The sequence below is a fragment of the Gossypium hirsutum genome, chromosome D13 (assembly GCF_007990345.1).
Source record: "Gossypium hirsutum isolate 1008001.06 chromosome D13, Gossypium_hirsutum_v2.1, whole genome shotgun sequence".
Classification (NCBI taxonomy): Eukaryota; Viridiplantae; Streptophyta; class Magnoliopsida; order Malvales; family Malvaceae; genus Gossypium; species Gossypium hirsutum.
Window position 1 is genome coordinate 3,837,419 of NC_053449.1, and position 60,948 is coordinate 3,898,366.

Here is a 60,948-nt window from a genome sequence, read left to right on the forward strand (position 1 = left end):
CCATATCCTTGATATATATATTACCACTATTTACTTGTTTACTCATAACAAACTATTCACTTGAGTCATAGTCACTAAATTAATTATATCTTAAGCTACAGAGCTTCGAATTGAGATCCGTCAATTTTATCTGAAAATATACTCACATATATTCTTACCATAAAATTTTCAGAATTTTTGGTTTCGCCAATAAGTACAATTTATTCTTTAAAGTCATATCTGTTTTGCTGTCTAACAGATTTGACCTTTCTTCACTAAAAACTAATTATCTCCTTGTACAGGATTCAGATAATGTTCTCGTTCATTCCTTTTGAAAATAGACTTATTAAGGATTCTATGAATATAAATTATAACTCATAATAATTTTTTTACAATTTTTAATGATTTTACAAAGTCATAACAGGGGAACCCAAATTCATTCTGACATTTTCTCACAAAATTTATTATATCTCATAATTTAAAATTCCATTGATTACACCGTTTCTTCTATGAGAAACTAGACTCAATAAGATTTAATTTCATATTTTTTTCATCCTCTAATTTATTTTCCTCGATTTATGGTTATTTTTCAAATTAACCTACTGTTGTTCTCCAAAACTGTTTTAGTGCAAAATGTTGATTACTAAATTTATAACACCCTTATTCCCTTTCTCTATAGTATTTCCCATCACTTTCTCTTATTTTTATTCACTAACATATCAAGAACATAGAACCTTATATAATAAAACCCTATATTAACATCAATTTCATACTTTTTCAATAATATCAAACTCAAAAAAATATATTGAAATCTTGATGTTCTTACCTTGCTCTATTGATTTCAATCTTTAACTTAATTTTCTCTCTCCTCCAGCCTCTATTTCTTGAATCTAACTTGATATTCTAGCTCCCCATAGTCTCCTTATCAATTTTCTCTCTTGGTGGCTATGGAAATTTCTTTGAATTCTAAGTAAAAATGGTGAATTTTTTGTGAGAGGACCAAATTGTAAAGAAAGCAAAACTTTCTTTCTTTCTCTCTTCTTCTCACATTAATGCATGGAAAAATGGTGAGATGGTGGCTTCCATCTTTCTTTTCACATATATATATATACTATATAAAATAATAAAATATTATTAAGAAAAAAATCAAATCAAAATATAATAAACTAATATTTATTTATTTATTTTAAAATATCTCCAACATCATCATTATTTTATAGATTTCTCTCTCTTCTAATTGACCATTTTTTCCCTTTAGATCTTTTAAAATTCCATCCTTGAGTCATCACTTAGTTTGCTAAAACTACGATTTAGTCCTTCATAATTCTTCATCTATTCAATTTGGTCCCAATTCATCCATTTTCCTTAGTTTCTAGATTATTCCACCCTTAAAATATTTACACTATTGATCCTTCAAATTTTTCATATTTACATTTTAACCCCTTAAATTTTGAATATTTACTACTGGTTAACAAAACTTTTCTCACTTTTGCAATTTAATCCTTTCTTGAATTAATATGTCATAATATACTTCCCAATGTTGTCATAACTCAAAATTCTCCTTTTTGTCACTTTATTTCCTTACTATATCAAAAATAATATCTTACTGTAAAAATTTTCGGGGTATTACATTTCTCTCCCCCTTAAAATAAATTTCGTTCTCAAAATTTCTTTGTTTTACTATATCAAGAATATCTACTCTCTTACTGTAATAATTTTTGGGATCACATATCAGTTTAGACCTTTTAAATAAATTGAGTGTTCAAATGTCGAAATTTTCGAACGAAATTTTTACAAAATCATTCCGTGAAATTGTAGACAATAAAAATAAAATTTTTCTCGCCGAATTTGTGGTCTCGAAACTACTATTCCGACTAAACCTAAAAATCAGGCTGTTACACGGAGGCTCAGCACTGACCACTCATTGGGAAACTGTTTCCCCATTACCATTAGTGCGGTATTTTAAATTCTGGATTTATTTGAGAGTTTGTAATTTTTGGGACTCTCTGGACTGTATGGTTTTAGCTGTTGGTTTTGGTTTTGTTACGTTTAATTTTTTTAAAATTATGATGATTGACAAATTGCGATTTTATGCAAATAAATGTTTTGAAAATACTAGCGAATGGTTTTTGAAGTCAAAAATGATTTTTCATATTTTCGTTACAAATTAATCAGATACTTTAAAGGATAATGTATAATCATTTTTATTAAGATTATAAAAACAAGTTTCTTCAAAACATATAGACTCTGTTTGGTATCAAATAACGCGATTTATTTTAACCAAAAAGACGTGTTTTAAAACCTTTTTTCGTAACACTCTCTGATTCGGTTATAACGTCTAGGCTGGGTTTGGGGTGTTACAATAGTAGTTTTTAAAGCATCATTTTTTACTTAGACCACATTCTCAAACCTTTTTTTTCTCCATTGAGGGCTTACAATAATGTTGCTCAAGACATGGAATACGTAAACTTAAAGTATTGTTGGAATTATCTTCACTCATAAACACCTACCTTATCGTTTTAGGTGACAAACTATCTCATACTAATATGTCTATTTGTTTAATATTGTCATGCATTGAATACAAAATATGTTAGCATCACTGAGTTATCAATGCTTAGCATGCGAATGTGTTTGTTTCGTGATTTGTCGTAATTTGATATGTCAAATTAGGCTCTCCATTACACTTGAAGAGTTTATTCTCGAGCAATTTGGATGTCTTTTTCATGTTTTTATTTAGTTTTAGCTTTTCGCTTGAATAAGTGATTTGGTATGATTTATGTTATTTTTTAGACCCAAGTTGGCCAAATATGCCATTGGGAACTGAACGAGTTGATTGAGTGTTGTAGGGAGTTGATGGTGGCCCAAACGTGAAGAAAACTTCACTTAGAAGGAGGTATCACGATATCGAAACATGAAAGTTACCAGTGCTGAAACAAAAAGAATTGAAGCCATCTTTAGTGGTATCGCGATACCAACCATGGGTATCGCGATACTGAGACATCCAAGGACCCCTCATTTCAAGACTATCGTGGGTATCGTGATACTGGAGCCTTGGTATCATGATACCCCTGTCAAGCGGAGGCAAAAGATTACTGTAGGGGTAGTCTTTGTCCAACCTCAACACCAATCAAAATTAGACACTGAGGGGCATTTTGGTCACAAAATTGGGTTGTAATCAGCTGAAAAACTACCTTTTGGCTGGAAGAAAAAAAGAAGGTTTTCACTTTTTTCAACTTTTATCATATTTTTAGCTTAGGGTTTAGTTACTTTTTCATCTTTTTAGGGTTTAGGCTTCAACTTTTCTAATTTTTGGTTAAATAGTTAGTTAGTTAAGTTTACTGTAGCTTGGTGCTAATTGTTATTTAGTACCTTAAAATTTTTTTGTATTTGCACTTTAATCCTTAGTTTTAATATAACTCAGCCTTGTTTTATTGTACCTACTAAAAATATTATCTTTTGTGTTTTTACTTGCTACTATTGCTGCCATTGTTGTTTTCTTCAAGCTTTTGTAAGAAAGCTTAAGTTTTTCTTCTCAACTTTTCCTTGGGTTTACTTTGATACATATTTTGCTTGAATGTCAAATGTTACTTGGTTAGAAGTGAATATGAGTAGTTAAATCCTAGGTGATTGGTTGATGAAAATGTTGTTTAGTTATTTTTTGGGTTTAGGGATTAAATCGTAAAATTTGCACTAAATCGAATAGACTTCAAAACTTAGGATTGACGCCACTAAGGAAACTTTTAGATGAGTGAGACCAAGAGGAGATCTCATTGAACACCAATTCAATAGTCCCAGATTAGTTTGGTGAGGTCGAGAAATAAATCAGACTAAATTGTCTAACTTGGTAAAATTGAAATTGAGAGGTAAAATTAAGCCAATTTAAGAATACAAGTGATTTAGATCCCTAATCCGTAGGTTAATTAACAACATGGAAGTCAACCAACTATTGTCTGTTATTGATTAGTTAATTTTGTAATTTTGTTTGTTTCACAATTTAGTCATTATTCGTAATTAGGAAATTAATTAGCACAATTAACCTCAATTATGGTTTGTCATAATAAGACACTTAGTGAGTAGTTAGCTAGACTTCTTAATTGCATGTCAATTATTTAGGATCATTTAATCCTGACTTGTGTGGGTTTGATCCTTGAAATACTCGAGTGTTTAATTGAACATTACAAATATTACAACTACCCTGTCACACTTGAAGCATATCGCATTATATTTGATTATTTAGTGTTGATTCTTCCCCCCGGTGTTCGCACGCCAATGGCAGAAGCGGTCATTCCGTGCACAAGTAATGAACAGGTCCTAGATTAGTTTGAAAAACTCTGAAGCATCCAAAGCTTTGTGACTCAACTCAGCAAGTGTTTATATTCCTTTTAAACCTAAGTAGTAGGTGGTATGTACATAGAAAGAATTATGAGTCTTATGTGTTATTTTGGTCATTTGATATATTAGGGTATCTTTTGGACCCATAAGGGTCCTAATGTTGAAATTTGAAATATAATTATGATGGTTAAATGCATGTTTCCATAAGTTCAATCCCTCGCTCTTTATTTCAAGGCATGATGCAGTAAATGCAATGTTTCCGAATGTTTGAGATGTATACATATATTGAGTTTAAAATTGGTTACTTACTCATGTTTAGATAAAATGCATTAGATGTCGTAAATTGAGTGTTATGGTTAAGAATGAGAATGTCAAATGTGTCGGTATTGTTTATACACAAATAGGTAACCATTTACATGACTTAAAAGATTATATAGGTATGCTTTTGGGGGTTAGAAGATAGGTGATGTTGCGATCTTGGCATCCCAACGTTACGACTTCCTCGTCCAACATAGTGACCATGCTTTATTCATGTTGCGACCTCACTAAATAATTTCGATAACCTGACTTCATTCATTGTTTTAGTATAAGTTTTCAAAAAAATTTCGATGATTCACGACTGATTTGACAGGCATGACCTGAATCAAGACATGTCTCCAAAAAAAAAAATTTAAGCCCTCGTAACTTGTCTATTTCCAGTAAATTTATATAAATGTTTTAAATTTTGATTTTATATCATATAGAAATTAAAGATTATAATTCGAATTGCTTTAATAACGAAATGTATCATCTTAAATTCGAGTCCACTGTCTGAGTCAGATATGAGGTGCCATACATTCAACATATAATATGTTTTTGAAAAAAAAACCCTTCAAACCATGATTAAACTTTCATTGAAACTAATGATCAGAGTTTAAAGTCCTTTATTTCCATATACACTCAAATTGAATTACAACCAAAGGGAAAAAGAAAAAAAGAAAAGGTGCAAACCTCAAAGTTTTCAAACTTAAGAAGGAATCATCTGTTTGTTTATCGCATAGAAACAAAAAAACCCAGAACTTATTCCAAAAAAAACTAAATTTAAGGAAGAAACCCAACAAATGGAACCGAAGGAGCTGCATGAGAGCGGATAGGCATCGACATTATGACGGGCCGGTTACTATCATTTTGGTGAATGACAATCCCAACAGCTTCAGCCACAACGATGACAAACTTTATAACTAGTTTCACCATCTCCACGCACATCTCTAATCTCTGCAGCACCATTCCCGCAAAAGCTCTATTTTTCGCGTCGCTATTTATATATGCAAGACATAGCGTCGCTAACTGGGAATAGAAAAAAAGGGTTGTTTAAAGGATAGATAAATACGGCCTCTGGAACACCCAAAGGTCGTTTTTGTGTCATTGGTTAATTATTTCTTGGAAATTTCGATTATTTCAAAAAATCATTTTATTTACCCACATGTTTTCTAGTTGGTACCAGATCAAGTAATAATTGCCTTATCCATTTGAAAGTTTTTGTCAACAATATCATAACTTTTTGGCATACTTTTTGCTATTTAAGAGTAATTTTTCTAGTGTCAAATGAAATATTTGAGTATTTATATATATTATTATTCTTCATGTTTGATTCTATTATTCATAATTTGATCTCTTTATTTTTAATACAAATATTCTGAGTGAACCTTGGACATGTTAGACACGTGTATTGTTCCAAGTTATACGTTGGAGTTCGCGGTCCCCTCCTTACAAACTCTTTGTGTGTATGTCAGCTAGGGTCGTAAACTGCCTTCAACTCCTGTGAGCCGACACCATGAGCTCCCTTAACTGTCCTCTTGTTGTATGTCTAGCGTGTATCCATCTAGTAAGGTCTGGCTGAGTCGCAGATCGCGGGTAAATGACCTGAAACTTGTATGACAGAGTAAAATAATAAGATAATAGTGCAAATAAGTAAGTGAAATCAAGAATCATGTAAAACGAAGATAATAAAAATTTTCAATTTAAGCGTATGATCAAATAATTAATCTTTATAACTATTTGTTATGTGAGATGACTTATTCTTTTCTTGACATTTTATACATTAAATTATAATAAATCCACAATCCCTATAACCAAAGACTTCAAAATTACAGCCGGCTGAATGTAACCCATAATCACGTCTGGTTAAACTTTGATGGTGACTGTTCTCGCCCATCATGAACACAGGACAAACATTATTAATTATTGAAAAAGAGGACCAAGAGAGGGGAATTGGCTAAACCAATGGCGTTTAAACAACCATGCAAATCTTGACCCAGAAAAAAAAACCATGCAAATCAAGCGCCAATAATCTAGCGTGGCAACATGTATGGTTTTAGGCAACTCATTCTGAAATATCATAGTATTACTGCAGTTGAGTTTATTAATATGAATACCCACACCACATGCCCTACGTGGTTTAGTTTAATAATTAATTGAAATGTACATGGGAGTAACGTGATTTTTGTTGTTTAAAAAAGGTTTAATATACTAATTAGTATTTAAGTTTAGTTTTAACATTCAATTTGATACTTTAATATTTTTCTTAATTTCGTATTTAATTTTAGTTTTAATATTCAAATTGGCATCCGAGTTTTTTCAATTTAACACTTGAGTTTTCTTTTGTCTCAATTAAACACTTAAATTTAGTTTTAATGTTTAATTTGATACTTAAAATTTTTTTTAATTCCAATTAAGTACTAATGTTTTATTTACTAAAGCACACATATCAATTAAGTACCTAATTAAACTTAAATACCAAATTAAATATTAAAACTAAACTCATTTAATCATTTAAAAATATCCCATTTCTCAGGGAAATCATGCTTTATATAATATATAAATATATATATTGCAGGGCAATCAATGCATTTTTAAAATGTATAATATTGGATATGCCTTGATTCGGGAATCATATTGAGATTTAAACATTATGGACTGCATGCTAATCACAAAATACAGTCAAATTAAATCATACTAGTTTTTTAGGGTATGCATCTATTATGTTGAATTTAACTATCATCTATACAATAATTTAAACCTAATGATTCTATTTTTGACTTTTATGTTTATATTATTTATTAAACGTACTATCTTTTGGTGATGATTCATGTATGTCATGGTCTTAAAGACAATTAAGTTTCTTACAGCTTTCTTATGCACTTGATAGGGTCTTAGTGCTCAGCCGAAACTTTGGGGCGTACTCTTTTTTCACTTGAAGATACCCTATAACTAAATTATTAGATACCGCTAACAAGCGAATACTTTAACGCTAGTATGCGCTAATACTCTAACTCACCAGTAGGTCAGCAGGGTGGCGGGTTATACTACCATAGTGCGCCAAAACAGTTTACATAGGAAGAATGAGTGTGACAGGAAGAATTTTTACTACCATTGGCAGATTACTCACCTTTTTTTGGATTCGTTGCTTTTGGGATGTGACAGGAGAAATGAGTATGGAGTATTTGGTTGAAAAAAATGAAGTTTGGAGGAATTTATATAGGAATTTTTATGACTGTTGGAGCTTTGTTAGCCGTTGGAAAAGTTATCGTTGAAAGGAAAACGCGTATTAAAGGATGCGTTTTCACTGATGTGGTAGTGAAAACATGCCATATAGGACACATAGATTGGTAAATTTTAAAAATTTTAGCCTATTTTCTAAAATAATTTTTTTCACCATATTTATATAAATTAACCTATATTTTATAGTTTATATATGATTTTTTTATATTTTTTTCTATTTTAATAATTTAGATTTTATCCATTTTTTTATTTTTTATATATTTAATTATTTCACATATATTATTAAGATTATTTAAATAATTTTATATTTAATTTTATTTTTACAATTGACATATATAATTTTAGATTTTTTTTTATTTTTTATGAATTTTTTATGATTTATACAAGCAAATTTTTTACAACATGATAAATGGCACTCTTTCTTTGGCTCAGTATAACCAATGATTTTTTTCTTAACATCGGTTAAATTAAAAGAGGTGCCAAAAAGCATAACGTGATATACTTGAACTATTAAATTGAAAAAAAAAATTAATACCAACATGAGAAAATAAGTATATTTTGAAGGGCAAATAATGAATTATATATTTGAATCATTTTATACAAAGAAAAGGGAAGATTAGACGAAATGAAAAGTCATTGTATGAATCAATGTGAGTTCATATTTTATTTTGGTAGATAGAAGCTTTAAAGGAAAATATAAGTTTAGAGATTGTATTTTAGAATAAGATCATATTGGATTCATTTTGATTATTTATAAACCTAATAACATAATGATTTATTTATTATGAATTGAATCTTGAAAGAAAATTTTGTTATTTTATGGTCTACTGTATGATAGGAATATCATATAAAAATTTCGTTAATAAAATTTTACCGATTTCATGTTTAATTAGATGAAAATGACCAAATTGCATAAAATGCAAAAGTTGAGTTCTAGTAGCTATAAGTATCAAATAACTATGGAATTCAAAATTGGAGGTCCTTATATGGCAAATAGACCATTAAGAGGAGTTAGTAGATAAGTTTGATGATTCAACCATAGAAAATTAAATAAAGAAAAGGATGAAATTGGAAACTAAAATAATAAAAGATGAAAAATGATAAAATAATAAAAATGTCATCATATTATCATCTTTCCCAAATTATTTTACATGGAAACCCTAGCTATGAGAAAAGAGTTCAAGCAAGCTTACTTGGCTTAATTGGGTAAGTAATCTTGTCCCGTTTTTAGTCATTTTTATATTTCCGATATAGTAATAGCTTAATCTAGCTATCTTGGGGATTAATTTGTAGAGTTATCAAAGTATTAAAGTTTTTCTATAGATGGATATGCATGAATTATGAAATTTATGATAGAAAATGAAAGGTTGTTGATAGATAAACAGCTTTTGTAAAGTGAATTTTGATGAAATTATGATTTACGGACTAAATTAAAAAGTTGTAAAATTCATGGAAAATATTCTAAATTTTATGAAATTAATGGGCTGCTATTGTGACATGTAAAAATCGGCTAGGCTTGGAATAAGGATTAATTGTATGAATTTCATTTTTCGAGCCTACGGATGAAATCGTCATTAATTAAAAGTAATGGGGCAAAATGATAATATTGCCTAATATGTGAATTAAATTGAATTGAATATGAATTGTATCAAATTGAGCTAAATTTTCTCGTATAGATTCGGATAGACCAAATACGGAGCTAGATCGAGGTAAAGAAAAAGTAACGGATTAGTAGCATATAAGTTCACAAACATTGTCAAGGTAAGTTCGTGTAACTAAATTGTGTATATTTATATGCCTGAATTGAATCTTGTGTATGTGATTTATTGTTGCTATGAACATAAAATTAATATTATATCTGACAATGCCTGACAAACATCAAGTATCGATTGAATAAATAAAATTCGATAGATACAAGATTTCCCGTATTAGTTGTGGTCCTGCATATGTTGCGGACACATCACAGCTTGAAAGAGCGTCCTGTTATTAGCCCTTTTGAGCTTCCCGTTATATGGTTCTTGTGAGCTTTCCGTTAATAGCTCTTCGGAGCATCCCGATCGGTTTTGACCCTGTATATGTTGTGGACACACCGCAGCTCTTATAAGCGTCCCGTTATGTGACTCTTCGTAAGCTTCCTGATTAAAGGCTCTTCGTGAGCTTTCTGATTAATGGCACTCCGGAGCTTCCCGATATGGCTCACTTGAACTTCCCGATATATGGCTATCCGAAGCTTCCTGTTAATAGTTCTTTTGGAAGCTACCCGATTATGGCTCTTATGAGCTTACCGTTATACAACCCGAATAAGTTTCCCATTACATAGCTCATATGAGCTTCCCGTTATTAGGTGCAGAGGTTTAAATTTGGACTATCTCTTTGAATTTTATGGTCAAATGCATTAATTGAACAAAATGACAAGATGCCATGTTGGTGAAAAACCTTAAAAAACAAGCAAGCAACGATCACTAGGCAAGAGGAGGAGGTTACCTCAGAGAAGAGAGCTTTCATCTGCGCATGAGTCTTTGGTACGACACATTGGGAATGGTGTAAGGAACCAGAATGATGTAGATCCCATATCCTTGAATTGTGATAAAAGAGGATTGAGGAAAAGTCATATTTCTACCCTTGGATTACATTGGGAGAATGATGGTACAAATCTTGCGCCCCAATGGATTGAACTTTTTCAGTTTACAGTGGGGGCAATCTGACTAAGTGTTTCTTCAAGAAACGCCAGTAAAGAAGGAATGTGTTATAGCACTTCAGTGACAAAGCCTTAATAACCTTCAAGTAATGACAACCTAAGCGGGATCATTCTCAGAAAAATAAAATTCTGCATTCATGCAAACACCATTCACACATGTCTAGGTAGGAGCATTTGATTCATTTTGATCATGCCATCTTGATCATTAGGCATAATTAAGTTCATTATACAAGTCATGTTCCCCAAAGAACAGATCAGTGAAAATCGAAAGCAAAGCCTTGCCTCCATCGGTTGCAGTGGAGCTGGTTAAAGATAGCAGATCTCGCCTTCCTGCATGGACAGCGAAGCAGATCAAAAACAAAGCCTTGCCTCCATTGGTTGCAGTGGAACGGGTTAAAGATAGCAAACCTTGCCTTTCTGCATTGACAGCGAAGTAGATCAAAAACAAAGCCTTGCCTCCCTCGGTTGCAGTGGAGCGGGTTAAAGATAGTAGATCTTGCCCTCCTGCATAGACAGTGAAGCAGATCGAAGACACAGCCTTGCCTCCCTCGGTTGCAGTGGAGCAGGTTGAAGATAGCAGATCTTGCCTTCCTACGTAGACAACGAAGCAGATCGAAGACACCAGCCTCGCTTCCCTCGGTTGCAGTGGAGCAGGTTGAAGATAGCAGATCTTGTCTTCCTGTACTGATGGCAAAGCAGATCGAAGACGGCGAATCTTATCTTCAAGTGTAAAGAAAAAGATTTAAGCCACAAATCCTATCTCCCTGAAGTTGTAGTGGAGCGGATTAAAATAGTAGATATTATCTCTCTGAAGTTGCAGTAGAGTAGATCGCTTCAGGTCTTATCTCCCTGAGGTTACAATGGAGCAGGCTGAGAAAGCAAGTCTTATCCCCCTGAAGTTGCAATGGGGCAGATTGAGAATAGCAAATCTTACTGCCCAAATGATGCAGTGGAGCAGACTGAAGCTACAATGGCGAATCTTGCTTCCCCAACATCACAGCTAAGCAAATTAAAATTACGAGTTACAAATCCTATCTCCCCAAAGTTGCGGTGGAGTGGATCAAATACTAATTCCTATACCTCTGAAGATGCAGTAGGATGGAATGAGACAACTCGAAGAAAAAGAGCGCCAAGGTCTAGCATGACCGGGCAAAATTGGTCATTTTAAAGTCTTTATTCCGTTCCCGTTACACAACAAAGAGCAAAGAAGGGCAGCTGTAATGACCCAATATTGCCCGACCCAACATAGACAATAAAAACCAAATAAAATTATTAAAAGTCCAATGTCAATAAAATCCAATTACAATGGGCAATTAAAATGGGCCAAATTCATACAGCCCAATACCATAACCCAATTACAATAGTAGCTTAAACCCATTACCTAAACCCAAAATACATTACATACAGCCCAGATACCCCTAGCCCAAATCACTTAAGCCCTAAAGACCAAAATCAGAAAACCCTAGCAGTAGCCCTTCCCAGCACCGCAGCAGGGAAACCCCTTCGCTCTCCCTCCACACGAGCATGCCTCTCCCCACGTGCCACGTCCGCGCCTCCGTACCCGTACCTGCAACACAAACAACGCAACAACGCAGCACCAAACAAAAGAGGACATATAGCAGTTGTAAAAAATGGGAACTTTTGGAGATTTGGATTTTCTTTGATTTTTTTCTTTTCAGCTATATAGGCCATTAAACTGAATCTGTAAAAGGGGGGAACCCTCACGCATACTGTAAAGAAAAAAAACGAAATCAATACGAAAAAAGGTTCTCCTTTTTCTCTTTTCGGTTCCTTTTTAATGGCTTTTTTTCTTTTTTCTGCTCGATCTTAATCATATATATAGGCATATTTATAAAATAAAAAGAGGAAGGGCTTAGAAAATTTACCTGGTTCGGTGCATCGCCGAATCCCCCTCCGTTCAGGCCAAGATTGAATAGGCGAGGGGGGAGGCTTTCGATTCTTGATGCGGCGCAGAGAGTTTTTCTCTCTTTTTCCTTAGGTTTTTTTTTGTATTAGGAAAGCTTCTGATAGCTTAGGGTTTTGTTTTTAACCATGAAAGAAATAGCGCCGTTTAATGGCCTGCGACCCGCGCGGTGACCCGATCTAGGGAAGGATCCGCGTACTTTGGGCGTTTGGTATATTTGCGCATACAATCCCCCGGGTTTTGTAATTTATCTCTAAATCATTTTTACCTATTTCGCCTTATTTTATTTTATTTTCGAATTGCATCAAGCATTTTATTTTTATAGCGTTCTAGTCCAATGTAGCACTGAGCATAGGGTTATTGGAATATTTTCCATTTAGATCCTTGTTATCTTCGCGTATATGTTAATATGGTCCCTGACCTCTTTTCTTTATTTATTATTTATACCCCGTATTTTGTGGTAGTTCCAATTTGATTGTAACCTTTATTTAAATTGTTTTAATATTACATTTCAAGCGATTTCATTTCCTTTTTAATTACTTCATTTACATATTTTAAACTATAGTATATAACACCTATTTTAATATATGTACTTGTATATATTATTTAGTTTGAATTGTTTTACATGCTATTTTAAAATTTGATCATTCTTAAATCTATTTATTTTAAAATCCCTCTTTCATATATCACGTTTAATTTATTATGTGTTGCTTTAACCTACTTTGCAAATAATTTGCCTTAAGTTATTTTTATATGATTTCATTTTTATTTGCTTTATACTTCAAATTTTAAATTTGTTCCATAACACTAGCTTTAAATTTATTTGTATTAGTTTTTTTATTATTTTATTTTGTTTTCGTGTGCTATATCTATTTAAAATTTTTTATTACCATTTGTTCAAATTGTTTTACTTATCTTATCTTAAATTCAATTTATTTTAAAAACGTTTGGTTACTACCTTGAAATTTATTTTACAATTATTTCATTTTAATTTATTTCGTATTATATAATCAATTCATTGCTAATCATTCATACTAGTATTTAAATGGTGCGTGGCATGAGATTATTATCTTTATGTATGGTATGCATCTATTGGTATTTATTGATTTATTTGTGCTCGTTGACATGTATTGTGATTTACGAATTATCACTTCACGATGTACATTATCGCTTCATCATACTTTATTCGTTTAAAAGGTTATGCTTAATATCATTTAAGTATCAAAACCAATTTATTCAAAAATCTTCAAAATACTCGAAGTTTGGAATCCCCGAGAGAATTGAGCCCTAACGTATTGGGTTCCAATCTCCCTCGTCAAATCTAAATAATCGATTTTTTTAACATACAAATTTCAAATAAAAACCCATTCTCGGGAATTCAACACGTTGTGTCCTAACGTATCAGATATGACATGTTATTTTCTCGAGACGAGGATTTTAAAAATAAAGGCAATGTTCGATATTTAGGAATTTTGTGAAATCGAACCCTAACTTACTGGGTTTTGATTTTCTCATTTGACCCAAATAATCGGATATCCTTCTCATAATGCATAGGTTTTAAAAGTCGAGAGATAAATTTAATTTTGAAGATTTAAAATGTTGCACTCTAACTTACTAAGTGCGACGATCTATTTCTTTGAAATAAGTGAATCTCATCGTCCAATTCATTTTACTCAAATTTTCTTTTCGAAGGATCGTATTTTAAAATCTTTTCAAAGTTTCGATATTAAGACATTAAACAATCAATTCGGTACCAATTTTTGGCGTTACGAGGGTGCTAACCCTTTCTCGTACGTAACCGACTCCCGAACCTGTTTTTTCTCAAAATTCGCAGACCTAAAATTATTTTCAAGGTGATCCGATCACATCACAATAAAAGATCGGTGGCGACTCCAATTTTCATTTTTAATAAGTCGATAAATTTTTTTTGATTTTTTAAAAATGGTTTCGACAGATGACATTTTCAAAATAGAGAAAATTGATTGTATAGTAACTATTTTCTTCTTTTTGAAGCTCATTATACCCTCCGCTACCACTCCGACAGTCGTCAACGGTGTCGAAATATTCAAAAATACCCTCATTATACCTCTCTGAACCTCCTGATAACATCCACCATATTAGATTCTAGAATATCTTAATGATAAAGTGCAAATTTAGGTTTCAAACAGAGATTTTCTATCACTATTCTGATGTTTTTAACGACTTTCGTGTCCTTGCGTGTCTAATTTTTATTATTATTATGTTTGGGCCGTATTCTGATGTGTTTGTGCCGGCGTGTCGGCACCGGTACGAGGAACTTTCCGGCGAGTCTGTGGCTTTAAATACAGGAAAGGAGGTATGTTAAAAGCAAAAGGATTAAGCTGATATTTCAGAACAGAATTTTCTGATTTGATTTTATATTTATTAATTCATTTGTTTTTGAATATTAAGCTACATTCATACTGCATGTTCAAGTTTTGAAATCTTGGTGATGATGAAAAGAAGAAAAATGACTTATGAGGTTAACATTGTCAATTTTAGATTATGAAATTTGAATTACGAATTATTATTATTATTATTATTTTAGAATTATATATATATAAACGAATTAAATTTTTGGTAACATATAAAAGAATTATTTGATACAAGATATATATATATGGGGTTATAACCTGACATCTTTCTGGAACCTTTTAGAAATTCCTTTGAAAACCACCAAATTAATCTCATCTTTCTCTTCGTCTATCACAACGAAACTCCGATCATGTCAATTGTTAGATCGCAGCTTCAAATTCCTGTAGGGTTTCCATTTCTTCCCACCAAAGAAGAAATCCTTTGTGATTGCCTTAAACCAATCATGAGATCCCATAACTTCTGGTGTGATGATGGCGTGTCATATTTATGGTGCAAATCGCGAACCTTGGAATATTTTCGACCATGATTTGGCAGACTCTTTCTGGAAGTTGAAGAAAAAGAGCACATCAAGAACCGAAAGAACCGCCGGAGATGGATGTTGGCTCGGACGATATATCAAAGACGTGAAGAACAAGGACGGCGAAGACATAGGGTATGATAAATACTTCACGTACACCAGCAAGAAATCAATTGGTCAATGAATTAGGCTTGAGTTCTCTTTGAAAGACCAAGAAGCTGCTGGTTTGAGTGATTTCGTTATCTGTGAGATTAAGAATAAGGATGCTGCTGTTGTGAGCCCGGATTACGAAGAAATCAAGAAGAACAAGAAACGTGAGTCGATGGAGGTGCCGTCGGATTCAACGAATGATTTTGCTATTGTGCCCGTCGGGAATTATATGGCTCCAGAAGCACTGCCACCACCCTTCACTGCATGTCTAAACCAACAACCAAACCCTTGGGACGTTGGCAAGTGTTGGTGGCAATCTTGGAGTGCCTGATTATAAGTCTCAGCATCTGGTACTTGCCTAACCCTTGCTCTATTTTACATGTTTATGATTTAGCTTATATATTCATAAGCTTGTTCATGCATGCTAATTTGTATATATATATACATTAGTTTATACGTATATATTGGATTGTCAAAACTAACAATTGGTATTGATTTGTATATCTACGAAGAAGCTAGTGAGGATGGCGACGCCAATATTTTCTTCACATTGCAAGAACTGGACAACATTTTGAACTCCGATCAGAGTTGATGTAAATGCCTCATGTAACTCTACATATGAATTTTAGTGATGAATTTTTTCCCTTCTAAATTTGGAAGGTTTTCCCACGTAAATTTGGTGTCTCTTTGCATGCCTTTATTTATTTTAATATATTAATAAATTAAATTAAAAATAAGAAATAAATCAAGTAATTAAAAAAAAAACTGTGACTTAGAGGTTAAATTAAATTGAAAGAAGAGACTAAAGGACCTATCGTCAAATTATCCCTAGAAAATTACACTCTTTCCTAAATCACGTGGTTCAATGTAGAATTTTAGAAAATTACACTCTTTCCCATTTCAAAACTAAAATTTTTAATAATATTACTTTTATATTTTTCCTGTTCTTTCATTTAAATGTATATTAAATATGAATCAAATTAAGCTAACATATTTTTTAATTACATGCACTATATTTTGATAGCTAGTTAATACATTTAATTACAATGTACTTTAGATTTAAATATTTTTTATTATCTTAACAGTTATGAAATATTAGTTTTCATCTTACTATTTGTTTTTTTAAATTATATTTAAAAACACGTAACACTACTTCGGTAATTATAGATGTAGTGAATTCTCGAGAAAAATGTAAAATTTGTCAATTCAAAGATTTCTTTTGAAAATAAATTGGTTTTGGATATGAGAATAAATGAAAAGAATTTTAGAATTGAAAGTGTGATTGAAGGACCAAATCGAAAGGTTTGAAAAGATTGAGGACTAAAAGTGCAATTTAATCAAAATATGTGTGACTTGCTTGCTTGGGTTATAAATTGGATGAAATGGACTTTCTGACTTGCTTTTAACCCGAAAATTCAAACGGTCTGCAATGGTGTCATCGTAAAAACTCATGCAGTGGATTCCCCACCATCTAATTTACTCATTCCAATGGCTTAGAACTACTGTGATACTTTAGAAGTTTCGCTGAACAATCAAGAAAGCATTAGAAAACTCGATAACTTCGACGCACAACCAATGAACCATCTCCGCTTCTGCATATATATAATTTGCATGGAAATGATAATGGATCCAAAAACTTCAAAGAATCAGTGTTGCATCATCGATAGAGGGATTCGGATATGGCTTAAGCATAATCGTTTTTCGTGAAAGACTAGCAATTAGAGTTCGTAAAACCAGACCGTTTCTAACCACCTAATTATATGATGCCATGGCAGATTGTATGGCAAAGCCGGAAGACGGAATATCCGCAGCAAAGCTTTCCGGCTTAACAGTTTTGGTTCTTCCTATCACTCGTTATAATTTTAATATTTACTGGTTGTTTGATTAAATTTTTATGATAAAATCAATAAAATAACCAAACATTTCAATATTACATTATACTCAAATGAATCAAACATAGTAATCTTAGATTCGTGTGGTCTTACATTAAATCTAGTTAATATTTTCCTATAATTTTTTCTCTAATTCATCATGTCTAGATCTGTTCACTGGTCAAGCTATCCGTCCATACTTGAAGGCCCTCTCGAAATTTGACAAGATTTGAGTAAAAATATTAGACCCGAAAAATAGATTTAGACAAAAAAAGATCTATTTAAAATATGGGTCGAGTTCAGGCTTACACTCGTCCCATTTTTAAAGTTGATAATGTTTTATATTATATAATTTATAACATATAAAATTTAAATCTATAGCGATATACAATACTACTATAATGTAAAACCTTAAAAAAATTATATATAAAATTATATTATAATCATTAAATTAAAATAAATATAAATATATTTTTTAGTTGTAGGGTGCTAAGGTGAAAAGGTTCCGTTGAATTTCGCACGTGCTCTTCTCAGTTTCTCCACGTCACACAGTTGCACGGAGTGTTCACATGCCTTCAAGGTAACACTAACAAACAAAAGAAAACCCCTTTCTCAGATTCTAGGGTTTTAGGATTTGATTTGGGTTCTCTAATATTTCAACCATCATCCTTTCTTCTTTTTTCCTGTCTTTGGATTTTGGGGTTCAGAATTTTGTTGGAAAAATGAGCACTGCTACTTTCAATTCAATTTGTTTCAATCAAGGTTATTTGCGGAAGGTACGTTTGTTTTCAACCAAAAGCTTTCTGTTTGTTTCCCTAGAAAATGTTGGGGGAAAACACACACACGCACAAAATCCAAGTTCATTAGTTTCAAGATATCTTCTTTTTTTATTTTTCTTTTACTCCAAAATCTAACTTTGGGTGTTCCAAATTTTAGGGAGAAGTGAAGATTTCAAAAGTGAAGAATAGAAACCAAAGAGTAAAGTTTTATGTAGGAGGAGCCTCAGTATTATCAACAAAATGCATGCAATCTTCAGAAAAGAACAAAAAGGAAGTCCGCATTGGTCTCCTTGGTGCTAGTGGTTATACTGGAGCTGAGGTTTGAGTTTATATACAATGTGTTGTTTAGTTGTATGTTAATTGTTAAGTATTACAATTAAGTTGATTCTAGCGAAGTTAGTTGTATGTTAATTCTATTTTATTTTCTCACAGATTGTTCGGCTTCTAGGTAACCATCCATACTTTGGTATTACATTGATGACTGCTGATAGAAAAGCTGGCCAATCTATGGGTTCAGTGTTTCCTCATTTGATAACACAAGTAAGCAAACACTCTTTCTTTGTTCCGAAACTAAAAATTCGAGTTTGGGGCATGAATGAATTTTACTACCATATAATAATTGATTGTAAATGCTGAAGTATGTCATTGTTGTGTTTTCTTTAGGGTAATTGTTGAGTGCGTTGGTTTTTCGCAGGATCTGCCGACCATGGTTTCGGTTAAGGATGCAGACTTTTCCAGTGTGGATGCTGTATTCTGTTGTTTGCCTCATGGAACTACACAGGTGCTCTGTAATTTCATTACCTGACAGCTTTTCTTCTTTGCAATTAATGTAGTAGATTCATTCTTATCAATTATCATGACAAAATTTGTTTATTTTGATATCTTTTAGGATATCATCAAAGGCCTCCCTCGCCATTTGAAGATTGTTGATCTATCTGCAGTATGCTTTTTCAATTAACTTATGTTTCTGTTCTTCTAAAGATCTGTTTACATGTCTGGTGCAAAGTTTGCTGATTATGTAATGTTAATGAAATGATTTTCAGGACTTTCGGCTAAGAGATATCGCTGAGTATGAGGAATGGTATGGTCAACCACATAGCGCTTCAGATTTGCAGGTTCTTCTTTTTATTGTTATATGTAAATACAAGATAAATTCTTTACTTAATGCAGTCTACAGAAGTTACTGCACCTAATCATTATATATCACTGCAAGTTCCATTTGAAAGAATTCTCTTTAACCCCTGAGATTTCCTATAGTTACTCTTTTTGCAATTTTTCCTTTTTGGATGGTTTTCTTGTTTCTTTTCTAGGAAGGGGTGCCAAATGATATGGTCTTTTCCATTTCCGTTCTTGAAAGTTTCTTCTGTTTTGCTTTTTGCTATGTTGTTCTTTATGTTAACTAGTTAGTTTTCCCCATAATCCAGAAAGAAGCTGTATATGGCTTGACTGAGATTTCAAGAGAGGATGTAAAAAATGCACGCCTAGTTGCTAATCCTGGTTGTTATCCAACATCAATTCAGCTTCCGCTCGTTCCCTTGATAAAGGTTAATGTCCTTTTTTTGTGTTTTAAGTAGTTTCATGTCACAGTTTATTGACTTGAGGAGACAATGTTTTCATTCTTCAATGATGTAGATGTTATATTAATGTTGCTTTTAATATCTCTACCATATTGAAAATCTTGTTGCGTGATTGCTGTCGTGCCAATGCTATACCATTTGAATCTATCCTTATCCACTTGCGGTGTTTTACTTTTTTTGCCTTCGACTTGCAGGCTAAACTCATTGAACACAGAAATATCATTATCGACTCAAAATCTGGTGTCAGTGGAGCTGGTTGGCTTCCTTCATTGGCTTCTACATATACATGCACCTTTTATAAGCTTTTTCTCTATCTTGCCGCGTTTCTTTATTTTTTTTCTGATCCAGGTTACTTTTTCAGGACGTGGAGCCAAAGAAGCAAATTTATACTCTGAAATAGCTGAAGGCATATATTCTTATGGTGTTACAAAACATCGCCATGGTGAGTATGTGGAGTCAAATGCATTCTTGACTTTGGGGCATTCATAGTTGTCTACGTCTTGTAATAACGTAAACAGACCCTGGCCTCTCTGAAATTGTTGTACTTATTTTTGTTCTATTCTTTATACCCAATTTAGAACTGTTAATTCTACTTAATTATTTTATGTAACTATGATAACTTTGGTAGTGGAATGTTTAGTTTTAATGGAACTATTGAGGCCTAAAGTTTATAATATTGTTATCCTCTTCAATGAAACCTGAGGCTGTGATATTTGTTCTGTTTTGCACTGCAGTTCCCGAAATTGAACAAGGACTATCTGATGCTGCTCAGTCAAAAATAAATGTTAGTTTCACACCGCACCTAATGCCAATGGTGAGATGTCTATGCATACCTGTGTTAATAATCAGTGTGTTCCTTTTCCTTTCGAAAGAACTGAGAACGTGGGACTCTCTTTTCCTTAATTGTCATACCAGATCCGTGGAATGCAATCAACAATATACGTCGAAATGTCTCAAGGAGTTACAATGGAGGATTTATACCAGCAACTAAGAAAAAGTTACAAGGTACATCTTATCTAGCATGATTGGTTTTATACTTTGTGCATCTCATCTTATTTGAGGGTTCTTAATGGCTGTAGTTTGCATGTGCCTAAATACTTGTTTTACTTTTTTTTTCCTTTTTTTTTTCTCAGGATGAAGAATTTGTAAAACTGTTAGACAAGGGAGTTGTACCACGTACTCATAATGTTCGCGGTTCCAACTATTGTTTTATGAATGTCTTTCCTGATCGAATACCTGGAAGAGCAATAATCATATCAGTTGTATGTATTAAACGCACGATATTTCAATGTGCTCTCCTCTCATTGTTTTCTGAGCTCTTGAAAAAACCCGTTCTGCAGATTGATAATCTTGTGAAGGGAGCTTCGGGTCAAGCACTACAAAATCTTAATATAATGCTTGGTTATCCAGAAAATACAGGGCTTCTCTACCAGCCCTTGTTTCCATGACACACTCTTCCTTCATCTTCTTCACCCTTCTAAAGTAAGTTCATTGCTTCAGTGTCCATATATACATGTATATATTGTGACCATGTGACTATGCTAGAAAACTATATATACATATGCATATACATATATGTTGTGACTATGGTAGAGCTTTGTGCATCAACTTCATAGTTATTGCAGGTGGTAGAGAACTGGAACTGGAATTGCTAATTTTGAGAAGGCCTCCAATATGGTTAGAAAGTGACCAGCCAATGTTTTGTTGAGAAATGGGTAGAGTTAGATGCCTTTGTTGTGTTATGTATGGAAGGCCCTATTTACCATCTTGTTCTTATCTCAAGTGGGAATCAATAATTATGTTTGAAATAATTAAAAAAAAAACTTGATTTGCCAAAGCTTAAGATAATTTAATAATAATTTGTACTATCCCTTACAGCATTTACATGTGGGAACCATCAAAATACCATGTCCTCAAGATCATAAGGATTTGGAATTGTGTGCATTTTTTTTCTATGGTAGAAATGGAATGTGGCAGACCATTGAATTTGAAATGATGACAAGACTGTCGGAGAGAAAATTTTAATGCCTGTCTGCAATTTTCACTTTTATATTTTCTTTAGGATGTACAGAAAATGAAAATTAATAATAATAATAATAATAATAAATTTCTTTTAGTTCGAGTGGTATGGGAGTTTAATGTTCTTTAAATACAAATTTGGGTTAAAATTTTATGGTAAAAATTAAACAGTGGAGAGTTCTTAAATAAATTAATAAAAGTCGGTCGAGTTTTAGCTCAATTGATATTGATATTGATATTGATATCTGTATAGTATAGGAGGCCGTGAATTTAAATTTGTTGAATTGCTGAATTATGGGTGGTTGTTTAAAAACTTTTAGATTTAAAAAATAAATAAATAATAGAATAATCAACAACAAAAAATTAAGGGAAAAGAAGAGAATCTAATTTTGAAGCATGGGACCCATGGAATTGGGTGAGAGTGGTCCAAATGTTTAAAGCACCGCCGTTCAAATGCGGCGAGCCGATTCTTTTACCCTCGTTTTGTACACGACACTCCGATATATATATGGACTTGTTGTTTGAGAAATTATTACATCAAGGGGTCAATCATTTCAGGTTAAATTCTTTGTTTGATCCCTTTATTATGTTCTATTTTGGATTTAGTTCTCACATCTTAATTTTATAATATTATTAGCTTGTTCAAATAATTAACACCATTAATTGTTTCAGCTAAAATAGTGATGGATTTTTTTTAATAAAAATACCTAATACATCAAATTGACATTAATTTTTGGTGTCAAAATAAGTGATTTTAAGAAAAAAAAGTTCATATCAACATTTTAATTGAAATAGTTAATATTCGGGTTAAACTAATGATATTATAAAACTAAAAGAATTACATTACGAACAATTAAAGTACAAAAACTAAAACCCATGTCTTGGCTTGATGGCCAAGATGTTCACCGCTCCAAGTATGGCCTAGATTCGAGTCGCGCTAGTCGCGTTACTATTAAGGTTTTGCCATCTTCTAATTTACTAAAAAAAGAGTATAAAAACTAAATTGCGAATTTAAGTATAATCGAGAGACTAATACCATAGCTTGACCATAAATTCAAACAATGTCTCGTACTTTTTTTAAGGAAAAAAGTTATGAATGTGAAACTTTTTTTTCCTAGCTATCATGAAAAGCTATAAGTAATTACTATGATGATCTCTTGCACGCTTATTTCAATGGAGTTGTTTTAATTATAATTATATCAATTTTTAATTAAAATTAATTATTGTAAGTATTAAATTAAATAATTGACTAATTAATAAAAATAAAAATTCCAAAAACTCATGTAATTACTGAAACTCGAATATAAGATTTCCAACTTCATCCATTGGACCATAATATGACACTTCATCAATGACTAAAACAATAAATAGTTAAGGAATTATAAATAAAGACTACTATATTATAAATTTTATCAAAATACAAGGACTAACAACAAAATTTAACCATATATACACCATTAATGATTTTGGAATTTACTATTGAAGATAGGATTGAAATTAGTCAAATCATGAAAAGCCAATCTAATGTAGGTAAGATAAAGTATCTTTTTGATCTTCTTGCAAAGCATATTATAAGATTTTTGGTTGAAAAATTGAAATTGGGCCACACAAAAGAAAACACCCATTGTTGGGAACAAAATATTTTAAATAAATTAAATATAATGTCTGTAATTTTCTAAAAGGAACAATTGCACCACTCAACTACTCTTTTAAAGTAGACAAAGACACCAAGACCCTTAAAAAAGGTATATATATATATTCTTTTCCACGTTACAGTATCTAATCTCACAAGCATCGCTGTTTTTACATTAATTGTGAAAATATGTGACGTTCTAACATTTAGATTTATATCAAATTTGTTTATTTTTTAAATTAGAGATCAAAATTTTAGAATGTTTTATTTTAATCTTTAAATTTTTTTTTTGTAATGTATCAATTATATGTTTTTGTTTATCTAGTCGTAAGCTTGGTTATTAAATGCTAATTTGAATCTAACATGGAATGTGTTTCAAAAATGTGGATCAAATGTTATAATAGGTTTTAACCTGTCGCATAAACACCTTAAATATCACTTGTTAAAATTTGTTTTTAACACATTTGATCTAGACATGATCATGGGTTGAGTCGATGTAGAATTTTAAGCCTATTTTTTAGGCTCAGCTTGACCCGACTAAAAAATGGGCCTAAAATTTTGCTTAAGCCCAACCCATATTAAAAATATTAAACCCAAGCTTAACTCGGCCCAACCATAGTATTTTTTTTAGATTTTTTATATAAAAATAAATTTTAAAAAATAAGTCAAATACACTAAAAATATTAAAATAAATGTTTCCTAATAAATTGAAAATACAAAAAAAAATAGTATAGGCATGTGAATCGAGCAAAAAATATATGTCTTAGGCTCGGCTTGTTTAGAAAATAGGTTTTATTTTTTGTCTAAACTCTCTCATTTTTCGGATTAGCTTTTAGACTTGGGTGGGTGACCTAACCCATTATCAGGTCTAATTTGATCTAGTGTTGTCTATTGATGGGTATTTATTGGGGACAAAAGGGCTAAAATAAAAGTAAAAATCTTGATCCATGCACTTAATATGCTTCATGTTAAATTCGAACTAATATTTAACAATCAAGCTTATAATTAAACTAAGCAATAGTTTGAGGATTGGATTAGAATAGTTGAAAGATTAAGAAGTAACGTAAGATGGAGGTGAATAAGGTAATAATAGATGGTGTAAGGATGGGGACAAAAAGATACCCTGACGAAGAGAAGTCACAAAAACGCCATGAAAGTATGAAACAATGGGACTTGTCATCACGTGAAAGATGCTTTTTGATAAGGAATTTAAGTGTGTCTTGTTCGAAAAACCCTGTTAAATAAGGTATCTTTTTGTTCTTTGGGTTCAATTGTTCTTTTTTTTTCCCAGTTGAGAGGATGTTAATTGATGGTGAAAGAAGCAGAAATGATGGGCTCTCATTCACTGAATCTTGTGGAAATTTTTACAAAAAAACACAACAAGCAATATCTTTATCATTTTTTACATCCGTGGTGGTGGTAGCGGTCATGGATGAAGCAGATATTTATACCATAAAATATGAAAAAAAATACATACTTTTCTCTTGTTTGCGTTTGTTTTGGATGGATGTTTATTTTCAGTGTAGTGTGTTTAAAATTTAATCTCACTGTCACCATTGATTTTACACTAACCACAAGTAAATGTAGCATTTGGAGTGAGTTGGGGATAAAAGGGAAAACTAATAGAAGAATAGCACCGTCGCTGCATAAAAAGCCAAATCAAATATATTCCTTTTTCACGAATATAATACGGAAGTGTTGGGACTAAATTTTCAGACATACAGCTTTACAGATACCATTTTTCTTTCCCTTGGATTCTTCGTTCAAATAGAGTATCCTAATAATAAATCTAGAACATATGATCCTCTTTCTCTCTCTTATTCTTCTTACAAATATTAACATAATAATAAAAGGTTAAACTGTATAATAACTCCCTGCTCTCTCCATAAATTTAGAATTTAGTCTCTTTTTTAATTTCAAAATTCAAGTCCAATTGCTAATACAATTATTCTATTTTGTTAAATTCAAGTTAATTACGATGTTTTTTTTTATTTCAAATGCTACACCAATTTTCATATATTTTTATTTAATTATTAGTTGAATAAAAATGGAATCAAAATCAACCAAACAAAACCCCACAAATTTTCATATATTTTTTTCAACTATAATCTAAATTTTATTTTCTATAGTTTGGCACTATTTAAAAAAATAAAATTCCAAGAGTTAATTATGAAATTTTGCTTATACAATTTAAACATGCAACATGACTTCCACTCACCCTACATAAAATTAAGGGTTTTTTTATTAAATAAAATATTAAAATCATTCAAAACATTGGATTTTTCCCTCTCAAAGTTGCAATTAATTTAGGAGGAATTTTTATTTTTTCTCATCCAATGGTTTTATAGTGAGAATAATTTTAATAAAATTTATTAATTATTTTAACTCGTATGGAACAATAATTAAACATTTTATCATATATTTGTTTAGCATAGATTTAAATCGCTCTTGATATTATATATAAAAGACTAAAATTAATTAATTAATTATTAAAATGATTTTCGAAAATAAAGGTGATAAAATTAAAAGAAGACAATATTGGTAACATAAAAAAAAACAAGACATGAATAGATTCTTTGGTTACAACAACTTACAAGCATCCGACAGAACGAATGATTATATATTTTCACTGTTTTGAGATATAATAATTGAAAAAAAATACAAAAAAAATCTATAAACTTTATTTAATTATTATATATTTGAAATATGGGTGTAAGAAAAAAAATTGATTTGAAAGATTAAAAAAATTATTTATAGAAAATTTTTAAAGAACAATTATTTAAGAAAAAAACATAAATAATTATTTCGGTTTTAATTTTCACTATTACAAACATTCTTTATAACAATATTTTATTATATAACGGGCAAGTTAGTCGTAAATTAGTTCTTTATAATAATATCTTGTCTTAAATTTTAGTAAAATTAGTTTGATAGTCATGTAATAAATTAAAAGGATCTGATGCTGTAATAATCTTAAAATTAACAAAAGAATTTTAACAATGTTTAGAATTTAACTTGGATTTTGAAAAATTTTAAAAAGTAAAGGAGCTAAATTATTTAAAATAAACGTAGATATATAAAAAGTACAAAAAATTAAAGCATATTTTTATATTTTGTAAATGGATAATTGTTACTAAAAGATAAATACTTGAATAATTTTAAGTTTATAACTTTAATCAACTTTAACATAATATTTTAAATTAAATCAAAATGACAAAGTTGTTGAAATTAGCTTAAAAAAAGTCAAAATTAAAAACCAATGAAATCAATCTCCAAATTTTTAATCATAAAAATTTAACATTACTTTATCTTTTGACCTAACTCCAAGGGTTATATATATATAACAATATGTGATTATATCTGTTATTTTTTATATAATATTTAGGATTACTTATAATTTCTCTTTAACCTATAAATAAAAAGATAATGTAGTTTAGCGCACTTAAACTCACGTATTCATGTATTAACAACAATAATCAAACCAATTAAATTAGGATTTAATCGGCATGAAAGAATTACATCTTTATATTCGTTATGGATATAAATATATATATATATAAAAGGATCCAACAAAATCATAAACATAGGAGAATAATTAAATGTAATTAACTAATAATTAAAACAATAAATAAATAAAGAGATTCTTAATTCTAAGGAAGAGAATGGAATCTAAAAGGCTGTAAAAGCTTGTCCTTTTAGGTAGAGAAATTTTTTTAAAAAAAGGACTAAAAGTAGCATCTTGCTTGGCTTGGGTTGATGCAATGTTTATTCTCAACTCAAACTCATATCTAAGACAATATCGACATTTGGGTCCCAATCATCTCTAAGATTCCTTATCTCTAGGTTTCCCAACACACCCCTTTTTTTTTTTTTAATTTAATGTTGTACTTTTCTTCAAAGGGAAGTGTTCAAACACCCTCCAATCATGGCGAATACACCCATCTTTTGTGTTTTTGAACTCTTTTATTTAATAAAAAGACTTTTTAGGAATGAAAGATATTACACGCATATTTTTCAATATATTTCAACAACAATGATACGAATTAAGTTAAAACTTATAGTTAGTTATCAACAATCTCTTGACTCGATGATAAAAGCATTACGTTATAGGTATAAGAATTTGTGTTGAATCACAATAACCCTTTTTAGCTTCTTCAACTATACAAGATAACCATAGTTAATTAATAAATATGGGTGTTAGAAAGTAATGATTTATATTAGAAAAATTATACCAAAAAAGATGTTGAAAATTGGGACTTGACCAATTGTAGTAGAAATTAATATTTATGTAACAAGTCATGGATGGGTTATTAACCCTAGGATTTAAAACAAAAAAAAAAAGATTAGATTCTCATTCAAACATCACTTTTTAAAGCAATCATAATCCTAGTTGAATTTGTTTATATATTATAGATTACACCAATTTCTTCTTTTCAAATTGGTGGGGAAAAGTTATTTATTCCAAAAAGCATAGGGTACTAGATCTACTAAATTAAAATGTGACATGGTTACATCTTATACTATAATACAAAAATATATATAACAAAAACATTTACATATGTAAAACTTAAAAACACAATTACAATATAAAAGATAGTAAAACTATATCAACATTTCTTAAATTTTATACCAAATATATATATGATGAGTCTCGAATCAAAAACAATATTAAAAAAATAAGAATAATTACATAGAAAATAGTTTTTTTTCCTTTGTTTTTTTTTTGTGTGGAAACAATTGGTTGTTATAATAAATGTCGATAATGACGATAAAATTATCACAAAGCAATAAGAAAAGAAAAAATAAGAACATACAGATTTTATGTGGAAACCCTTTCGGGCAAAAATTACGGGCAGAGAAGAAGAAATTCACTAATATTGAAAAGCGAATAATACAAGAGGAGTTTTGGCTATATCTATTTAAGGGTTGAAAAACCCTGTTCTAATCAAAGTCAAATAGTAGAAGTATAGTTCTATACGGACTCAATTTGTGCGGTATGATTTGTACAGCGGGGGCTCTACGGCCATCAGGCTCTCTCCCCCACATACCTCCTTATTTTGTCACTGCATTTATTTTTTCAACAAATGACAAGATTCAAGTCACCTAATCTCTAATACTATATATTCTAAGAAAGGTGTAGGTGGGAAAGGCAACCATTAACAAAAAATAATAATAATAAATTCTAATCCACCAAATAAAACCAACAGACTAAATGGGGGATTCCCCAGTTTGAAACATGAGAAGAAACAAAAAGGGAATGTGAAGTTGAACAATGGTAAATAGCCTTTTAATTAATATTAAATAATAATGGTGAAAAACAAAGAAGTAAATTAAAATTCCACATTGGCTGCCTTTTGTTCATCACACAAACCAAAATGATTCCTTCAATTTTTTTGAGCATTTGACCAATCTCCTCTTATCAAAAGTTGTGATTTATTTTCTTTTCACATAATTTATTTGCTTGTGCTTAAAGTCAATCTGACCAAGTCAACATCTTAATGCTACAAGATTTTGTTTAAAATAAGGTGAGCTTTTAGAAAGAAAAAAAAATGGGGGAGATTGATTTGATGGAGAGAAATTTGTAAATATTTTCTTTTAAGAAAAATAAAATTAATTCAAGCTATAATACATTTATGCTTACGCCTTGTTTAATGGATTTCAACTATATCTTAAACGAGGCGTAAGTATAAATGTATCATCATTTGAATTAATTATCAATTTTTTGGTGGTTGGTTTATTCATGCGAGAAATTATTTTATGGATCATTTTCACCACATCATTCATGATCTCTTTCTAATTATTTAATGACATTTCAATCTATGTTATTGACACTTAATTTTTGTAATTTTTTATCTTGAACCTAGAACCCTGAATCTTAAATCGAGAACACTAAACTCTAAATCCTAAACCTTAAATTTGGGATTCAAAGTTTGAGATTCGAGATTCTAGTTTCAAGGTTTGGGATAAAAAATCAAATTTATGTGTCAATAACATGAAAAATTTACTGAAATATTAATAAACAATTGGAAGGGGAGATGAATAATATGGTGGAAAGAGTCTATAAAATAATTTCTCACTTAATAGGGTGTTTTCTTTCTCTGAACCTTTTGTTTCTTCAAGTGCAATAAAATTAGGAGACAAAATGCTCACCGAAGACAATCACAAACATATTGAAGATTCATCGGCCCCGAATAGATAAAACTTCATAAAATTCTCTTGAAAGAGTTGAAAACCCTCAACAAATACATATAAATTATAATCAAATTAAATGAATTCACAAATATAATACATGTTTTAATAACTAAAACCAAATCAATAGAAAACATAAATTAATTTTAAAAATAAAAGATATTTAATTTTAAAACTAAAATAAATGTAATCAAAATTTCATATTTATTTATTGTTGATAAACATTTTTGGATGGAATCATTTAGTACAAAAGGGAATGCTATTTTCGTGTATAATGTTTAAATCCTATTTGAATAGACTTTTCGTCTTTATTCAATGAGAAAGATGTTTGAAAAATCAGATTTTTTGTTATTGCTTCACTCGATTGATTGTATAAAATAAATAATTTTTAATTAATGATCAATAAAACCCAATTTTGATTCTTATTTTTTAATATTTTAAAAATTATAACTAAATTTTTTAATGTTTAATTCAGATTTTAAGATTGATTTGAAAGAAATTCATAATTAACTATTAATCTTAGTAATTAACTTTAGTCGAATCAACCGTAAAACTAAAAAAATCGGACTGAATTTAAAAAATTAAACAAAAATCACAATTAAAACTAAATTTATTCTATTAACAAATCATCAAAGTTTTAATATAATAACATTAATAATTAACTTTCAATTCATCAAATCTGAATTAAATATTAAAAAGTTAATATCGATAAATATATATTTTTTGTCAACAAAAGAAATACATGTACCATATTGAAATAATGTCAAACTCAAAGTACTAAATTAGGTATTAAATGAGAAAAAAAATAGAATCGACCGTTTTGAAAGAGGTGAGCTACGTAAAAAGGGTGAGTGAACTCGAGCAAAAGGGCGAGTCATAGATGAAATACGCGACGAGCCGAATGTGGCTTCTTATAACCCAAATTTACCCATCTAATTTTCCCACTCACCATGAAAACAAAAAATTTATACTTTTTCTTTAATTTTCTCGGTTTCCAAACAAACAAAAAAATCTACTTTCTCTCTCACTCAACACTTACATTATTTATAAATAAATAAACCAATCTCTTTGCCTTTCATCTCTCTATATATTTCATTTTAAGATCTCACCGTTTGCCTTCCTCCTCATTTCACCTTCCATTTTTATCATCTTCAACAGAAAAAAGAAAGGAAAAAAAAAACAAAGGAAGGAAAAGGGGAAGGATTTGAGAGAAAAAAGAGAAGGATCGAAAATGGGTTTGGTTCCACCAGAACTAAGCTTGGATTTTAGGCCAAATTTCGTACCAAAAACGATCACTAATTTTCTCAGGGAGGTTTCACTGGTCGGAAATGTTTCCGATAAGGTCTCGAAACTCGATACATTTGTGAAAGGGTTGGAAGAAGAAATGAAAAAGATCGATGCTTTTAAACGTGAACTTCCTCTCTGCATGCTCCTTTTGAATGATGGTTTGTTTTCTACAATCTAACTCACATCACCTTTTTTTTCCTGGGAAAAAAATACCCAGGGTTTGATTTCGATTCTTTTAGTCTTCAGCTTGGGTTTTTTTGGTTAGAATAGCTAGTGCTTTAACTTGGGTTTTGGTTAATTTAATGCAAATTTATTATTCTTATTTTTGTTGTGTGTTTGATTGCAGCGATTTTAGTATTGAAAGAGGAATCAACGCAATGCATGGCAAGAAATGTTGAACCGGTTTTGGAAGAATTTATTCCATTGAAGAACAAGGAAGAAGATAATCACAGTGAAGAAGATGGTTCCTTAATCACCACCAAAAAAGAAGAAGATTGTAACAACGACTGCAATAATAATATGGACAAGAAAAATTGGATGAGTTCAGTTCAGCTTTGGAACATTGATGATGATTATTGCTCCTCTGATCACAAATTAGATACTAAGGTAACCTTAAAGATAAATGAAGACACTGCATTTAAGCTAATGAAATGAATTTTTTCTAAATTTAAACTGTTTTTTGTTGGTGTTGCAACAGAGAAATGATGAAGATCCATGTAAAAGCAGGGGAGGAGGAGGGAGAGGGTTTATGCCATTTAAGGCAAATTTGGGTTTTGCAGTGAGGAAAGAAGAGAAACAGGAGATACCGGTTCATGGACTAACGCTTTCAACACCGGGAATCAAGAATCTGAAGGAGGAATCCAGTTCTACAGGGTCAAGGAGCAGTTGTAGCAGAGCGGTTCCTTTTTCTGCCACCAATGCTCGGTCGAGTTTTCGGTCTGCACCACCGGTGGGGCCGTCGAATCACCTTCAGCAACATCAGCAGCAGCAGACTGGTAGGAAGCAAAGGAGGTGCTGGTCGCCTGAGTTGCATCGCCGGTTCGTGAATGCTTTGCAGCAGTTAGGAGGCTCCCAAGGTGAGGAACAAATGGCGACTTAGACATATACTTAGCTGGTTTCGAATTTGATTTTGCTGTTCTTGGATTGTTTATTATCCTGCTAGATTAGAATTAAGAAGTTTGGTCAATGGGAAGACTGGATTTGCACTTGATCTGATGGAAAATATAGATTAGAGTCCAACAAATGTTTTTCAATATGTGTATGAATTATACATGTATAACTAGTTTTGTTTGAGACCATAGATGATAATATATTCGAAACTGGGATTCCATAGATCTGTTGGGAATTGAGATCATAGGATTGTATTGTTCTGTGACAATTCATTCATTGATCCTTTTAGTTTAAAGTTTCTGAGTCAAAATTCTTTGAAATTTTTTTGCAGTGGCCACTCCAAAGCAGATTAGGGAACTTATGCAAGTAGATGGCTTAACCAATGATGAAGTTAAGAGTCATTTGCAGGTGAGGGTTCTTTCTTGTTATTAATGGTTTTCTTTTCAAGTTTTGATACGAGTATTGATGTAAGAACTTCCCTGATTTCCAGAAATACCGGCTACACACACGAAGACTTCCAGCTACTACAACAACAACCACCCCTGCAAATCAATCAGGCCTTGTTTTGGGTGGTGGTCATGCATGGATGTGTCAAGATCAGTTTGGAGAATCCTCGAAAGGGAGCAGTTCGCAGTCGGGTTCCCCTCAAGGTCCTCTCCAGTTAGCCACAAACACCGGAGGGACCTCCACTACAGGGTGTGAGAGCATGGAAGATGATGAAGATGCAAAATCCGAGTGCTATAGTTGGAAAAACCATGTTCAGAAACCCAGAAAAAACAATGTATAGAGTTTACCCACCATGAATTTTGCAGATAAAAAAAAAAGAAAGTATACATGGGAGGAATTCATTTATCTTATACAACCACTGTATTTATACATATAAAAGGAGAAGGATCTTGAGAATTGAGGGAGACATGTAAAATTTTTGCAGGATTTAGCTTTCCTTGGATATCGAATTCATGTATTTGTTTTATTGCACAACTAGTAAAAGAATTCCTGTTATCATCAATTTGGACACTTTGGCTGGAGAAATTTTCAATTCTGAATTGAAGGACTGCAATTATTGTTTATAGTGGTATTCTGGCAATTAGTTAGAAGATGAAGGGCATGTTGATGGTAAGCAAGATGAGAACAAACATTTGTCAACATTAAAGAAATAGATTTTGATGAGTGACGGTGCTTTGGGTGTATTAGGAAGAAGACAGCAGAAGATCCAGACTTATCTTGGAATAAAGAGGGTAGGGTTCTTATTCCCTTATGTGTCTTTTATGTATGCACAATCTCAATTATTCTCTCATGCACTTTTCTTTATTGGTCTTTGGCCCTCGGCTATTCCAAAGTCTAAAGTCGGATTTTTATTCATAAGATTTGAACTCGAAACGTAAAAGTCAAATTATTTTAAAACACCAAAGATTTTATCCTTTTCAACCTAACCCAGGTCATATTCCACTAAAACCCATCCATTGTAATGTTCATAATTCATATGGGAGAATGACAAAACAGTCACTCTCACAACCATAATAATGGAAGGGAATCTTGTACAAGACGAGTTATAATCAAGGAGCCTACTAATCTTTCATATATTTAGATTAGTTTGGTGAATGAAATGAGTAAAAATGATGGAACCTCTCCTGCATTTCCTTTCCAAAAAAGGGTCATTGCTGATTAATTTTTTTTATATTTAAATCCAATGTTGTGAATCAATATAACATTAATTTAATTAAGGAAATTTATAAAAAAATTATTTAAAAAAAATAAATATTATTTGTCATTTTATATTTTAAAAAATAATTTAAACCCAGAATAAATCTCTAAGATTAAGATGGGATCATGTGCCAAAGTTAATCATCAAAGTAAATGATGAGAAGAGGGACAAAATGAATGTTGATCCAGCTAGCATTTGTTTATTGTTCATGAATCACATAGTATGTTTGGTTTGTACTTGTGTTGTAAACCATCAATGCTAAGACTATTTGCCTTTGCATATGGTCAAGACAAACAATATTGAGTTTAATGATTGAGGAAACCCATTTTTCTTTTCAAATGACAGTTGAATTGGATGACCGATAAGCAAAATTCGCATGCCTATGATTCATAACTTGTTGGCTGTCAATCACTAAATACCCAAAATGGTATTAGTGTGGGGAATTGTCTTTTTTATTGATAAACTTTTGAAATGAATTCAAAATTTAAACAAATGGTATGAGAAGAGTTCACTAAGGAAATGTTTTATCATTTTGGTCTTGAGAAATCAACCCCTTAAGCGGTTTTAATGGGTAAGAACACTACCCCTTAGGGAGAAATTGTCTTTCTTATTTAGAGAAGCCTTTGAAGTGTGTCTTTTAAGTAAGCAATTCAAACCTTAAACAGTTGGTATGAGAAGAGCCAAAAGGATTCATGGAGCTTCTCGGGAGCGTCTAAGGTCCACCAATGAAATATTTTATCATTTTGGCCTTGATGGGATTCGAACCAACTCCTTAAGCGGTTTTAATGGGTAAGAACACTACCCTTTAAGGGGGAATTGTCTTTCTTATTGAAAGAAGCCTTTAAAGTGTTGTTTTTTTAGTAGGCAATTCAAACATTAAACAGTTGGTATGAGAAGAGAAGAGCTCAATGAATTCATTGAATTTATCAAGAATGCCTGGGGTCCATCAAGGAAATATTTTATCATTTTGATTTTGGTGAGGTTAAAACCAACCCCTTAACGAATAAGCACATTACCACTTAATTAAGCCACTTCAAAAACTTTTCCCAACACGAGAGTGGATTTCCCCTTAACATGTATGGCTATTTATATTAGAGTATATTACATAATTTTGATTATATACAAAATAATTAATAGTTTTAAGTAATTTTTTTATATATTCACATGCTAAAGTTATTATATTTTATAATATTAAAATTAAATGTTTGAAATGGTATCTTTTGTATAAATAAAAATTATTGCTAAATTAACTTTAAATAATAAAATAATAACTTATAAAATGTATTTTTTTTAAAATATTGTCAAATTTATTAAAAGTATAAAAAAATTCAAAATAAAAATTCACTTTTTTTATAGAAGTCCAAATGGATTGATTACATCTATAGCTGTTTTTGTCCCTTTCTAAAATAATAAAAAAATAATTACAAAATCTTTTCACATAATTTTTTGGTATAATTTATTTTAATAAAAAATATTAAATAAATTTAGTTTATTGATTCATTTTTTATGTCTTTTCATAATAATATTATTCTCTTTCTTATTAACAATTGTTTATAAAAATATATAAATAATAAATACTTTTTGCTAAATAGTTACTTTTTAATTCTTCCGTAATTTTTATACAATATAATAGACTTGTTCATGGGCTAAATTATTCATCCAAGTTTGAAAGTTCGTCCGAATTCGGAAGGGTTTGGATGAAAATATTAGATAAAAAATGAGTTTGAACAAAAAATTAGGCCCGTTTACAATATGAGTTGAGCTCAGGCTTAAACATTCGCTCGACTCATTTTTAAGTTTATAATACTTTATATTATGTCATCTTTATATATTATGTAATTTATAACACATTAAAAAAACTAAACTTATACTAAATATATAATACTACTCTAATGTAAACATTAAAATAATGTTAAGATGACTAAAATAATTCAATAAATACAAAAATACAAAAATTAAATATTAAATTAAAATAATATAAATATTTTTAAAAAATATATAAAAATAATATGAGCGGGCTTAAAAGTAAATATGGGTGGGCTGGGACAAAATTTTAAGTCCATATTTTGACTGGACTTAAACAAACATGACGTATATTAATATTATACGTAAATTCAACTTAAACCTAGTCTGACTCATGAGTACCTCTATTAAGTTATTTATTTCTGTTCAATTTTGGAAAGAAAATAGGTAAAATTTAAAGGTACCCAAAAAGTTAAGATTGTGGAGTTATTCAATTTTAAAGTGATGCTAACAAAAAGAAAAGCTAATATGGTAAAAAAAATTCCTTAAGCTATTACACTTTATTTAAACAAGCCTTTAAATTATTCTTTTAGTTAAATAAGTTTTAAATTTATAATTTTTACTCAAAAAAGCCTTTGATTTTAATATAAAAATAGATATATTTTGAATTTCCGGATCTTATCTTTATTTCTTATTGATTGAATAGAAGTTATACACGCTTTAATATAACACAAAATTTAAAAAGGGTAATTAGAATTTTCAAAAGAGTAATTAATTAAAGGACTTTCAAAAAACTTCAAAATATTGTTTTGTGTTTTATTTAGTAAACTATTTCATCAAATTCACATTAGCATTAGTTTAAAATTTTAAAATATTTTTACTTTAATATTAAAATCAAGGGCTTTCATAGGTGAAAATAACATGTTAGGACTTATTTAACCACAAAAATAGTATAAGAGCTTCTTTGAATAAAGTATAATAGTCTAAGGGCTTTTTTAGCAGATTAACAGAAAAAAAACAAAAAAAGTATTTTTTAAGCAAAAAAAGTGATGTAATTACTATTTTTCTCCCTCGTTAATTAAAAAGTGAATTATACATCATGTTCTTAATTTTCATTTCTCCTCCAAGAAACTTGGAAAGTTAGGCCCAAATCTGGGCAAAGCTATTGACTTTCTTTAGGCCTTTAAGGTATCAAAACAATTAGGGCTTTTGACTTTCAATTATCTAAGAATCTGATTATTTGCTTAATTTTGAAGTTTAGGGTTAGAAAACAAAATATTAGGTATGAAAAATACATTTAATAAAAAAAATAAGTTAAGTTTTCTTTTCTTTTCTATATAGGAAAAATATTTAGTACACTGTCAGTCGAGTTTTTAGATTTCATGAGTAGGGTTAAGGGGTAGACAAGTGTCTTATAGTATCATAGTAAAATATTAAAAAAATTAGATATTTAAAAAAGAGAGACACATTTCAATGTTTTAAAGTTGCTTGTGTAAAAAAAATACTCACCATTTATATAATATATAAAACCAATATCTAAAGGAAGTCTTATGGTAGAAATTGGATATAGGTAAAGCGTATAACAGGGTTGAATAACATTTTTTTGGAGAAGACGATGACTAAGTTGGGCTTTGACTCGGATTGGATATCATTTGTTATGCACTGTGTCACACTCACAACGGTTTCTTATACTATAATGGAGAATGGACAGGCCATGGGGGGCTACCACAAGCGGACCTTTTATGCCCATATTTGTTCCTAATTTGTAGTGAGAGATTTTTCACTCTGTTTAGTATGGCGCAAGTGACGGGACGGTTCTGAGGAGCACAAGTGTGTTGGGAAAGTCCACGGGTTACTCATTTGTTTTGTAAATATGATAATATTGTGTATGGGGACGCATTTGAGGTACGAGCACGTGTAGTTCAAGATATTATTAAGGAGTGCGAAGCCTGCTAGGAACAACGGGTTAATTTTGAGAAATCTATGATATATTTTAGTTCGAATGTTGATAATGGCACCAGGAATGTGGTCTCATAGATATTACAGGTTCGGGCAACTTATGATTCGAAAAATCACTTAGGACTCCCTACCATGGTTGGGCGGAAACGGGCGGAGGCATTCAGAGGTCTAAAAGATAGATTATGGGCCCGTATAAACAGTTGGGAGTGTTCGATTATTATCCAAGGGAGGTAAGGAAATTTTTATAAAAGTCATTCTACAAGCAATACCTACTTCTAGCATGTCATGCCGCTTGTTACCATCAAAACTCTGTAAGGAATTGGAAGGCATAAGTAGTACTTTTTGGTGGCCGCATTCCAAGTTGAAACGAGGGTATTCATTGATGTAAATGGTCTAAATTGTGTAAACTTGAGGAGGATGGGGTATGGGATTCAGGGTTTTGGGTAAATTCAATGTTGCTTTACTTGTTCGGCAAGGGTGGCGTCTGTTGACTAGGCCAAATTTGTTAGTTTCGAGAATGTTGACTAGGCCAAATTTGCATTCAGAGTGAGGTTCTTACCCATCACTCATATGGAGAAGTATCAAGAGTGAGAGAGGGATTCTGGAGATGGGAGTTGGCAGGCGGATTGGTAACAGTGAGCAAGTGTCGATCTGGCAGGATAGATGGTTGTTGGGGCCGCAACACTATAAAATACAGGAATCTGCTGTTAGAACAGATATTTGTCCAGTGTCGGATCTGATTAATGTGCAAAATAGATCCTGGAATGAGAATCTTATTGATTCAATTTTTACCTTGGATGAAGCTCGGCAAATTCGAAGGATCCCTCTTTCATCTACAGCAATTCAGGATACTCTTGTCTGGTTGGGGGAGCAACCTGATGAATATGCAATTTGTACTGGCTATAAAATCTTGGTCTCAAGGGGTCTCAAAGGGAGTGCCCTTGCTGTGTCTACTTCGCAGTACAATTTTTTTTACAATAAACCATGGAAGATACTGTCCACTAAAGCAGAAAATTATGCTATGGAGAATTTACAAGGGCTATGTGCCTACTATGTATAGCCTATACAATAAACGAGTGGCAACTGTGGAGACAATTCATCATGTGGTGGGATGTGAGTTACCAATGGAAGTTTGGGCCACATTTAGCATTAATTGCGGTGCCTCGCAAAAACAGTGATGATTTCCAGGATCAAATTCTACAGTGTGTGCTTCAGAACTCAATGGAAAAATGCAAGTTCCTAGTTACCATTTGTTGGGTTCTTTGGCATGCAAGGAAGAAATGGTTACATCAACGAAAGAAGGAAACCACACAAGCTACATCGGGGTTCATACGGTCTTACATAGCTGAATCAGTGAGGGCTGAAGGGTCTTTACCTGAGAAAGCTGATACCCTGTCCGACGGGAACCATCGGTGGAAGGGATGGTAAGGGTTAATTTTGATGTGGGGTTCAGAGCCACAACCAGCACATCCACTTCAGGAGTAATTGCGAGGGATCGAAATGGCCTGATTTTAGGGGCAGGTGTTCATACAAATAGTGATGTTCCCAACCCTTTTAACATTTAAGTTATAGCTTGTGTGCATCCCTTGGACCAAAGTGTTTATATATATATTATGGATTATAGATTATACATGTAAAAATATTTTTGATCAATGACCTTTTTGGGGAAAAAAATGTAAAAATGAGTGTCAAAATGGGTTAAGGAAAATTGGAAAGTGAAGGTGGAAAAAAGAAGGGGTCAAACCCCAAAGCGAAGGGGGCATCCCATTTATATATATGTATAAAATTTTATAGGAATAAAATCCATTCTCTCTCCATATTTGGGCGCCAATCGTGGATTCATCCTTATCGAAAACAATACCTTTGCAGTTACTAAACTTCAGGAGAGATTATATCAAAATCTTCCAACTTTCAATTTCAAATTTAACCAAATATCCAAACAAAGTGGAGAGATATAGTGTGTATGTGTGTGTGTGTGTGAGGGAGATCATAATAATCATAATAGTAATAATTAAAGAAAAACCAATAATGGCACAAGCACAAGAGCAACCCCAAGAAAAGTTTCAAATGAAAGATGCCATGGTTGCAGCAGCTTCAGCAAAAACAAGCGGTGGCAGCAATGGTGTGGCGTTCAAATTCAATGCACATGCACCGGAATTTGTGCCCAGTTCTCACACCCAAATCCCCATTTCGGGTTACTATTACCCTTGTTTCCATTATCTCGGTGGTGGTGGTGGTGGCGGGGGCATTGGCGCTGGTGTTGGCTCCGATTGGTTCTTCGTTGGTGAACAAGAACCTGCTGCTTATATGTTCTCTAATCATAATCTCTCCTTCCCTAATTTTTCTTACAAGAATGTTCTCAACGATGATCTCCGCCAGAAGATTATCAAACAGGTAATCATCATTTTATATATATGTAGCAGTTCATTGATTTGCTTACTTCATTCAGTTTTTTTTTTCTTGATTTGATGTTTAAGCATTCTCCAAATACAATGGAAAATTTTAAATTTTTGTGTTCAACATTGAGTAATATAACTTTTAATAATAAACTGATTGACCCATATCCACCGATGCTTAGGTTGTCAAAATTTAACCATACCCTTGTTGCCAACATAGCTTTTAACAAGAAGTTGATCGACCCGTGGTTACTGATTATGTAATACATGAGTATGTATTTGACACAGATATCTTTTAGATTTTTCCATATAGTTAGAGGATCTTTCGAGGTTACCTTTCTTTATCCATGTGTTGGACAAATATGAGTACTTCAAAAACAATGAAGAGTCCAAGCAACATAGGCCACAGATGCTTTTATCTTTACATATTGTGAGAATGATATGATCCTAATACTGTATGTATAAAACAGGTGGAGTACCAGTTCAGTGACATGAGTCTTATAGCAAATGAATCTTTCTCCAAGCAAATAAGTAAAGATCCTGAAGGTTATGGTAAGGAAACTTGAATGTTCTAGCTCTTCTTGTTCTTATGTTTTTTTTTAATCATATCTGTTTTTAAACACATAATGCATTGCCTTTTGCTTTAGTGCCCATATCTTTTATTGCTTCTACAAAGAAAATCAAGGCTCTCATTACAAACCACCAGCTATTGGCTCAAGCACTTAGGTCCTCTTCAAAGCTTGTAAGTTCTTTAGTTTTCCTATTAATCTTTTTGGAACTCCAAACTAAATTGAATCTGCAGCATTATCTTCGGTTTGCTTTCATATGTATTAAACCAATATCTTTTTGTTATGTGCTTGAAAGGTTGTGAGCAACGACGGCAAGAAGGTTCGACGTAAACACCCTTTCACCGAGAAAGACAGAGAGGAAGTGCAGGTAAGATAGTGTGGAGTTTCTCAAGACATGTTTATTTCCTTTTAGTGTTTTGGGTCACTTGTGTATGATGCAGCATTCTTTCTTATTCTTATGCAGTCCCGTACTGTCGTTGTTGAGAATTTGCCTGAAGATCACTCTCATCAGAACCTTGACAGGATTTTCGATGCTGTCGGAAGGTTGATCTTTTATTATTTCTTTTCAGTTTTCTAGTGGGTTTATGTTTAGAATGGAATTTGTTTGCAGCACATTCTAATGGTGTTCTTGTACAGTGTGAAGAACATTCGAATATGTCATCCCCAGGAATCCAATTCTTCCCGCTCTAAGAGCGATTTCTTTATGTCTAACAAGGTACGAAAGTCGGAATCAAAACCTGTTTTCTTATTTGATTAAGAGATTACTAGACAACGTTGCTGATCATTCACATTTCTTTCTATTTTCATGAAGCTACATGCACTTGTGGAGTATGATTCAAAAGAGATTGCTGAGAAAGCGGTATGTTAATGCACTAATGCTCTGCTATTGCTACAACTTGGTATGCTTCAATTTTTATGCTTTTGCAATGCCATTCTAGGCTTACTTATTTGCCTCAGGTTGAGAAGTTAAACGACGAAAGGAATTGGAGAAAGGGGCTTCGAGTAAGGTTGCTGCTTAGACTCACGGTATGTCTAATCACATGTACATGATATTATATGATTATGTTTAATCGAATCTGTTTACAACTTTTATATGAAATGAACATGCAGCCAAAGTCTGTTCTGAAAACTAGAAAATCAGATTTCGATGGCATATTAGACGATGACGATTCGATGCTCACTGATTACTATGAAGAGTCCTCTCAGCCAACCCATGTTGAATTCATCGAGAACAATGTAAGCTTCGATTTTAATTAACACTCTAGCTATACATCAAGATAACTTCATGTTTGAACCATATTTCTATTCTGCTAAGGCTGAGGATAATACTGTGGGATCGAAAAGGGGATGGGCTAAAGGGCGTGGGAAAGGCCGAGGGCGTGTTCAAAATCACAGTGGACGCGGCTTGCTTGCTCCATCCCAACCTGGCAATGCAGTCCAATGTGAAGCACCTATGAAACAGATGGCTAAGGGTCCGAGAATGCCAGATGGAACCAGGGGTTTCACCATGGGACGAGGCAAGCCGGTAAGTTCACCATTGGACTGATAGACGATACATTCATGTTTTTCCCCCTGGTCGTCTCCGATTCATATTAACTAGAATGGCTCCCGCATTTCTTGAAAGTAGCATGAAATGATTGAGTAGCCATATGCATGGTCTAGCCTTTAATATGTTATCAATAAGTCAAGGTTGTATAGTTTTAGTACTGTTTTTTCCTAGCCTATATTGTTAGCAATTTTCTCCTTGCACACCACTTATTTTTCATGATTATGTTATTATTTGGGATTCAGTGTTTTTGTTATAAATTTTGTCACCTATAAGAATAATGCAATTGAAAGGTTACATATATTTCTCCTTTTCTCTATTATAATTTCTTGTATAAGATTGCATAAAATTAATTTTCGTATATAACATTATACCAAAAATTTAAGTGTAAATTTAAGCTTTATTCTTAAAACATAACTTGATCCTTTTTTTAGAGTGTAAATTCTTACCCATGCCCAAAAAATTGATTTGATCAAATAAACTCAAATCCAACTCGATCTAATTTGATTATAAAATGTAGTGATATAAATAGTTTGGATTTGAATATGTGTGGATATTTGACTTACATTTTGAGGATTCTGATATATTGTAGATTGAGATGATATTTAAATTCAGATATTATAATTATTATCCCTAGCAAATTTAAAGTGAATATTAGTTCTTGAATATCCAAAATGGCTTGAACTAGCAATGGCCGACCTAAAAATCCTAGACTCAAACTACTTGAGCCCAAAAAACTCGAACACAAAATTAATTCAAACCCTTCTCCAAGTAGTGCAGATTTGAATATTTGTAAATATCTAACTTGCTTTTTAGGATTCAGATATTGTAGATTCGAATGATATTTAAATTCGGATTTTCTAATTACTATTCTTAGTAAATTCAAAATGAATATTAGTTCTCGTATATCCAAAATGGCTTGAACTAATAATGACCCACTTAAAAATCCTTGACTCAAACCACATGAACCCAAAACAACTCGAACACAAAATTGATCCAAACCCTTCTTCAAGTAGTGTAGATTCGAATATTTGCAAATATCTAACTTGCCTTTTGAAGATTGGATATTGGATGGTATTTAAATTTGAATATTTTAATTACCATTTCTAGCATATTTGAAGTAGATATTAGCCCTCGAATATCCAAAATGGCTTGAATTAATAGTGTCCCACTTAAAAATTCAAGACTCAAGCCACTTGAACCCAAAACAACTTGAACACAAAATTGATCCAAACCCTTCTCCAAGTTTGCATTTGTCTTTTCCCCTTTGTTGTCTTGTCTTTCTATTTTGCTCAATATTGTATGATCAACTTGATCATCGGTTTTACCAGAGAAGCCAAAGACTAGGTAGGGACCTTAGCCCCTTGTTCACACGAGGAAATTTCATTGGTACCCTCTCTTAATTATTAATCATTTAATTTAAGCCTTTTACTCATTTGAATAAATAGAATTTATATTTTTATCCCTCTTAAAATTTGTATTATAATTTCCCTTTTAAAATAATATTTTTAGCTTCGACCCCAAAAAAAATTTAGAATTTTATCTCACCGCCTCAACAGTTTCTAGCTTCATCCCAAGGTATTACAATAGTTCGTGTTCCTATTTATTGAACATGATTGAAAATGGTGTCTGGGCAATGACGAAGTCAAGGGTAGGCAGGGCTCTTGGGTCCCTTAATTAAATGGTATAATTTCACATTTAGTTTCTCTTAAAAATTAAAAGTTTAATTTAATCCTTTTTAACTTTGGTCATATGAAAGTTTTTTATTTTTGGTTTTTTTAAAATATTATTTTTTCAATTTAGTCCATTATAATACAATTTTTTTTAGATTTGACCCACACAATTTTTTTTAATTTTATCTTAACCTTTCAACATAAAATTTCTGACTTCATCCTTATATGCTCAACAATGATACGAGGACTGTGCATCCGTACACTTTCATAATTGTTCTTGTTAATGTATAGAAAAACCAGCTATGAATCTGTAACCTTATGGTTATCTGAGTTTTATAACTTAAAGAGTTAATATATATAGAGATACTTAAACTTAGCAACTTATACTTGGTATTTATATATATTTTGACCTAACAAGTACCTAAACTTGAAAATCATAAGCCAACTTGATATCTTTTTTTAAGTACCGAACTAACACGGTTAAAATACACTATGTGATCTTTAAAAAATACATTGACCGGATACTGACAACTAATAGCATGGTGACATGTGATAGCCTCACATTATGTGATAAATCTTCTTATCGTGTGTGAAAATGTGAGGTTGCGACATGTCATCATGCTACTGGTCATTTGTGTCACATCGACATATTTCAATGATGTTAGTGAGGTAACTAAAAAAAGTATCATGTTGATTTATGGTTTTTAAGTTTAGGTACTAATTAGATCCAAAAAATATTTTAGGTATCAATTAAGTATAAGTTACTAAATTCAGATATCTCCATATATATTAACTCAAACTTAAAACTGAACATTATTGAAGTAGTGTGATTTTAATAGGTTGAAAAAAGCTTAGTGTTTTTTTTTTGTTTTACATGAACATTAGACGTTCATCCAAGCGTCGAATATGTGTTTGACATAAATATAGTTGTGACACGATAAAATATGTAACCAACATATAAGAACATATCGAATAATAAAAGAAAATAGCTTCATTTATAAATTGGCCCTTAAAGAATATATATATATTATATTGGTATCTAAATTTTTTTTGGGTCCAATTAGGTACCTAAAGTTATAAAACGTTGGCCCTATTTGGTAATTGGCTGATAGTTGATATCTAATTGTAATGGTTAGTTTGACCAACTAGTTCTATTAACTGTTTATTTAAAAGTGTTTGGTAAAACTTAGCTGATTGCTGAAAGTTGATGTGTAAAATGACAAATAAGGGCATGTCACATTTTATTGTCAAGTATTTATTTGTTTATAATACTTTAGTTTTTATTGAGTGAAATTATTGAAATAAAACACAATTACCAAGGAATTAAAACATCCATTATGAAAATTAATTAGTGAATATTTTTAAAATTTTAAATAAATAAATTTCCTAAGTTCCTTATTTGCATATATTAACCTTGTGAAAATTGAGTAAGCATGGTTAGATATGTCACTCTACATATCTCACTCTCAATTAACTGTGAAAAAAGTTGTCCATCCCTACGTTTTTTATTTTTGAGGTTTTAGCTGAACAAGTTTTCATAAACCTCCATTCACCAAGCACTACAATTAGAGGGTTTGACTATCCAAGACTCCATTTGTGCCCAAATCGACTAAAAAAGACCCAGAACTCTGTTTACCGAACACCTTGTTATGCTTTCTATCTTTAATTCAAATCTTCAATTTTGATTCTAAAAACAACAAAATGTTTACTGATCAAGAGAGTTATAATGCTGCTATGACGCCTCACCTAACCCTAACCCTAACCCTAAAAATATGTTCATAAACTCAATCAATTCAAGTTTTGGATTTTCGATTTAACGTAACTAATTAATTATCGAGTTCTTTTCTAAGGTTTCAAGATATTAAATTGTTGGGTGTTTTGATATCAAAGGGAGTCAATGACCGATTGAGAAAAAATCAATGAGAATCCTCTCATTTGCCCTTCACGGAAAAAGAATAGACTTTAGAAAGCCAAGAAAAATAGATTAATGAACACTGTTATTTTTCATTTTCCAAATACATAATCAACAATGAGTTATTTGATGTATCACCAATCAACAATTTATCACCTCGTCACTAACTAAAACAAAAAAATATAATGTACATATAAATAAGAAATAATATTTGATACGCAACACAGACACCTTAATAATTTTATTTAAACATAATTAAATATTAATCATAATTATTTTTTTTCAAGTTTTGGGTTTAGATTTTAAGATTTAGGATTTAAGATTTTCCAATGAAAGATAAGAAAAGTACAATAATTATAATAAATATTTAATTATATTTAAATAAAGTTATTAGTATTTATTTATAAATCCTTTATTTTTTTTGTTTTACTCATTTATAAAGGACCATATTATTATTTACTAACTGTGCATGCTAATGGTGCATCAATATATTTTTCCTTAATTCGTAATCTCTCCTCACAATATAAAGAAACATAATCTTATATATACTAATACTTTAGCAATTTGATGTTTCAATATAAAGAAACATTGACATGTGACATATCTAATAATTTCCCATTTGTCATTATTTAAATTTGTTATGTGTAATTATTAATTATTTAAAAATATTTAGAATCAATTAATTTAAAAATACAAAATCTATTAGATATGTTTGATTAAGTCATCAGTTGTTGCTATAATGCTAGAGGTTGTTAGCTTCGAATAAATTTCCTAGTTTTACTAGAGTTATGTTTCCTTATTTCTAGTTGGGTAGTTGCTAGAAATCAGCAAATAGTGTTGGATTTAGTTCGCTATCTTTTGGATATTTTATTTTGTAAGCTCGACTATATATATTTGGTTAAGCACAGGAATAAACCAGGCAATTCTCCCATCAAATACTTTAGCAACTGGATTTCTTTTCTAACATTATGATATCCGAGCCAGATCTAGGCTTGGGAAAGCAGAGTTGCAGCTAGCTAAACACTAAGAGAGTGATGGAAACCGAAAATACCTTTGTGCAACCTTCAATTCCTTTTATGGTCACTATGATCATTGGGAAATGTTGATGGAGAATTTTTTGAGTTCAAAAGAATACTGGAGTTTGGTGGAAACTGGAATTACTGTTGCACCTGCTGGAACAACACTTTATAAGGTGCAACAACATCATATTGATGAATAGAAACTTGAGGACTTGAAGGCGAAGAATTATCTATTCCAAGCTTTGGATCGATCTATTCTTGAGACGGTTCTCAAGAAGACACATCTAAGGACATATGGGATTCTGTGAAGAAAAAATACCAAGGTTCTATGTGGGTTAAGTGAGCACAATTACAAGCATTGAGGAAGGAGTTTGAGACACTCTATATGAAGGCTGGAGGGACGGTGAATGATTATTTCTCTCGTACACTTACGATTGCGAACAAGATGAAAGCTAAAGGTGAACACAAAAGTGACAAAGAAGTAGTGGAAAAGATATTGCTATTTATGACTTCGAAATTCAATTATATGGTATGTTCTATTGATGAGGCACAAGACACTAGCAACCTGTCCATAGATGAATTGCAAAGCAGTTTGCTAGTGCATGAGCAAAGAATGACTAACCCAAAAGAGGAACAAGCTTTGAAGGTAACTTATGGGGTATCTTTAATTAAGAATGAGGTCGTGGTAGCTACTGAGGACGAGGTCGAGGACGTGGAAGGGCAAACTTTGACAAATCCACTGTTGACTGCTTCAATTACCATAAACTAGGGCACTTTTAGTAGGAATGTCAAAGCAAGAAAGTAACCATATAGAGACTCCTGAAGAAATGTTGCTCGTGGCTCGAGTTAAGGATGAACAACTCAAGAGTGATGATTGGTTCTTAGACTCCAGTTGCAGCAATCGCATGTGTAATCGGAAAGAATGTTTTGCAAACTTCAATGAGCAATTTGTAGATAACGTGAAGTTAGGAAACAATGCAATCTTAGTGGTAAAAGGAAAAGGGAATGTGCGATTGCAGATTAACAATCAAATACAGGTAATAACTAAAATATTTTATGTGCCTAATTTGAAAAATAATTTGTTAAGTGTTGGATAACTTCAAGAGAAAGGTCTAGTTGTGCTTATTCAACACAACAATTGCAAGATTTATCATCCTGAGAGGGGTGTTATCATGAAATCTACGATGTCCCCCAATCGCATGTTCAAAATTACAGTAGTGTCCCTACCAATTGATACAACTTGCTTCAATGCAATAACTGAAAATATTGGCCAATTATGGCATTGTCGTTATGGTCATTTAAGTTTCAAGGGACTCAACACCCTACAACAAAAGGAAATAGTATTTGGGTTGTTGTAACTAATAAAACCATCAAATCTGAATGGGAAGCAACAACGAGATCCCTTTCCTAATAAGATTTCGTGAAGAGCTAAGTGGTCATTGCAATTGGTTCATTCTAATTTATGTGGACCTACTCAACCAATTTCTAAAGCAATAAAAGGTACATCATCACTTTCATAGATGATTGTATTTGGAAGACATTGAGCTATTTTCATAGATCATTGTAGTCAGAAGACAAGGATCTATTTTCATAGATGATTGTATCAACCCTAATTTATTTTGAAAATTTTATAATTTAGTCCTCAAGTTACGAAACTTGGCTACTATCTTTGAAATTGCGATACCAAACCCTGGATATCGCAATACCCACATGATGAAAATTGAAGTTTGGTTACTGTTTTTGGTATCACGATGTGTCTTTGGTATCGCAATGTCAAGTCTAGAATATCGCGATACCCAATTGTCACATTTTGAAAATGTTTCAGTTTAGTCCTATTTCGCCCTCGGTTTAGTATTGAGCTTTCATAAGCTTGTATTAAAACCAGAAAATAATTATTTTGTTATATTTTAAGTTTGTTTAAAATTGAATTACATGTATGATTACTTGTTTGTTAATTGATTGACTGTAGTTGCTTCGACAACGAATGTGACACCTAATAGCTCGAACCCAATGATCGGGTCAGGTATAAGGTGTTACAAACAACCAATAAGATTCGGAAAAGGGGGAAAAAGAAAAGTCTACAAGTTGAAATGTGCTCTATTTGGCTTAAAATAAGTCCTTCGGGCTTGGTACAGTCAAATTGAAGGATATTTTCTTAGCCATGGATTTGAAAAATGTGAGTGTGAACCCACCTTATTCATTAAGGTGGAGAGGATGAGTATTTTGGTAGTGAGCTTGTATGTGGATGATTTAATTTATACAAGGAATGGTGATGAAATCATGATGGAGTTCAAAAAGCTCATAAAGTTAGAATTTTCTATGACTGATATAGGAAAAATGAAGTTCTTTCTCGATCTTGAAGAAACTCAGAAGGCTGATGATATTTTTGTGTGTCAAAAGAAGTACATTGTAGATGATCCAACTCAAACTCAATTCATAATCTAATGGTTCCAGGAAATAAATAAGCAAGGATGAAGATGGAAAATGAGTGGACAATGCGCTTTACAAAAAGATGATCAAGAGTCTAATGTATGCAACTACCACGCAGTCGGTCATCATGTATAGCGTGAATCAAGTAAGTCTATTCATGAAAAAGCCAAAGGAGTTTCGTTTTCAAGCAGTAAAGCAAATCATAAGTTATCTCAAAGGAACATGTGAATTTGGATTGTCCTAATATAATGACGTTGAAGACAAAAAAGAGTACATCGGGCTATGTATTCATGATGAGTGAGGTTACTATCTCATAGAGATCGAAGAAGCAATCGGTGGTGAGTCTATCAAACACTGAAGTGGAATTTATAGTTGCAGCAACGAGCTCATGTCAAGTTGTATGGCTCAGGCGGATACTTGAGGCAGTAAAAAGAAATCAAACAAGTCTAACGATTATATATTGTGACAATAGTTCTACCACCAAATTATCAAGGAATCCAATTATGTATGGGAGAAGCAAGCATATTGATGTACGCTTTCACTTTCTAAGGGATCTTACAAGGAATGAAGTAGTTGAACTGCAACCTTGTAGTTCGCAAGAACAAGTAGCAGATGTCATGACTAAGCCACTTAAGTTAGAAGACTTTGTTCGAATGCGATGCAAGCTGAGAGTCATAGCAAATGTGAACTGAATGTATAGAACGATTCAATTTAAGGGTGGGAATATTAGATATGTTTGAATAAGTCTCCAGTTGTTGCTAGAATACTGGAGATTGTTAGCTTTGAATAACTCTCCTAGTTTTACTAGAGTTATGTTTCCTTGTTTTTAGTTGGGTAGTTGTTGTAAATCAACAAATAGTTTTGGATTTAGTTTGTTATCTTTTGGATATTTTATTTTGTAAACTCAATTATATATATTTGGTCAAGCACATGAATAAGCCAACATTTATATAAATTGGTTGCGAGTGTTTCCTTTTAAATTAATTTTATATTAGTCATGATTTTATTAGTAAGAAATCATAATAAAAATCATTACTTCCTTATCAATTGATTAGAATAAGTCAAAATTTATATGAAATTATTAGGAATGTTTTTTTAATTAATATTATATTAGGCATTTTTTTTTGAAAGTAGAATGGTAGGATTTCATTGAAAATAAAACAGACCCCAAAGATCAATAAAGGCCCAAAACACAAACAATAAAAAAATAAAAAAACAAGATTATGAAGAGACGAAAAACCAAAGGACTAAGCAGATAAACATCACCCAACAAAGCAATAAATGAAACCATAAAAAGCAACAAAAACCCAACCACCCAAGCAGATTGTTCAGATTCCAAAGCATCTAAAACATAGACCTCTTCAGATGCTCATATTGAAGCAAAGAAAAACCTCCACAAATCTGCTGAAAAACCACAAAAACCTGAAGGGGTCCTTCCCAATTCAACAAAAAATTCCTCGCAAACACCAAACCTGAAAGAGACCCTTAAGTTGAAACTTCGATTTCTTGACCAAAGAAGTGTATCTTTGCCATACAGAAGCTGAATCTTCGCCTTAAGGTCACAAGGAGCACAAATGTCGCAGATCTGCCTCAACTGCCTTCTGCGCAAAGAGAGGAATCCCTCCAAAAAGATAATTATCATCTCTTTTTAATCCCTCTGTAGCCAAAGAGTGTGCTGCACCATTTGCATGTTTTGCTACGTGATGGAAAACACATTTTTGATATCATTCACATATTGTCTTTATGTTGAAAATGTAAGCCCCTATCACCGATCTTTCAATTCCTTCTGCTTTCAGTTTTCGGATCACAGCCAAAGAGACCCTCAATCTCTACTCTTGGAAAACCCAACTATAAGCCCATCTCTGCCGCCTCAACACACACCATCGCTTCCGCTGCAAAAGGAGAAGGTATGTTGACATGCATTATAGCTTTTGACCAAAGAACAATACCGGAATCATCCCGCAAAATAATCCCTGAGCACGATTTGTTATTTTGTTAACAAAATCCTGCATCAAAATTTATTTTGACAGAATGTTTTTGTGCAGTTGCCAGTAAACAAGAGGAACCTGACAGGTAGTTGGTTTTTCCTTCATACCATCCACTTCGCCCAAAATTTTTTTATAAAGCTCATAATCTCTGATGCTGTAGACTTTTGACTTTGATGTAAAAGCCTATTGCGCATAGTCCAAATCCCCCACATTGCACAGCAGAACACATGACAAAAATACATAGAGTTATGGCCAAAAACTGGTGAACCCAATCTATAATTGATATCTCAGTTGTCGCTGTTTGTCTCGCAATACCAAGTTGACACCAAATTTCCTTTGAATGCAGGCAAACTTCTAAGGGTCACCGAACAACCTACTTTCCATCCAAAACTTAAACCTCCTCTCGAACCTACTGCCCCCACATCGACACCACAAAAATGACCACATTTCAACCGCACCTTTCCCATCCTACTAGTTGAAATTTTTGTCTCCATGAAAAAGACAAGTTGAGTATTGGGTAATCGGCCCTGGGCCGTTTCTTACCCTCACCCACTTGAATTGGATTTTCCTCCAAATCATTTTCCATAGTATCGAAAATCAATCCACTAGAATCACCATCTTTTGGTAACTCGTTCCTTTTGGAAAGTCCTGCTAAATTTACTCCTAAAATAGGATTAAATTGCTGCCAATTTCCTTGCCTTCTATCGCCTCCAATATCACTCCTTGAATTTCGACTTTCATAATTTTCGCCAATAGAGACACCCACCCCTTCTTCTCGCAACCAGACACTTCTCCCCACGAACGCCCTCCTCGGCGGCGCTCTCAACGTAAGATCCTATCCTTGCGGCATCTCTTCGCCACCATAATTGAGACGGATTGGACAGAAACTATCTTTATGGCCTAATACACCACAAACAAAGCAAAACAAGGATAATTTTGCATTTATATGAATTCATATTAATTCACCTTTATTGTAAACTAATACCTATTTAAAACATTATTATAAGAAAATTACAAAATGATTAAATATTATTTTGATTCATACATATAACCAGTTTTAACATATATATTGAATAAGTGTGGCCATCACATGTTGATATATTGACTCTTGCAGCAAGGGAGGCTGTTGTCTTGGTAATTGACAGTGTTTTTGTTTTTAAAATCTTCATGCTTATGATTTTGTATGAAGTGTGTGAATCAATAGGCAGATTGTTCGCGTTATTTTGTACAATCATTTTTGTTGGCCAGGCAGGAAGATGGAGTAACTGCTACTACAATGATCAATTGCCATCACCTTCTGAGCCTCTGCAAAACATCACTGCCAAATTCACATCAAAGATTCTTCCCCAAACATCTCTATTAAAAAATTGTGGGTTAAAAAATTGTGGGTTTAGGTTGGTTTTGAGTTCGAGTTAATTTTAAGTTTGGGTTATATGGGTTCGGGTTAATTTTGGATTTAGGGTTAACTTCAAGTTTGAATTGCTATTTCAAGTTCAAATCATTTTGATTCCAAATTTTAATTTATCAAATTTTCAATTTCATATGTGGAATTAAATGTCTTCACCACCAATTTATCAAATAATTATTTTATAATATATAACGCGATATTATTAGAAAGAATAACCACAAGCCTTAAACATGAATTATAAAATAAACCTAAATAATACCGATATATATATAATTGTATATGTATATGCATGAGGAGGGATGGATTGAAAGAGGAATATAAAGAAAAGCTGTAAGATGCCTGAGCAACCTTTCGTACAACCTCCATTGAGATATTTGTCTTGTGTCTTTCAAAAGCACCCAGCTTTTTTCTATACAATATCCACCTTTTCTGTGTTTTTTTAGGTTTAGTAATAAAAATTGTATTTATATGGATACTTAATTTATATTTAAAAAAAATATTAATTACTATAAAAAATTATTAGTACGATAAAAAATCTAAACAAGTAATAAAAATGAAAATCAAATTATCATATGTAATATTTTAGTATATGAAAGTAGTTGATAATACGATTACTAATAAAAATAATAACATCATATGCAATTTTATCAAATTATCATATGTTGGTCTTTGATCGAGTTCTTTTTTTCAGTATAGCAAATGTTCTCTCAATAACATTTCGACTTCTTTGATGCTCATGTTTAGTTTTGTTCTCTCAAATGATATCGTACCCCACAATATGATGCAAGAAAATCTTTTGTATTTGCATAAGTAGCATCTACAACATCTTATTTGGGTTTACATCACAAACCGTCTATAGCTTTGGTCATAAAAATTTATATAAATTTAATTTGATGAAAGACTTATGCTAGGTACGTTTTGATATATGTAAATTAGGTAAAAATGTCTAATAACTTCCATAAATATAAATTTTGATCATAATTTTATAAAGTTATTTTTATAATTAAGTTATGAAAAAAATATATAATATTTTTTTATAAATAAATATATTATTTTTATAATATATATTATGGACTCGTAAATAAGTTATACTCAAACTTTTTGGTCATATCTTTTTTATAAATAATCATATTCTAACATGTTTTTGTAACACTTTTATGACAAATTTTTTTTATCATAACTTCAGAATTTTTTGAGATTTAAATAATATATTTTTTTGTTATAACTTTATAAAATATTCATAATTATTTTTTATAATATATATTTTAAGGTTTATAATATAATTTTTAGAATTTTTTTGACATAATCATCCTAAATACTCATATGTGTTCATGCTTATAATATAATATTTTATAACTTAGACTTGTATAAAAGTAATTTTTTAAGGTTAAATCTTGCATGAGTATTTGGAAACCCATAAGATAATTAGATTTGGGTGTAATTACCCGCGCAATTACTCCAATTCTTACCCTCCCCTAAGAATCGGAAAGTGTAATTGAGGTGCTTCAATCCTCAATTACACTTAATTTAGTGAGACCCACCAATTACAGTAGTTACCTAAACATGCTGCCCTACATAATTATAAGTAATTACACACATATTTAATTTTTAGATAACTTTTCAAACACTACCTTAATACAAGAATTAAACAATAAAATATTAACTTGCATATCTCAACGAATAAATTCTACTTAATGTTTTTTATTACATATTTATATCAATTTTTATCAAATCTATATTGTATTTAAATTTCGCTTGAGTTGGTGTCATCCATCTATCGAGTCTTAATTCATTCGTAAAGTTATCAAAAGTATCTTATTTTTACAGTAATTTTATAAAATCTAAAAAAAAATACTTATACTTAATGTGATTCAACCTTAAAACTTGATGATTTTGATATGAGCTTTACCAGTTCAATAAAATCATATTTAATTATTATATCAATTTTTTAAAATTATATTTTGTAAAATTAAAAAATCTTATTAAAATATATAAAAATAAAAATGAAGCATTTAATTAGACTTGTTTATACATTGGTGGCCTTCTTAGTTTGATAGATTTGGCACCAACTTCAGCAAGCGAGTTCAAACCATAGTGCAATTTAGAAAACAATCCAATTTAGCACCATTTATACGCAATAATTTAGCACTCTAATAATTTGACATGTGTATTTATATTGCAATGTAAGCGGTGAAAATAAGGGCTCGCAGGGGCTTTGATACTCTAAATTAGTAAAGATAAAATTACATTTTGGCTCCTCAAAAATATAAAAAATTAATTCAATCCTTTAAAAATTATAAAGATATAGTCTATTAAAATGGTTAAATTAAAATTTTCTATCGTAAAAATTATAATTTAATTTCGCCACTGAAAAAAATTTCTAATTTCGCCCCTCTGCATAACCATTTAGCAATATATTAATTTTTTTAAAAGGAAGAAATTATTAAATGTAATTTATTTAATGCATACAATTACAACTAACATACGCGGGAATGCAAACTAATTTAAATTAAATAAATTTAAATATTTCCATTTAATTATAAAACATGTAAATATTAACATTAAATAAAATTTGTATTATTTTATTATTTTTAAACAATAAAAATAGGCTATAAGAAAGGGCGACCCTTGCACAAACCTCTTTTCTTTTTTAGAATGAATCAGGCTATTACTTGACTCTAGACAGCTCTAATTTTTAGAAAACCTTAAATGAATCTTTAAAATTTAAAATTAGATTTATGACAAACAGCATGATAGGGGTGAAAAAATTTATTTAATAAATATATTTATTAAAAGTTTACATAAAAATAGAAAATTAAATATTTATCATGTATGGTGTTGATTTCAAATCTCATTATGATCAAATTTTTATTGATTTATTATATAATTTAATTTGTCATTGAAAGGACATTTTTAATAATTTTATAATTGAGTTGATGTCTGATTGAGATAATAGTAAATTTAACCTTAGCAAGCGCAATTATTAGGAGAGTTATTTTTTACACGATCTTAAGAAAAGTAAGTAAATTTAAATATTTGTTAATAATTTGATAAATCATTTATTAAAAATCGTGTATAAACTTAAACTTTTGTAAATTATAAAAAAATTTGTAAGTGATGGAATAATTGACTCAAATGTAAAATATATATATTTTGTAGAAAAGAACAACACTAAGCAATTACATTGAACAATCAACCCCGTATAGAGGCATTCCTATCAGCATGCAGAACCCCTTGTACTGAACTTGGTGGGTCCTTAAATAATAGTAAATTGGTGTACGATTATTCGCGTACTTAGCCATTTGATCGGCAGTCTTGTTTTGAGACCTTTGAAAATAGTGAAGTCTTATTCTCCAATTTCGTTAGAAGAGGCAACTAAATAAACGTAACTCCACCAACCTACTATAAGCAAGTCCACCAGCCAGCAGAGTCTCCACTAGAAATGCATTATCACATTCTAGTTCTACTTGCCTGAATCCTTTCTCCCATGCTATGGGCAATCCTTCAAGTATGGCACGTGCTTCAATTCAAAAAATTGTTTCCTTGCTTACCGCCATAGAAAACCAGCATAACCATCTTGCATCCGCATCTCTAATCACGCCTCCCTTCGACGCCCAATTGCTAATGTATGACATTGCTTCATTTGTGTTGTGTTTAATCCATCCTTTCTCGAGTGGTGACCACCATGTATCCGACACTAAAGGATTCGGTTGGGGCCAAGCTGAATCTGATTTTGCATAACTCTTTGTCCAAGTAATACTTATATCTACAAGCTTTTGTACATAATTATGTCCGTTAGAAAAAACAAAAAGGTTACGATCCTTCGATAGCAGCCAACATAAGATCGAGAAAAAGGACTGGCACTTAAATTCCTGAGACCTCCATTTTCTTGAACTCTTTAAGTTACATAACAACTAGTCACCAAGCGGCAATGAAAAGAACGAACTTTGAGCATTTTCCGGTACCACAGACAACTGTACCATTCTTGAAAAAGAGCAATCCCTAACGGCATGAAGTCCTGATTCCAACATCGCACCACATCTAGGACAATGTCCCTCATTAGTCATATGTCTCATTGCTCTTTCACCATGCCATGTTATTATCATTTCTTTATTAACAAATATTCTATTTAGATTATAATAATATAATAAAATAATTTATGGTAGCTCTTTGTTAAAAACCATGAAAAAATAGACATAATGATTTATTTGATCCTTCAACTTTATAAAAAAAAACAATTATTTTAGCCCTCCATTTAATTTTTTGCTTCTTTAGATCTTGAACTTGCGTTGTTTGTCAATAGACCTGTCCATGGGCCGGGCCGGGCCCACAAAAAATTTTTAGCCCGTTTACTAGGCCCGGGCCCGGCCCGGCCCGAAATATGGGCTTGAGATTTTGCCCAGGCCCGGCTCAAAGAAAAAATATGGGGCCCGAGCCCGGCCTGGCCCGGCCGGTTTTTAATTAAAATTAAAATTAAAATTAAAATTATTTTTTTAATAAAATTAAAACTAATTGTTATTAAAATTAATTGTTAGTAAAATTATCAAATTATTAATTGTTAATTGTATTAATTGTTGTAATAAAATCTAACATTTGATTAGTAAATTTATCAAATTATTAATTGTATTAATTGTATTAATTGTTGTAATAAAATCTAACATTTGATTAGTAAAACAAACTTGATGTTTTATTATTATTATTTTGTAACACTAGTCAAGGAAATGAAAGTAAATAAACTTAAAATAAAAAACTATTATATTTTAAAAATAAAAAAATATATTTAATATTTTTCGGGCCGGGCCGGGCCCGGGCCCGGGCCAAAAAAACTTACCCGAGGCCCGGCCCATTTTTTAAACGGGCCTAAAATTTTGCCCAAGCCCATATTTCGGATGTTAACTTACTGACGTGGCACTCACGTGTATGCCATGTCAACAATTAATTTTTTTTTAAAATTAAAAAATATATAAAATTTCAAAAGATTTAGAAAATATAAAATTATTAAAAAAGCATAAAAATTATTAAATATATAAAAATATATTTAATAATAAAAAATATAATAAAAGTCTATAATTTTAACTAAATTTAATTAATTGTTGACATGGCATACACGTGGATTGCCACATTGGAAAAGTTAACAAACGCTAATTTTTCTATCCGAGTGTTTTGACAAAAAAAAACATTAAATTAAAGGCTGAAAGAGGCAAAAAAAAAATTAAATGAAGAGCTAAAACGATTTTATTTCATTAAGTTGAACAAGTAAAAAAGTCATTATGCCTATAAAATATAAATTTTAAATATTTTTTAAATAATTAATATAAATTGTTTGTAAATCTAAATTGAAAATATAAATTATATTTATAACTTATAGTTAATATAAATATAAATAATGGACAAATTTTTAGATTCAACAATCAAATCGATTTTAAAGAGCCAAAAGTTAGAATATTCAAGTCTTTTTATTTAGTTAAAAAATCAATTTGAAAAATTGGTTTGACTCTCAAAAGTTATTTCTTTATCATTATTTTTAGATTGAAATTATGTTTTTTTTTGGGGTAAAAAGAAACAATATATTGTGATTGCAGAATATTATTTTGATCATCAAACAGCAACTCAAAACCGAACTCAGGAGGATCCTCAAATATTTACACATTATTTCTATAGTGATTTGCAATCTTTGACATATGATCGGTAATTTTATTTTGGGACCGAGAGATATTACCTTCCAATTACGGTATAAAAGTTGATGAATTAACCGCAATTCCCCCCATCTGTTATTGGCCGCACCTCCAACTGGAGAGTATTGAAATATAATGCTAAATAATGCATTAATCTGAAGTCTAACGATTTAAAGACACATTGAGTTTACATAAAAAAAAGTATCAAAATGTCTTAGAGTTTTTAGAGAAAACTCGCGTTTAAACTTCGAAAATAATATTATTGCGAGACAACAGTAAATTCTAAAATAATTAAATCAACATAAAAAATACTTTGTAAAAAAAATAGCCCAGAAAAGGAAAAACACATCCCAAATTCAATGGACGACTTAACACCGAACAACACGGAACGGAACTCCTTCACACACTATTTTGCCTTTTTCCCTCACCTTTTCTTCTTTTTGCCTTTTTGTCCATCTTCTTTGAACACCATTCTCTCTCTCTCCCCCCTAAACCCTTTAAATAAACCCATTATTTTTTAATAATTTAGTTTTTCATTTTCATGATCCAATTAAAACTTGTTACAGAAAACCAAAACCCCATTTCTCCAATCACTAAAGAAACAAAAAGAACCCTTCAAAATATTCTAATATTTCAAAGAAAGTTCCTTTTTCTTTTTCCTTCTTTGGTGATGTCTACACCATTAGAACAGCAGCAGCCACCACTGGTGGGAACGACCCAAGAAGCCTACACTGCCCATACGGGTCACGGGTCTGTCGGACCCGTCATAGCCGTAGTAGCAGTGATCACTATCCTCGGTATCATAGCTGGCATGATCGGGAGACTCTGTTCCGGGAGACCCATCATGGGTCATGGTCACTACGATTTTGAAGGTTGGGTTGAGAGGAAATGCTCTTCTTGCCTTGACGGTACGGTGGTAGACCCGCCTCCGTCGCGTCCGGCGGATGAGGAGGAGGAGCACGCGGCTGTGCCTGCAGACGAGACCCAACAAGAGATCAAAGATGAAGAGCACGATGAAGCACAAAAGCAACATGGAAGTAGCAGTAAATCTTGATTATTATTTCTTCTTCTTTTTTTATTTTTTTTACCTTCATGGTTATACTCTCATTGTACGTGCAAAAAGAAAATGGATTCTCTTTTATTTTTCATATATTTAAATTTAAGACTTTCAGTAGTTGGATGTCAGCTGGAATTTCTTTAGGGACGATGACATGAAAAAATAAAAAATGAAAAATCCCTATCATTATGTACATTATTTTATATTAGGTTAAATTCAATATCTTAAAAGATACACGTGCAGTGTCATGTCAGTTTGTTATTTTCAATTATTATTCACTAAAAATTTATTTAATAGATTAATAATTGCTATTTACATCAAGATTGAAATTTCAAAATTCGAAAAGTACAAAGACGAATGATCTAATAAAAGAATATAGACTAAGTCTACAACTGTATATATGGAATAGGACTAGTAATTGAATTTGACCATACAACTTTGGTTGCTACAATTTGGGTCATGACTAAAATTTTAAAATTCAAAAAGTACAGAAACTAAAATTGATCAAATTAAAGTACAAGGATTAGTAGTAGAATTTAACCTTTTATATAATAAATTTGGTTTAATTATTTCAGGTAATCTTTCAAACTTTTAAAATTTAATTCTTTTACTTTTAATTTTATAAATTTAACCTCGGATTTAAAAATTAAAGTCTAATTAATTAGACGGTTAAATTTGAATATGCAATTGGATTTTAACTTTTAAATATTAAAATATAATGTATTCAAATATCAATATATTTCATTAATAGTGTTATTAATTTATAATGAAGAGTAAATGGGTTTTAAAGATATTTAAAATACATTAGATCTAACCATAAATGTTACATTAAATACCATATTTAAATTTAGTGCATCAAATCAAAATATCATTTAATTGCATCTTCAATGATTTATTTGCATACCTCATTATAGTCTTTCAATTTTTATTCTAGTATATAGTAATATAAAGAAAACATAATGTAAGCACTAAATTTTTGTCCGACTAGATTTTGTGTTTAATTTTCAAAATTTCAAAAAAAAAAAAATTTTTTTTTAAAAAATTGCATTTTGACCCTTAAACTTTTCCTAAATTTCATTTTGACCCTTAAACTTTCTTTAAATTTCACTTAGACCCCTAAACCTTCATTAAATTTCATTTTAATCCTAAATTTTCTAAAAATTACATTTAGCCCCAGAAGTTTTGTTACATTTGTGATTTGGTCCTTCAGACAAGTTACGTGATTTGGGGCACCCACTTCCCAGATTTTCAGGCCACAAACATGGGTGGCTGCTCCTTCTTCACCCACTACCTGTAAACAATGAGAAAGAGGACAAAATTTGGAGCTTTTAAAAAGAAAAATTGAAGAGAAGGAAGGGGTTTTTATTTTCGGCAACCAAAAAGCAAAAAAAAGAGAGAAAAAAAATCAAGCAGCAGCAAGCAAAAGCCCTCACCACCGTCGTTCAACCACCGCCACCGTTGTCGTCCCCTTGCCCCCACCACCTGAAAAGTCGCAAGCAACCAAAAGAAAAGCAAAGCAAACAAAAGAGTAGCAAAAAAAAAAACAAAATAACTTCAAAAAATCCGCCGCTCCTTCGCCGCTACCGTGCTCGCCGGCGCGCCCTTACACTCCCACCACCGTCGCACCTCCACAAATAAGCAGACAAAGACACAAAAAAAAACAGCAAGCAAAAGAAGTAAAAAAGGTAACTGAAAAGAAAAAAGAAGAGAAGAAACAGAAAGATGAAAGGAAAAAGAGAGAAAAAGATAAAATAAAGAAAAAATAAAACCCATTTTTGGTAGGCCATCAGCAGCCCACCACCAGTGGACCCGACCCAGCGCAGGCCCAACACCACTGACGGCCCACTAAGCCTCAATTTGCAGCAAAAA

At 31.5% G+C, this 60,948-nt stretch overlaps 5 protein-coding genes across 15 annotated transcripts; all 5 read left to right on the top strand.

Annotated features, from left to right (window-relative positions):
* The first annotated feature begins 18,005 nt into the window (after nucleotides 1-18,005).
* On the top strand, nucleotides 18,006-21,629 carry LOC107954150 (probable N-acetyl-gamma-glutamyl-phosphate reductase, chloroplastic). Of its 2 annotated transcripts, none has more exons than XM_016889626.2 (14): nucleotides 18,006-18,181; nucleotides 18,342-18,503; nucleotides 18,617-18,724; nucleotides 18,879-18,965; nucleotides 19,074-19,124; nucleotides 19,228-19,299; nucleotides 19,609-19,728; nucleotides 19,956-20,016; nucleotides 20,123-20,203; nucleotides 20,496-20,575; nucleotides 20,677-20,766; nucleotides 20,895-21,023; nucleotides 21,102-21,243; nucleotides 21,387-21,629. In XM_016889626.2, the coding sequence occupies exons 1-13, from the start codon at nucleotides 18,128-18,130 to the stop codon at nucleotides 21,207-21,209; spliced, it is 1,203 nt and encodes a 400-aa protein (XP_016745115.1). In that variant the 5' UTR covers nucleotides 18,006-18,127; the 3' UTR covers nucleotides 21,210-21,243; nucleotides 21,387-21,629. The 2 variants fall into 2 exon arrangements, with proteins under 2 accessions (XP_016745115.1, XP_016745116.1); XM_016889627.2 differs by having other exon boundaries at nucleotides 18,011-18,181; nucleotides 21,378-21,629.
* An 8,780-nt stretch (nucleotides 21,630-30,409) lies between these two features.
* LOC107954149 (transcription factor HHO6) lies at nucleotides 30,410-33,008 on the top strand. The gene is made up of 5 exons (XM_041110013.1): nucleotides 30,410-31,047; nucleotides 31,236-31,495; nucleotides 31,587-31,965; nucleotides 32,331-32,407; nucleotides 32,490-33,008. Exons 1-5 carry the CDS (start codon nucleotides 30,834-30,836, stop codon nucleotides 32,784-32,786), a joined length of 1,227 nt encoding a protein of 408 aa, XP_040965947.1. The 5' UTR covers nucleotides 30,410-30,833; the 3' UTR covers nucleotides 32,787-33,008.
* Nucleotides 33,009-39,242: 6,234 nt separating this feature from the next.
* On the top strand, nucleotides 39,243-42,218 carry LOC107956646 (la-related protein 6C). Of its 2 annotated transcripts, none has more exons than XM_016892233.2 (10): nucleotides 39,243-39,800; nucleotides 40,273-40,354; nucleotides 40,450-40,544; nucleotides 40,667-40,738; nucleotides 40,835-40,914; nucleotides 41,008-41,086; nucleotides 41,183-41,230; nucleotides 41,329-41,397; nucleotides 41,482-41,607; nucleotides 41,687-42,218. In XM_016892233.2, the coding sequence occupies exons 1-10, from the start codon at nucleotides 39,435-39,437 to the stop codon at nucleotides 41,915-41,917; spliced, it is 1,248 nt and encodes a 415-aa protein (XP_016747722.2). In that variant the 5' UTR covers nucleotides 39,243-39,434; the 3' UTR covers nucleotides 41,918-42,218. The 2 variants fall into 2 exon arrangements, with proteins under 2 accessions (XP_016747722.2, XP_040965948.1); XM_041110014.1 differs by having other exon boundaries at nucleotides 41,338-41,397.
* Nucleotides 42,219-50,104: 7,886 nt separating this feature from the next.
* On the top strand, nucleotides 50,105-52,440 carry LOC107942870 (uncharacterized). Of its 9 annotated transcripts, XR_005923482.1 has the most exons (5): nucleotides 50,125-50,858; nucleotides 50,997-51,024; nucleotides 51,122-51,184; nucleotides 51,286-51,766; nucleotides 52,188-52,440. XR_005923482.1 is itself a non-coding variant. In XM_041110016.1 (3 exons), exons 1-3 carry the CDS (start codon nucleotides 50,640-50,642, stop codon nucleotides 52,202-52,204), a joined length of 264 nt encoding a protein of 87 aa, XP_040965950.1. In that variant the 5' UTR covers nucleotides 50,105-50,639; the 3' UTR covers nucleotides 52,205-52,440. The 9 variants fall into 9 exon arrangements, 2 of the variants coding, with proteins under 2 accessions (XP_040965950.1, XP_040965949.1); XR_005923479.1 differs by having other exon boundaries at nucleotides 50,116-50,858; nucleotides 51,100-51,184; nucleotides 51,286-52,440; XR_005923480.1 differs by having other exon boundaries at nucleotides 50,117-50,858; nucleotides 51,286-52,440.
* A 5,819-nt stretch (nucleotides 52,441-58,259) lies between these two features.
* LOC107942871 (uncharacterized) lies at nucleotides 58,260-59,313 on the top strand. The gene has a single exon (XM_016876601.2). It carries the CDS (start codon nucleotides 58,564-58,566, stop codon nucleotides 59,074-59,076), a length of 513 nt encoding a protein of 170 aa, XP_016732090.1. The 5' UTR covers nucleotides 58,260-58,563; the 3' UTR covers nucleotides 59,077-59,313.
* The last annotated feature ends 1,635 nt before the right edge of the window (nucleotides 59,314-60,948 follow it).

Excerpts from the sequence above, each read along its gene's own strand:
- LOC107942871 (XM_016876601.2), top strand. The coding sequence starts at position 58,564 with ATGATCCAATTAAAACTTGTTACAGAAAACCAAAACCCCATTTCTCCA.
- LOC107954150 (XM_016889626.2), top strand. The coding sequence starts at position 18,128 with ATGAGCACTGCTACTTTCAATTCAATTTGTTTCAATCAAGGTTATTTG. Across the intron at positions 19,125-19,227 it reads AGATTGTTGATCTATCTGCA|GACTTTCGGCTAAGAGATAT; the intron begins GTATGCTTTTTC and ends AATGATTTTCAG. Across the intron at positions 20,576-20,676 it reads CACCGCACCTAATGCCAATG|ATCCGTGGAATGCAATCAAC; the intron begins GTGAGATGTCTA and ends TTGTCATACCAG.
- LOC107942870 (XM_041110015.1), top strand. The coding sequence starts at position 50,640 with ATGTTTTGCTACGTGATGGAAAACACATTTTTGATATCATTCACATAT. Across the intron at positions 50,859-50,996 it reads TTCCGCTGCAAAAGGAGAAG|TTGCCAGTAAACAAGAGGAA; the intron begins GTATGTTGACAT and ends GTTTTTGTGCAG. Across the intron at positions 51,025-51,285 it reads AAACAAGAGGAACCTGACAG|GCAAACTTCTAAGGGTCACC; the intron begins GTAGTTGGTTTT and ends CTTTGAATGCAG.
- LOC107954149 (XM_041110013.1), top strand. The coding sequence starts at position 30,834 with ATGGGTTTGGTTCCACCAGAACTAAGCTTGGATTTTAGGCCAAATTTC. Across the intron at positions 31,048-31,235 it reads CATGCTCCTTTTGAATGATG|CGATTTTAGTATTGAAAGAG; the intron begins GTTTGTTTTCTA and ends GTTTGATTGCAG. Across the intron at positions 31,966-32,330 it reads GCAGTTAGGAGGCTCCCAAG|TGGCCACTCCAAAGCAGATT; the intron begins GTGAGGAACAAA and ends ATTTTTTTGCAG.
- LOC107956646 (XM_016892233.2), top strand. The coding sequence starts at position 39,435 with ATGGCACAAGCACAAGAGCAACCCCAAGAAAAGTTTCAAATGAAAGAT. Across the intron at positions 39,801-40,272 it reads GCCAGAAGATTATCAAACAG|GTGGAGTACCAGTTCAGTGA; the intron begins GTAATCATCATT and ends TGTATAAAACAG. Across the intron at positions 40,355-40,449 it reads TAAAGATCCTGAAGGTTATG|TGCCCATATCTTTTATTGCT; the intron begins GTAAGGAAACTT and ends CTTTTGCTTTAG.